A 72,089-nucleotide genomic window follows, 5' to 3' on the forward strand; every position below is an offset into this window, starting at 1 on the left:
TCCGCCCCAGTTTGGTAGATGATCTTTCGGTTATTTGCAAATAATAGGCCTTGTTGAATATTCTTCGAAATTTTGAGAATCCTTCTCAAAATTCTACCCTAGTTTCTTAACCAATTTCTGACTTTTTGGCATGCGACGACGTCGGCTGGACTTGCTCCGAAATTTTGAGGGTCTTCCTCAAAATTCTGCCCCAGTTTCTGATCTTGGGAAAAATGGAAATTTTATTATGATATGACCGAACCCACAGGGCTGCCTACATATCCCCTCTTAAACGGGAATCAGGTTAAGCGTAGTTCAATGCGATTGGATGAAGAAAATAGTGTAAGCATAGTATCTCTTGACTGCGTCTGAATTGATTGGTTTTGGCCAAATTTCTCTGTCCATCTCTGCAAGTATGAGTGCTCCTCCTGTCAGCACCCTGTGAACCATATAAGGACCTTGTCATTTGGGAGAGAATTTTCCTTTGGCTTCATCTTGGTGTGGGAAAATCTTCTTCAGCACTAGCTGTCCTGGTGCAAATTGCCTTGGTTTGACCCTTTTGTTGAAAGCCTAGACATTCTATTTTGGTAAATCTGATTGTGATATACTGCATTCATCCTTTTTCCATCTATGAGGGCCAATTGTTCATAGTGGCTCCTTATCCATTCTGTGTCTCTGAGTTCCGCTTCCTGTATGATTCTTAAAGAAGGAATCTCTACCTCGGTTGGAATGACAGCTTCGATACCGTAGACCAACATGTAGGGAGTTGCTCCGGTTGATGTGCAAACTATAGTGCGGTATCCTAATAAAGCAAAAGGTAGCTTCTCGTGCCATTGTTTGTGATTTTCTACCATCTTCCTTAGTATCTTCTTGATATTTTTGTTGGCGGCTTCTACGGCTCCATTCATCTGAGGTCTGTAGGTTGTGGAATTATTGTGCTTGATTTTGAAAGTTTCACACATGGCTTTCATCAGATCACTATTGAGATTGGCGGCATTGTTGGTAACAATGGACTCGGGAAATCCGAATCGGCAAACAATACGATCTTTAACAAAATCTGCGATGACTTTCTTGGTTACAGCTTTGTAAGATGCAACCTCTACCCATTTTGTGAAGTAATCAATGGCTACCAAAATAAACCTGTGCCCATTTGATGCAGTGGGCTCGATCGGGCCAGTGAAATCCATTTCCCAGGCAGCATATGGCCAAGGTAAGCTTGTTGCATTGAGCTCATTTGGCAGCACTTTTATCATACCAGCATGTACTTGGCATTGGAAGCATTTGCGGACATACTGGATGCAGTCCGTCTCCATGGTCATCCAAAAATAACAGGCCCTAAGTATCTTCTTAGTCAAGACAAAACCATTCATGTTCGGGCCATATGTCCCAGCATGTACGTCCTCAAGCAGTTTAGAAGCTTCTTTTGCGTCGACACATCTTAGCAGTCCCAAATCAGGAGTTCTCCTGTACAAATTTCCTCCACTGTGGAAGAAGTGATTGGAAAATCTCCGGAGCGTGCATTTCTTAGTGTGGTTTGCATGCTCCGGATATTCTCCTTTCATCAAGTACTCCTTGATGTCGTGGAACTAAGGTTTCCCATCTGTTTCCTCTTCAACATGGGCACAATATACTGGCTGATTATGAATGCTCACTGGAATAAGATCAACATAATTCTTATATAGATGTTGTATCATGGATGATAAAGTGGTCAATGCATCGGCAAACTCATTCTGAATTCTGGGCACATGTCGGAACTCTATCTTCGTGAACCTCTTTCTCAATTCCTGCAAATGGTGCAGATATGGCAATATCTTGGAATTCTTGGTAGCCCACTCTCTTTATACCTGGTGCACCAACAAATCTGAATCACCGATTACCATCAGCTCTTGAATATTCATGTCGATTGCCATGTTGAGTCCTAGTATGCAAGCTTCATATTCGGCCATGTTGTTGGTGCAGGGAAATCTGAGTTTAGCAGATACCGGATAATGTTGACCCATTTCTGACACCAAAACCGCTCCAATGCCCACTCCTTTGAAATTCACAGCTCCGTCAAAGAACATCCTACAACCGTCGTACACTTCGGTAATGTCCTCTCCTACGAATGATACTTCTTCATCAGGAAAATACGTTTTCAAGGGTTCGTATTCTCCTCCCACCGGATTTTCAGCAAGATGATCTGTCAATGCTTGCCCTTTGACTGCTTTTTAAGTTACATAGACGATATCGAACTCACTCAATAGTATCTGCCATTTGGCTAACTTTCCAGTCGGCATGGGTTTCTGGAATATGTACTTTAGAGGGTCCATCCTGGATATGAGGTATGTGGTGTAGGCAAAAAGTAATGCCTCAATTTCTGAGTTGTCCAAGTCAAAGCACAGCAAGTGCATTCCAGTAGAGAGTATCGTGCTTCGTAAGGTGTGAACGTCTTACTCAGGTAGTATATGGCATGCTCATTTCTTCCTGTCTCGTCATGTTGTCCCAAAATGCATCCGAAGGCTCCATCCAACACAGATAAATAGAGTAGCAAAGGCCGCCTCGGCTTTGGCGAGACCAAAATCGGTGGGGTAGATAAGTACTCTTTGATTTTGTCGAAGGCCCTCTGACAATCCTGTGTCCATCTTGTTTCGGCATCTTTCCTCAACATCTTGAAGATGGGTTCACATATGACTGTGGACTTTGCTATGAATCGACTGATATAGTTGAGACGTCCTAGGAAGCTCATCACATCCTTTTTGCTCTTAGGTGGTGGTAACTCCTGAATAGCCTTGACTTTAGACGGATCCAGCTCGATCCCTCAACGGTTGACGATGAATCCCAATAACCTTCCTGCGGGAACCCCGAATGCACGCTTTGTGGGGTTTAGTTTCAAGTTTTACCTCCTTAGCCTGTCAAAGAACTTTCTCAAGTCTGCTATGTGATCTGCGGCCCTCTTGGATTTGATAATGACGTCATCCACATACAACTCTATTTCCTTGTGTATCATATCATGGAATATGGTTGTTATGGCTCTCATGTAAGTAGCCCCAGCATTCTTCAGACCGAATGGCATCATCTTGTAACAGTACAGCCCCTAAAGTGTGATAAAAGCTGTTTTCTCTATGTCTTCTTCATCCATCCAGATCTGGTGATAAACTGTGAAGCAATCCACAAAGGATTGGAGTTCATACTTGGCGCAGTTGTCGATCAAAATGTGTATGTTTGGCAGTGGAAAGTTGTCCTTAGGACTTGCTCTGTTTAAATCCCGATAGTCAACAAATACCCTGACTTTCCCATCCTTCTTTGGAACTGGCACAATGTTAGCTAACCAGGTTGGGTACTCAACCACCCTGAGAACTTTGGCTTTGATCTGCTTGGTAACTTCCTCCTTGATTTTCAGGCTCATGTCTGGTTTGAATTTTCTGAGTTTTTCCTTCACTGGCGGACACATGGGATTAGTAGGCAACTTGTGAGACACTATGGATGTGCTCAGACCGATCATGTCATCATATGACCATGCAAATATATCCTCATATTCCTTTAAGAAATGGATGTACTCTTCTTTCTCTGTTGGTGACAAATGAATGCTGATGCAAGTCTCCTTGACAGTCTCGGTGTCCTCCAAGTTTACTTATTCTCAAAGTTTTCAACTTCCCTGACAACTTCCTCGGGTATCTCATCTTCTTCATCTGAATCACTATTCTCATGTTGCGTTGCCTCGTTACATGTCATAGTCATCGGTTTATCAGGAAAAGTAATAATAACACTCTAAAAAGAAAAAGTGTAGAAAATAGTAATGAATAATAAAGAGCAAATGCATTTGATTAAAATTAAACAACATCCAGACAATGGTGGCTCGATGAATCGAGCACTTATTTTTTGAAACAAGCAAGTCTTTAAATCAAAATTACTGAAAATCTTAAATGCCTATAATGGCTATAGAAATTAAATCTGTCAAGCTACCCAGGGACTCGGCGGGCCCGGGATGGTCTGGCGGTCCAGTTCCTGAGAACAGCTACCTTCTCCATGGTTTGAATGGTGAGGCCTTCTTCCTCCTCATCCCCAATTATTGCACTGCATTCCATGTCCTTATCCTCCAAGAATAAGTTCTTTATACCGGCTAATGCCTCTTCTTATGTAGTTCCCCATATTGTGTCGGCTTGGTAAAAGGTCTGATCTAGATGTGGCACCGGTTGCTCGAGAGGGTAATAAGGTCTGCGCCATGGGGGCGACCAATCATTATACTCTTGCCATGTGTACTGATATCCGAGCCAAAGGTAGTACCATGTCCCTTCAACCGTATCGGTCTAGCGATACCCTGAAGATTCTTTCCAAGCCCTTTGTCGGGTTCATACCCAAACCATGCCAGTATGATCTCTATTTTACCGCTCTACCATTTATCTTTCTCGACGGCATTGACACGTTCAATGTGATGATAGGTTTCCCCTCCTAGCATTCTTCTATGTCCAATGACCGGGATGGTTTGACTGGTGTAAATGGGGTTACTCCCATCTTCGTGAATGATCACCTCCTGACGGTTCCATTCAAATTTCACGACTTGATGTAGTGTGGATTCCACAGCCCCAGCGGTATGGATCCATGGTCAGCCCAACAGAAGATTGTATGAGGTCAGTATGTTGAGCACCTGAAACTCGACGTCGAACCAAGTTGGCCCCATCTGTAGACAAAGGTTAATTTCCCCGATTGTGGCCCTTTGAGATCAATCAAAAGCTTTCATGTTCATGCTTCTTGCCTGTATTTCATGAAAACCTTTGTTCAACCTTTTCAGAGTATCCAATGTACCCATCAACCAAGACCCTGGCAATGAACTTGTCTTCAAATTGCACTGTGATATGCAATGCTCTATTGTGATTCAAACCCTCAGGCGGTAGCTCATCTTCGTGGAAGATGATCTTATGACTTTCCAGTACCTGCCCTACCATATTGGCCATCTCTCCACCGGTGATGTTGTTGGGTACATAAGCTTCACTCAACATTTTCATTAAAGCATTCTTAAGTGCCTCTGAATTTTGCAGCAGTGATAGGATGGATATCTGAGCCGGGGTTTTGTTCAAATGGTCAATGACGGAATACTCTTTTGCTTGTATGTTCCCCCAAAGGTCATCTGGCCTTGTTTCGATGACAGACTGCTTGGTAGTGGAATCCTTACTTGGTCTTTCCAAGTGTTCAGGTGTATAGACTCTTCCGGTCTTGGTTATTCCCTGTGCAGCATCAGATTCTTCTACATTTGCCTTCCGTTTACACTGAGCTTCGGCAACATAATCCCAAGGTATTGCTTTTGAGTGGAAAGGAGGTGTGGTTGATACTGTCATTGTAAAAGGTGTGACCACTTCTACTTCAAATGGAGCAGGGGTGTCCGTTGGCGGAGCCACCTCTACCTCAAATTGAACTGATGCAGCTACCTCAACCTCGATTAGGGACTGAATCTGTACTACAATAGGAGTAAGTGTGACCGAGGGTTTAAAGTCATCGCGCTCTCGAATAAGCCCAATCGACCCCTCAGGGTCCTATTCTTCATTCATCTCTATCATATGTACCCCACCACCTCTATGATCGAGGAGAGGGTTGTTGCGGACATTGGGTGCAACTTCCTTTGCCTGTATGATCTTGTTGTCAATTAGCGTCTGGATCTTATCTTTCAATGTTCGGCACTCATCAGTGGTGTTCCCTTTCATACCGGAGTGGTATACATATGTTTTGTTTGGATTGACCCAATGGGATGGATTTTCTAATGCCGCAGCAGGAATAAGGGTGACATAACCAGCGGCTTTTAACCTTTCATACAGCTGGTCAATGGGTTCAATAATAGTGGTGTACTGTCTGGGTGGCTTACAGTCAAAGTTTTGTCGTGGTCTTGGAAAATTTTGGTGAGTTGGAGGCGACTGGAAATGAAATGGTTGGGAATTATAGGTGTGATGGACAGTGGCTAGTTGAGAATATCTGGGAGATGAAGGTTAATATGTAGGTGGTGATGCTTGGTATGTGGGCGGAGGTGTTTGATATGTGGGTGGAGGTGTTTGATATGTGGGTGGAGGTGTCTGATGTGTGGGTAGAGGTGTTTGATATATAAGTGGAGATTTCGGGCCTTGGGCTACCATAACTGTCCCAACGTCTCTCTTTTTTGATATGCCTCCTGATTGTAACGCCTTATTTATGGCATGTAATGCCTCAAAATTTGTTACCATCCCGCTTTTGATGCCTTCCTCAATTTTTTCTCCAAGCTTGATGATATCAGAGAACTTATGGTTTTCAATGACAATCAACCTTTCATAATACTGCGGATCTTGTTCTCTGACGAAGAACTTATTCATTTGTTCCTCGTCCAAAGATGGCCTGACCTTGGCCACTTCCGACCTCCAACGAGTAGCATACTCGCAGAAGGTTTCAGTGGGTTTCTTCTTAAGATTCTGGATGTAGAAAATATCTGGTGTATTCTCTATATTGAACCTGAACCGATCCATGAAATCTGATGACATACCCACCCAATTTGACCATTTCTTGGGATCCTAGCTGATGTACCAGGACAAGCATCTCCAATAAGACTCCTCATAAAGAGCTTCATTAAAATCTTTTTCTTTCCCGACCTCGACAAGCTTGTCAAAATAGGTCCTCAGATGAACCCTGGGATCACCTATACCGTCAAACATTTTAAACTTGGGAGGTTTGTATCACTCTAGCAGTTTTACATCTGGCTGTATGCATAAATCTTCATAGTTAGACCTTCTATTCTCTTGCCGCCCTTGACACCCTGAACCTAACTTGTCAACTTCTTGAGTTCTTCAGCCATATTCTTATTGAGTAGGTCCTTATCGGAGGATTCTGGTGTATAGGAGATTGGTTGGGTAGAGTGAGGTACGGTTTCCATGTATATGGGGTTGTTTTGGTAAGTGCCAGGTGCCTGGGTGTAGTGGTGGTCATTGGTTGAGTTTTGATGGTCAGGAATGGGTTGTGGTGTGTTATGGGGAGTGTGATAAGTGGCGGTTGGTGGATACTGAATTGGTTAATGGTGGTGTTGTGGCGGAGTTGGTATAGGTAGGGGATTGAGATTTTGGGGTGGGGTAGCATATTCATACGGTGCAGGAGGGTTTTGTGGGTGTTGGTTTGGTGTGTTTTGGGGAGGTGTTGGGTTCTTTATGTTGATGTCAGGGACATTCAGGGTGAGTGACAAGTTTGCCAAGTTGCGGACCTGCTCAAGCTCTCCTTGTAGCTCCAATATCTTTTGTTCCAATCTTAAGACTAGATCATTTGGTGTTGGAATACTCCGACCATCTGAGGTTTCTGCGTTCGGTATTCTCCTCTCGAATACCACTTAAGTCGTCCATTTTTGTTTTTCCTTTGCTCTTTGTATTGCATGGAGGAGGAGGTGGTGGAGGGCCTCTAGATCTGGTGTGGTATGTTGATGATGCCAGTATGAGCGGACTAACCTTAGGGAATGGGAATAAAGAATAAAATAAAAATAAAAGGTAAACAAGTCAGTAAGGATCCTGAAATGTTTGCAACATTTAAACACATATTGCGGGAATGTAAATTCGTGTCCTAATTTGGGGACCTCGTTGTGCCCGAGGTAGGCCTAGCGACAAATAAATTTGGAGAAATTTAGTGCCAATAATTGCCTCATTTCATTAATGTAAAAGTAAACAAACCAAAACGAAACTAAATAAGATAATGTCACTAATGACATTTGGCCTTGTTACATTTGAAAGGAAAGCAGGTAAATCTAATCTACCTAGTCCTAGAAAGACCCTCTCTGGACTGGATGCTCTTATCAATCAATTCTCCTATCTCGCGCAGGTTCAGCAATAGGAATGCCCTTGCCAGATGCCCTCCTTCATTTCCTTCAACATTCTGGCAGTCAGTGACCCTCTTCCTCATCTTTCCCTCTAATTCCATCAAGCTGTACTCCAGATATTCCAGCCTTTCACCGGATTTAACAGCTCTTTCCTTCCATTCGTTAATCATCTCCATGTCAGCCTTATGTTGCGCCATATGCTCAGCTTCAGATTCTTGAACTCTTTTTCGCAGCTTGTTGTACTTTAACTCTGGCTCAGCAACCTCGTCTATGACCCGATTTCCTGGCCCCGCCCTTGGCTTAGAGACCCTGGCTATGTTTTCCTCTAACCATGAGGGGTAAAGGTATGAGTGGCTGATATGGTATCAGTCTGTCTTAATAGTATCCTTCTCCATGATAATCTTTAAGGTCCACATGTATTGCGCTTCATTCTTATACGGGATGGCGTCCCCTTGGAAATCGGCCCTGAAGTGACACATCTTTGCGACCCGTGGTATGATTTGTCTCCTGCCTGCTTGCCTCATAACCCTGCTTGTCTCTTGGTATGAGAAACTGATCCCATGATCCTCCAAAATCAATGACATAAGCGCGTAATATGTCCTCCAATATCTGAATAGTGCGCTCTGACTGCCCCGTTTGAGGGTGAAAAGTTATGCTCAACTCAACCTGAGTGCCCAACTCTCGCTACACGCCCCTCCAAAACTGTGAAGTAAATTGAGTACCCCTATCTGAAATGATGGAAACTGGAACCTCATGCAGGCGAACAACCTCTCAGATATAAATCTCTACTAATCACTATGAGGGATAGGTAATACACATAGGAATGAAGTGCGTAGACTTGGTCAGCCGATCCACAATCACCCAAATAGCATCGAACTTCTTCAAAGTCCGTGGTAGTCCAACTATAAAATCCATGGTGATCCGCTCCCACTTCCACTCTGGAATATCTATCTGCTGAAGCAAGCCACCCGGTCTCTGATGTTCATATTTCACCTGCTGACAATTGAGACACCGAGCTACAAAGCCCACAATATCCTTCTTCATTCTCCTCCACCAATAACACTGTCTCAAATCCCGATACATCTTCGCGGCACCCGGATGAATAGATTACCGCGAGCTATGAGCCTACTCTTGAATCAACTCTCGAAGCCCATCTACATTGGATACACATATCTGGCCCTGCATCCTCAATACCCCATCATCACCAATAGTTACATCTCTAGCATCGTCGTGCTGAACGCTGTCCTTAAGGACAAGCAAATAAGGATCATCATAGTGGCGCTATCTGATGCGATCAAACAAGGAAGATCGAGAAATCACACAAGATAAGACCGACTAGGTTCCGAAATATCCAACCTCACAAACCGATTGGCCAAGGCCTGAACATCAACTGTAAGAGGTCTCTCTACTTACCTTGAAAATTATAATTACAATTAGATTTGATTTTGTGGTTCTAAAAATAAGTGATCTATTTTTATACTAGTTGTTAGGCAATGGATGCTAATTAAAAGACTTGGAAACGAGATAATAGCTTGAAAACAATGTGATAATCTAACCGAATGGCTAATAATTGGGGCCATGAGGTCGAGTCAAATTCTCTGTCGAGGATAGTCGATGGAGGATTAACTATTATGATAAATTCAATGGCGACTCTTTATGGCCAATAGTAAGCAATAAATGAAGAACAACAAATAGAACACAATAAATAGAACGCAATAAATGTAGGTAGTGGTGTCAAGAGAATTTGTTAGGAAGTAGAGAGAATGTTCTTGTATATTCAATATTGAGTATCAGATCCTTTACAAAATGACAAGGGTCCCCTATATATATGAGGAGGAATCCCAACATAGTACAAATGCATTTATTACAAATTTACGTGGTTAGTAAAGCTATTTAATGCCACGGTACGAGCTTGGACTAGCCAAAAAGACTAGGTCAGCTTTAGTCGCATGCCTTGGGAGCCCCCCACTTTTTCACCATAACTATCGATCTAAACTACCTCGAGGCTGGATGTCGATAACCCCTCGGGTGTTAATCTCGACCATAATCTCGAGCCTATGGAAACGTGCTTATGAAGCATCGTAATGACCGAAAATTAGACCCTTCGATTTTACCGCATACAGATAGTCCCCTCATAGAGTGAAGTGATAAGAAACGACTTTGATATCCATCTCCTCGAACTTCACGCAAGGATGTCATAGTCATGACGTAAGCCTTCGTGATACCTCATTTTCTGCAAAACAAAGAGAGTTAGGCCTTTTTCCCTTCCAGGTTCGTCTATTTATATAGTAATGATTAGCATATTCCCACTTATTTCTCCAGATTAATGCACATAATCGTCTATTCAAACGCACTGCTGATTGACTAGTTTTATTGCAAATACACCTTTCCGCATTTAAAGGGTGATAATATAGAAAGAGCGCAGACACTCATCAAGTGTTGTTATGGTATTAATTACGCACGAGTAAAGTATGATGTTGAGCATGATTTATGCAACAATAAATAGCATGTTGTCAAGTATTTGTACGTAAGAAATGATAAATACGGTATTTACATAATTGAAAGACGGTTACAGAAAGGAAAACAAAGAGATAAGTCAGTTTCAAGAACAAAAGAATCATAAATGCTTGAAAATAGATAGTTAAATTCAAATAAAGGGAAAGGGTACGTGGGATAGAGCATGCTTGGACTAATTCACAAAAGATAAGTTCGTTATGGTAAGAGCCAAAAAATATCCAAAGCAGAGTCTCCATGCTGTCGCACCCTCTTTTTTTCCCTCCGCGGAGAGAGGTCCGGGTTTCGACATTTATGGGGGTAATAACTCATTTCCTTTTGGAAATTTAAGTGTTTGAAGAGTCGCCACCTAACAGATTATGGTGCGTTAGGTCTCTTTGAGCAATTAACTCATGGACTAGTTTGCATTACCAGATGTTTAGGGTAAGGGCTTGAAATAACCTTGAGGGGAAGGTGTTAGGCACCCTCGCGGTCCACAACGGTGGGTCCCGTCCGAACTTAAGCTATGTGAATTAGTCATTTTAACAAATAAACAGTTTTAACACGTACTTGCAAGTAAAGGCATTCTAAGCACATATATGATTCAAGTAATGGAATAAAAGAAAAGGTTTGAACAAGTTGCACCTATATAAACAAAAGTAAATTTATTTAAATAACGTGAATTGGGAAAGAGGGGTCCTAGGTTGGTTATCCTACAGGATCCCCCACATAATGCACGGTAATCACTCCTCAATAAGGGGCTACACGTGACATTAGCGCGTAGTCATCGTATCCTTACTATCCAATTCCATCCCCTTAGTCATAGCCCAAAGCGTTCTAGTTACCTTGAAAAATGTCATACGCGTGCACTACTCGTTCCTTCTTTGTGGACCTGGAGGTATTTAAGACCTCTACCTTAGGTATTTCTAGAACTTCCTAAGGTTTCAAAGGATAAAAGTCTAGGCGTCAATCAAAAACAATTAGGACTTTAACAAGTAATGCAGGAAAAGTAGTTAAGAGGCCCAGATTTACCTCCACAGCTAATGCACATAAACAGCACATCTCAAACATAAACAAGAGGTAATTTATTAGATAGAATCCTAAGAGGGATATCTAAGTGAGCTTCAATACACAGAAAATATGCAACTTTGTTGTATAAACTCAACAGCAGGGCCCTAATCAGTTGGCGTATTGATTTTAAACCTGTGAATCTCTAAGCAGTAAACACAAGCAAAAACATTTTTCCCGTTTTATAAAGATTCATCACCTAAGGCTTGCCTAGGCGTAGGATCATGCATAATAGTTACCAGAATCATTAACAGTTCAGAAGTCGTTTTCCATAAGAGCATGTTGTTCTAGTTGATACGAATCTGAGAATGCAGAGATTATTACCAGTTTTATTCAGAAAACATCACAATGTGAGATTATTTTTCATTACCTTTTAATGAATCAGTAATTAACTAGGCATCTTAAACAAAATGCAAACAGGATCCTAGAACATGGTATCTAATATGCACATGCAAATGGCAGGATTGTTAAAAACAAAATCCCTAAGGCATGATTTCTAAATGCACACAAGAGTTGTAGAATTATTGAAATATGACTTCTGAATGCACAAGAGTAACAGATTTTATGCTAATGTTGTTATTGTCCTAGGAGCAAGATTTCTAAGTGATAGACATAAAACATGGATTAGTGACGGATGAGATGCTAAAACAGTAGACATGAAATCCTAGGAACATGATATCTAGTGCATATTTGGAATGGTTTAGATGAGTGTATTGATCCTAAAAACATGGATTCTAATGCAGATATAAATAATGTAAAGCCTATGACATGCTTTCTACCCCAATGATATTAATAGGATTATATAGCTACCCCTCCCCTTTCACTAGTCATCCCCAATATTTGTTTACAAATAATTATTACAGACCAGTTGAATAAATTACATAAATAAATAAAGAGAAAGAAGAAGTTAACTATAGGGAGCCTGAAGCAGGCCCAAGTGTATCCTGAAGATACCAAATTTTCCATAGCCTCAAATGCCAAGTTTATAGCCAGTCTCATGTCCGGGTGTGTCAGAGTTCCCTAAGGACCTCAAGGATCCCAGGCAGTGCTCATACCCAAATTTCATAACCAGAATTGAGTAAGTGCAGTGTGGAAGGGCCAGCCTCAGTGCATCAGAGTTCAAAGGGATCTCACAGGGATCCCAAGGCAGTCACACACTGGAGGGGCAGAACCTAGGGACTTAAGAGTGGAGTGAGAGTGCTTGACATAGTTTTGAAAAGCTTTGATAGGAAACACAGTAGTGAAAAGGACTCAATTGAAGTAGTTTTATAAAATAGGAGAGTTGTTTAGCAGTAAAATAGTTTTGACAAGAATTGTGTAATCAAACAAACAACAGATCAATCACAGAGCAAACAGAGTCCTAACCACGTGATTCATACAAGGGATGGGGACACATAATGAACATATAATAAATATAAGTCTTTTGTAATTAAGGAATAGCTAACAGTGCAAGAAGTAAGGCATGGATTTCAGATGTGCCAATTAGAACATAGTTATAGAATCAAAAGTGCTTAGGGGGGTTATGGAATTGGGAGATGACATAGTATAGGATTTCATAGCAACAGTGAGGACATAGAAGTACTAAACATGATTGGGCATAACATCAGAATAACTTAGGGTAACAAAACAGTTTTGCAAAATAGGTGCAAACAAGAAACCAACTAACACATAAGCATTCAAACATATACCAATAAAGTAAAGCCAGTACATACTACAAGGAATAGACAAGCTCATATCATGCTGATCACATATTTGAATTAGGATATAGCACTAACAGTGATTCAAATAGGCTAGTTACATATTGAAAGGTAAGATAATTGACAGGAATAGACTGGTAACTAGTAAACTAAAATAGCAAGAAAACATATAGTGTTTAGGACTTGAATTGAAATCAGAACATACCAGTTAAGGAGAATAGACACAAAGTGAAGAGCAATTGGGTGCACTAATTAGCTTTGGCTTGCAGCTGGCTAATTCAGTAATAGTAGCAAGTAACAAGAAAGAGAGCAGAAAAAGTTTTAAGTGAGTGAGGGAGTTGTGAACTAATGTTCGTCTAATGAGAGTAGAAGAAAGCATATATATAGTAGTTTGAAAGCTAAGTAAATAAGGTAAGAATCAAATTGTTCAGTAATTGGAGAACTCGGATCAATTAAAGTAAAATCGGTCCAAGTCTTCTCTTAATTAAGGGAGTCATTTCAAACGGTAAAGAACATGTACCAAATAAGGAAATAGTTCAAAAGACCTAAGTACAGAATAAGCAATTAGGGGTAGATACATAGAATTCTAATAAAGGAAATAATAGTGAAAATCGAGCAATAATGCAGTTAATCACATAACAAGGTAAGAAAATATTTTAAATGTTGTGAAAACATGAAAAGTAGCCGAAAATCAGTAAAGAGTATCATCCCAGGAAATCAGGGATTTAAAAAATCGGAAAATAGTACTAATACTAAGGGAAACATTATAAACTTCCATGAATAACAAGTACTGAGTATAGCCAAAAAGAGACAAATCAGAAACCCTAGTACGACATTATTGGGGTAGAAATCACTAATCGAAACATATTCATGGGCTTCGAACACACACATAGCAGAATCGACAAGCAAGAATGAACTCAGGATTATAACATAGTGTTAAAACTGGGGTTTTAACATAACAAATTAGGATTAAAAATCAATTTTAACAAAAAGTCGTTCAAATGTATGAGAATCAGAGAACAACATTAAAAAGACCAGAAATATGTTTTGAAAAAAAAGTTCCAGAAACCCTAATGGGAAAATAAAGCGACGCTTTGAGAAATCGAAAGGTTTTTCATAAAACAAATGAAAATAGCTCAGAAAAACCTCAAATCTGTTACAGATCTAAGAGGTACAGGAGAAGAGATTAGGGTTTTCTATAAAATAACCCAAAAATAGAGAGACCAGCTTAGAATCCATAGGTTTAGCCGAGAAATACGAAGATTTTACTCAATCGGGCCATGGTGGCCTGAGAACGGCGAGAACATGCCATGGGTGGTGAGTGAACAGCCACTAGTCCCTTGAGGACCTCAAGACAACAAGAATCCGGTCATGGGGGAGCCATTAGGGCTAGGGGTGGTGGTGAGCCACCATTATTATCGGCGAGCAAGCAGCCGGCGAAGGGGAGCTAGGGTTTAGGCAGAGGGAATTTGAGAGAGAAGGAGAGGGGTGACGGTGGGTGAGTGAAGAGTGAATGAGGGGTTTGGGTGTATAGGTTTAGGTTAAATTAGGAAAGAACCGTTGATCAAAATTGATCAACGGCCAGGATTTTAATCAGCATTGGGTCGGGTAGTATTAGGAATTGGGCTTGGGGTATGGACTAGTTTAATTAAGGGTTTGAGCTGGTTTAATTAAGGCTAAAATTGGAATAGAAATGGGTTATTTGTTAAATACCCTAATTAAATTAGTCAAAAATAGTTTATAACATAATTATTAATTATTTTTTTTGATTTGCACCAGGTGTCCGAGTCACTTCAAGCCCCGACTATTCCCGGGGGTGCACAGGCCCTCGGCAAGGAGTTTCCCGCAAGTGCACCACGGTTAATTCAGGTTTTACCCAGTCCGATGACCCTCAGAAATTGTTTGCACCCAGTGGGTTTCGAACTTGAGACCTTGAAAGGGAGCAAACCCTAAGGCTCAAGTCAATTGCCATCAGGCCAACCCCTGAGGGTTAACATAATTATTAATTATAAAAAGTGATTCTATTGCATGAGAATAATTTAGAAATGATTATTTGGTATTTAAAAATATATATGACTAATTTCTAGTAAAAATAGTGCAAAATTATACGTATGGGCTATAATTGCAAAGTTATTGCAATTATAGCCAAAAGGTGCCAATTTGGCTATTTATGAAATAATTTGGTCTTAATAGGACCATAAACAATAAATTAAATCAAGAAATGCCTTTGAAATCATTTGTGATGTATTTTGTAATCATTTATTGGAAATAAAATACTGGACAAACTAAAAAATGTGAAAAAATTATGGAAAAAATACCAATTGGTATTAACGCATGATTTTGAAGGGTTATATGCAACTAAAATTATTTTGGAAAAAAATGGGTATCAATAGATATATATGTGTTAATAGAATTGAACGTGAATAACATCATTTATATGATCAATCCAATAAATATAAAGTAATTAAACTAATGTGAAATTATTACTTGTCAATTCATTTTTCAGCGTTCTTCAAAATGCCTTAAAGATATGTTTTGATCCAGGAAGTCCATGAATATTATAAGTATGACATTAGTGCATAGCTAGTTTGATGACTTTGAGGTCCTCTAAGAGTTGAGCACGGAAGAAAATAGTTATTTTATCACTGCAATGTACTTAAACTATTTAAGATGCCCAAGCGCACAAGTAATTTGCAAACAGTGAGCATATGATATGTACTGCCATAAATAAAATGAATATAATGATACATACCTTAATAAAATATGACTCAACTTAGCGGGGGGGGGTTGTCACGACCCGGATTTCTCACCCTCGGGAGTCGTGATAGGGCCTACTCGTAGAAGCTAGGCAATCCATGAACTTAGAAATCATTAACTCCTTTATTTTAAAACTTCTTACCAATTATATTAACAAGGGAATAAACAGTTAAATAACGACAGAATATGATATTTAGCGGAAATCTTAAATAAATAGAAAACGAAAATGTCTCAAAGACCATCATGTGCCTCTAACCAAAACCTGGTGTCACAACATCCACGGACTACTAAGAGTACTAAATACAACCATTTGAAAGAAATATAATACTGTTTGTCTCGAATACATGAGATAACAGAATATAAAAATAGATAGAGGAGACGTCGGGCCTGCAGACGCCTGCAAGGATACCTCGGTGTCTCGGTGGACTAAAGGTTGGCTCCCGAGCTACTACTACTGACCAAAGGCTACTCCGGTATCTTCATAGAGTGCAGAGTGTAGTATCAGCACAACTGACTCCATGTGCTGGTAAGTGCCTGGCCTAACCCCGGCGAGGTAATGACGAGGCTAAGACCAGACTCCAGATAAACCTGTGCAGTTATATAATATATGGCAGAAAATAAACAGGAATAAGCAGTTTAAAATGGGAGGGGGGTACATGCTTCAGGGAAACATATCAAGGCCAATAGAAACTTAATAAAATATGAAAGGACAACTCAATATCTACAACAATACAATAACAATACTATTGCGGTGCGCAACCCGATCCCTTATCATTTAACATTGTTGCGGTGTGCAACCCGATCCACATATATAACTGTTGCGGCGTGCAACCCGATCCAATATAATATCTATTGTGGCGTGCAACCCGATCCAATATAATATCTGTTGTGGCGTGCAACCCGATCCAATATAATATCTGTTGCGGCGTGCAACTCGATCCAATATAATATTTGTTGCGGCGTGCAACCCAATCCATATATATATAAAAATGTTGCGGCGTGCAACCCGTTCCAAATATATACAGTCAACAATAATCATACTTGACTGTCCCGGCAAGGGATCCGCAATAAACTACACCATCCCGGCAAGGGAACTCAACAGTACATGAATATACGTCCCGGCAAAGGATAAATAGCTTTAACCAAACTTGTTCTAACATCTAACTATCTCAATTATAACCCAACTCGTTTCAACACCTAGCTCAAAGAATCATCAACCTAGGCGTCGGTAATATAAATTAAGAACACAATGTAAGGGAACCTCAACTCAACAATGGCCCGGAAAGGGGGCAACATAATGATCTCTTCTCTTTTTCACTTTTACTTCACAACTCGAGCCAATTCTCTAAGGTTTTGATTATCACTTATACTTTCACAATTCATTATACAACTGGAGCCAACGCTCCTCAATGTTCATAGGTCACAATTCTTTCCACAACTTTACACAATAAATAGAAATCTTCACCAAGGCATAGACAATACAACGAGATCATGAAAATCACAAGATAAGACTCACGGTCACGTTTGACACCAACGTATAGATACTCGTCACCATGCCTATACGTCGTACTCAACAAGAAGCAAATAGCAAATAGGACACAACTCCTAATTCCTAAAGCTAAGGTTAGACCAAACACTTACCTCGATGCCTCGAACACAACTCAAGCTTTAATTATAGCTTTACCCGTCGATTTCTCCGCCAATTCACTCGTATCTAGCCACAAGTTACCTTATTACATCAATAAACGCTAAATGAATCAATTTGAATGCATGAAAAATGAGTTTTCCAAAGTTTTACCCAAAAAGTCAAAATCGCCCCCAAGCCCACGTGGTCAAAACTCGAGGTTCGAACAAAAACCCGATTACCCATTCCCTCACGAGCTGAAATATGTAATTTGTTTTAAAATCGGACCTCAAATTGAGGTCCAAATCCCCAATTTTTGAAAAATCTAGAATCTACCCAAAACACCCAATTTTCCCCATGAAAATCTTTGATTTTAAGTTGAAATCATGTTAAAAGATGTTAATGATTGAAGAAAACTAGTTAAAAACGACTTACAATTGATTTGGAGAAGAAAGGTTGTTTGAAAAATCGCCTCTTATGTTTATGGGGTTTTGAAAAATGAAAATAATTGGAAATCCCGTCTATTTGTACCCCTCTCAGACCCCCTGTGTGGACCACACAAAACGGACTACGGCCGCATAGGCCTTCCTGAGGTACTGCGGTCCAGTGCCCTGTGCGGACCGCACGAAATGGACCGCTGCCGCACAAGTCTCCACCGCGGACCGCAAGAAAATCGAGCGCGGCCGCAAAGGCTTGGCCTTGCTCACCGCGGACCGCACAAATCCCACCGCGGTCGCGGAGTCTTCACCGCAGCCATGAAGCTTCCACCACGGACCGCGAGACCTGGCTTCAGAGACCTGCAACTTCTATGAATCTGCAACTTTTTCCTAAGTGTAAAAACATCCTGAAACTCACCCGAGCCCTTGGGGCTCCAAACCAAATGTCATACTAACTCAAAAACATCATATGGACTTACTCGTGTAATCAAATCATCAAAATAACCTCATGAACATCAAATTAAATCTCGAGATCAATGAAATTTTCTCAAAACTTCTTTAAACATAAATTTGGCAATTCAAGTCCGAATCACGTCACATGACATCTGTTTTTCATCAAATTCCACATAAATGTCTTAAATCATATATAAGACCTGTACCGGGCGCTGGAACCAAAATACGGGCCAGATACCCTCATGTTCTAATCAAATTTCATTTAAAATTTCTTTAAACAATTTGAGAAAACAATTTTCTTTGAAAATTCATTTCTCAGGCTCGAGACCTTGGAATTCGATTCCGGGCATACGCCCAAGCCTCATATTTTCCTACAGACCCTCCGGGACCGTCAAATTACGGGTCCGGGTCTGTTTACCCAAAACATTAACCGAAGTCAAATTAGCTCATTCTATAATCAAAACTTATCGTTTTCACAAATTATTATATTTAAGCTTTCCAGCTATGCGCCCGGACTGTGCACACAAATCGAGGTGACTCTAAATGAGGTTTTCAAGGCCTCGGAACACGGAGTTTCATTTTAAAACAAGTGATGACCTAAAGTTCATCACATTCTCCACCTCTAAAATAATTGTTCGTTCTCGAACGGACAGAAGAAGGAAGTACCTGAGTCGGGGAAAAGATGGGGATAACGGTTCCGCATATCGGACTCGGACTCCCAGGTTGATGCCTCAGGAGGCTGACCTCTCCACTGAACACGAACAGAAGAAAAACTCTTCGATCTCAACTGACGACCCTGCCGATCTAGAATAGCTACCGGCTCCTCCTCATAAGACAAGTCCTTGTCCAACTGGACAGTGCTGAAATCTAACACGTGGGATGGATCGTTGCGATATTTCCAGAGCATGGACACATGAAACACTAGATGCACGGCTGATAAGCTCGGCGGCAATGCAAGTCTATAAGCCACCTCTCCCACTCAATCAAGAATCTCAAATGGACCAATGAACCTAGGGCTAAGCTTGCCCTTCTTCTCAAATACCATCACGTCCGTCTGAGGATGAAATATTGTACTCAGCTCAACCTGGGTGCCCAACTCTTGCTGAACTGCTCTCTGTTGATACCCAATTTTTCCCTATGTATTTTTATATACGAAATACTTTCAGAATAGCATATATATATATATGCATATATAAGCATGCCCAAGTGTTTTGGTATTTTTCTATTTTTTTTAAAGATTTTAAAATCAATTTATTGTCCACTTTAGCAGTACAAAAACCAATAATTATTCCCAAGATTATCATTTTGGTGAATAACTTATCTTATTCTCATATTTATACCAAAATATAGTTAAGGTGATTTTTGTATATTTTTACAAATTTTATTTGGTATTTTTAAAGCTAAATTGCACATAATTGCAATTCTAGCCTACTTTAAGATTAATATCATTTTACAATTGTAAAATTATTTCCAGAATTTTTAGATTAATATTTATATATTATTAATTGGCTCAGTACTTTTAGTTTGCTTTTAAAATTATTTTTTACTATTTTTATAAAATAAAAGGAAAAACTAGCTATTTAACATCTAGCCTCATTCCATTTCAAATACAGCCTTTCAATTTTAACCATTATTTGACCCAATCTTAACCCATTTGGACCGGCCCAATTTTTAATTTGACTAAACCCACAACCCGATCCAAATTACCCTTACCCGATTCCACCTACCCTCCTAAATCTGGGTCGTTGATCACACAAGATCAACGACCATAACTTACCCTTCTATAATTAAACCAAACGACCTACCCTAATCTCCCTTATTCTCCCTTGACCCGCCGCCTTTGAATCCCAAACGCTCTTAAATCCTCTCATCAGTTCTTCGAAACCCTAGCCTCCTCCTACCTTATTTCACCATGTTTTCACCGGAATCCATGGCTTCTCAATCCATGGACGGTCTGTACTCACCCATATCCACCATTATACCTTGGGTGTTCGAGGTTCTGAAGGCTGACTTCGATGGTTCTTCCAGAGCTTCTCAGATCTTCATTTCTATAGCTTCTCCGACCATGCTCCGGCACATTCAGGCCTCAGGAGCCTGATTCCTCACCTCTTCGACTCAGGATCTGATTTTTCTTCCAAGCCTTTCTCATTTCTAGGGTTTCTCCGAAACCCTAAGTTGTTCGAGGCTTTTCTCTATTTATATTCATAGATCTATGGTATGTTCGTGTTCAACTAGGCTTCTAAAGTGTCTACCCCAAATTTTCTTTTCAAAAATCATTTCTGAAAAAGTTTTCAAAAAGATCTTTCTGATTCTTTCTTTATGTGTGCTTGTATGTGCTATGCTCGTATGGCTTCTTTTACTACGCGTGTATGGTTCTCCTACTCTTCTTTTTCTACTATACTTGTTACTCTTGTTAATCCTTGTTATGTTTCCCTTACTCTTCTACTATATGTGCTTACTGTTGAGTTTTTTGATTTTTGTTTGCTCTATTAGACTCTGTTTGCGTTCTTGCTGAACATGTTTCCTCTGTTTTAATTTAAGTTTGTATCAGCTCTTCTTTTCTGAACTTGTTTATGTTCCGAGTTTCTCAAATATGTTCTCTATGACCTCAATTAGCTTTCTTTCTTTGTATCATGTCTGTTTGTTTCTCATAAGTCTTTGAAAGAGGCTTCTGAGCCCGTTTCAATTACTTGCTTTCTCATCTCTATGAAACCCTAGGATTTGGGGGTTTCTTGGCAATTTTAAATTTGTACGAGTTAGGGTTCCGCTTTGGGACCCTGAACTCTCAGACTCATTGCGAGTCTGCAAACTAGACCTGTACCCTTTCTTGCTCATGATTCTGAACCTCTCTTTGAGTAAACTCTCTTCTATATAACTTCTTGATTCACATATTTGTGTGCTTTATATATGGGAACTCTTCTTTCAAAAGTCTTTACCGACTAATTGATTGATTTCGAATTCCTTTTAATGAGTCCTGACTAATTGTTATTGATCTCTCTAATTGAACCTTCTTTACCTTTCCTGACTTGGTTCATTCGAGATTAAACCTATAACTTTGATTTCCCTGGCTGTTTGATTGATTCCCTTTCCTTATTTTTCCCAAGCCGTGTACCACTGAGCTTTTCCTTAAATAAACTTCTATGTATTTACCCCTTTTGTGCTACTTTGAAAAGGTTTTAATCAAAATTTCTTTCCTTAAATGTCTTCTACTCGTTTGAAATCAAATCCCTTAACTTAAGGGAAATTCTATGTGATTGATTGCAAGTTATTTTCTTACCTTTCTTACTTGCTTCTCTGCACTATAAAAGGGACTACCCTCCCGCACTTTTAACAGACTTCCAATTCAATACTTTTACACCACTACTTCGAGTTGAATACCCCGAGCCTTTAGTTCAATACTTTCGACTTCCTTACATACTTACAACACTGCTTTGAGTTCAGTACTCTTAAAACATTCTACTCTTTCTGAGATTTTTTGGAATTATTTGCTTGCAACTTGGCTTTCTCAAGACTGTTTTTACTTGTTTGTTTTCCCTGAAACTGGTATGTTCTAATTTAACTTTTCTGCCTCACTCCCCTATGTGTTTATTTACAGTTTCTGCAAGCTTGTTTACTTTGTTGTTCATGTTCAGTGATTAATGTTAACTATGTAAATTGTTTTTTTTCCTTTGCATCTGCTGTTTGTTCTGAATTCCCTATACCCCCACTCCCTTCTATGTGTTTGAGTTAAGTTTCATGGCCAGACAACATCCAAGTTGCTGCTTAGGTCTGAACTTGATCCTCAATGGATCCTAACTCCCAACTTTGGCTAACAGGCTGGTCAGGGGTGTGCCAGCACTCCTAATTGTTGGGCATGACCACCAGCCTGTCATGGCCTTCCCCTAAATCCCCTCTATGCACTTGCACTTACTCTTAGATTCTAAGTTATGTCCCCCTCTTATGAGCCATGCTTTGGGACCCTGAGTTCCCTCGGAACTTGGACATTTGAGGGCTGACTCTTCCACACTACACTATAATCTGATTTTGCAATGTGTTTGGGGTGTAAGCACTGCTCTGAGTACCTTTGAGACTCTTGGGAACTTTGACACATCCCAAATAAGATAAAGGCTTTTCGGAAAACGGATCCTGGAAGTTGGTTTATCTCATATTGCTAGACCTTGAGTCTAAATAAGGCTGTTTGGTTGCAGCTGGAAGTTCTGATGTATTTCTTTTTGATTCATTCTGGTCTGTAATATTTTATAATAACTTATGGGGTTCTAAGTAAGAAGGAGAGGGTCATTTATGTATGCAAAGGGTAGACAACATGCTCATAGGTGTTACTATTTACAAGTTCTGCACTTATGCATTTCATAAAGAAATCCTGCCTATAGTTTCTGCACTTTTGCATTAGAAATCCTTCCTATAAGTTTCGACACTTCTGCATATCATATAGAAATCCCGCCTATAAGTTTCTGCACTTCTGCATATCATATAGAAATCCTGCCTATAAGTTTCTACACTTCTACATATCATATAGAAATCATGTCTGTAGGTTTTTTCTGCACTTCTGCATATAGAAATCATGATTATAGGTTTTCTGCACTTCCGCATATACCTCCATCATTAGGCAAACAATTATAGGTTAAAAATAACAAAATACATCCTAGATACCATGTCTATAGGACTCCTGCATTTTCATAATTGTTTTAGACCAACGACGCTTGGAAAGAATGCCTATATGAGTAATTAACCGAATCTGAATCGTTTACAAGTCTAAAATCAGTAGTAATGTCGTTTAATATCTGCAGATCTTTTTTTTTATATATATATATATATATAACCAGTAAGCCTTCTTTAAAATCAGAGTAAGCATCGTTAGATATCATGCCTATTGGTTTCACCTAGGCAAGCCATTAGGTAATTAATTAACTGCATCAGTCTTTGATAATTACAACCAATGGAGGCCTAATTCGGACTTCTCATCTGAGAAATATGTGATAAATCAGCCTTCCCTAACGCTTCAAATTTAATTCAGACCATAACCAGTATTTGTAAGTCATGCTAAATAATTTGTTTCTTTAAATGAGGAGGCCCGTTTGAGCCCTTTAAACTGTTATGTGTTCTCCCATACCTGCCTTATATGTTTTGATTGTCGCCCTAGAATTTTATCCTTCTCTGAAAAGCCAAATCTCCCTTCCCTTTAGGACTAGTAATCCCAAATGCCTCCGGGACTGATAGGATTGGGGCGGGTACTAGCATGCAATAAGTAATGATACTACTCCGCGCTTAATACCTTAACGGGGTGGGAAAGGGTAGATATGGACATGATGACCGGTGCGCTAATACCACGTGTAACCCCTCTTCTGAGGAGTGATTACCGGGTATTGCATTGATGTGATCCATATTATTTGTAAACCTAGGACCCCCTTTTCTTTATTTGTTTATTTTATTCTCAAACTATTTCTTTAAAATTTCTGCTTTCTTTACTTTCGTCAAACTCTCGACTTTCTTGCAATATTATGTGAAAACCCCCTTCTACTTGAGACTTCTATTTGCTTACTTGTTATTCAAAGTCACAATTGTAACATGGTCGGGAACCACACTAGTTGATCTTGGGGGGTGCCTAACACCTTCCCCTCGAGATAATTTCTAGCCCTTACCCGAACTCTGGTTTTCCAACTCGAACTCTTCTTTAGTGTCCTAATGCACTTTAATCATTAGGTGGCGACTCTTCAACCCAAAAAAAAAACCCAATTCCCAAGAGAGGACGAGTTGTCCTCCCAAATGTCATGAACCCGATTTCGCTTTTTAGAAAAAGGGGGCGCGACACTCTCCAAAAACGCGAGGTAAACTGCGTACCTCAGTCCGAAATGATAGATACAGGCACACCATGAAGACGAACAATCTCCCGGATGTAGATCTCAGCTAACCTCTCGGATGAATAGTAGACTGCCACAAGAATGAAATGCGCTGACTTGGTCAGCCTATCAACAATGACCCATACTGTGTCGAACTTCCTCTGAGTCTGCGGGAGTCCAACAACGAAATCCATAGTGATCCGCTCCCACTTCCACTTGGGAAGCTCAATCCTCTGAAATAAACCACCAGGTCTCTGATGCTCGTACCTAACCTGCTGACAATTCAAACACCGAGCTACATATGCAACGATATCCTTCTTCATTCTCCGCCACCAATAATGCTACCGCAAATCCTGATACATCTTCGCGGCGCCCAAATGAATAGAGTACCAGGAGCTATGGGCCTGCTCTAAAATCAACTCCCGAAACCCATCCACATTTGGCACACACACTCGACCCTGAAATCTCAAAACTCCATCATCATCTAGGGTAACCTGCTTGGCATCTCCGCGTTGCACCGTGTCTCTAAGGACCCACAAATGGGGATCATCATACTGCCGATCACGGATACGCTCTAATAAAGTAGAACGAGCGATCGTGCAAGCTAATACCCGACTAGGCTTAGAATATCCAACCTCATGAACCAATTGGCCAAGGCCTGAACATCCAAAGCAAGTGGCCTCTCATTGATCGAAATATAAGCAAGACTACCCATACTGGCTGACTTCCTACTCAAGGCATCGGCCACCACATTGGCCCTTCCCGGGTGATATAAGATAGTGATATCATAATCCTTCAACAACTCCAACCACCTCCTCTGCCTCAAATTCAACTCCTTTTGCTTGAACAAATACTAAAGACTCTTGTGATCCATGAACACCTCACATGCCACGCTGTATAGATAATGCCTCCAAATCTTCACTGAGTGAACTATGACTGCCAACTCTAAATCATGAATTGGATAGTTCTTCTCATGAATCTTCAACTGCCGCAAAGCATAGGCAATGACCTTGCCATCCTGCATCAACACTGTACCAAACCCAATATGAGAAGCATCACAATAAACTGTATAAAGCCCCGAACCTATGGGCAAAACCAACACCGGTGTCGTAGTCAGAGCTATCTTGAGCTTCTGAAAGCTCGCCTCACACTTGTCTAACCATCTGAATTGGGCACCCTTCTGGGTCAACTTGGTCATCGGGGCTGCGATAGATGAAAACCCCTCCACAAACCGGCGATAGTAGCCTGCCAATCCCATGAAACTCCGAATCTCTGTAGCTGATGCTGGTCTAGGCCAGTTCTTGACTGTCTCAATTTTTTTCAGATCAACTTGAATACCCTCTGCGGACACAACATGACCCAGGAATGCAACTGAACTCAACCAGAACTCACACTTCGAGAATTTAGCATATAACTGACTATCCCTCAAGGTCTGAAGAACCACTCTAAGATGCTGCTCGGGCTCCTTCCGGCTGCGGGAATATATCAAAATTTTATCAATAAAGACTAGCACGAACAAATCCAAATAAGGCCTCAACACTCGGTTCATCAAATCCATAAAAGTTGTAGGGGCATTTGTCAACCCAAATGACATAACCAAGAACTCATAATGCCCGTACCGAGTGCGAAAAGCTGTCTTAGGGACATCTGATGCCCTAATCCTCAACTGATGGTAGTCAGATCTTAAGTCAATCTTCGAAAATACCCTAGCACCCTGGAGCTGATCAAACAAATCATCAATCCTCGGCAATGGATACTTATTCTTGATTGTAACCTTGTTCAACTGCTGGTAATCAATACACATTCTCATCGATCCGTCCTTCTTCTTAACAAACAACACCGACGTACCCCAAGGTGAAACACTCGGCCTAATGAAACCCTTCTCAAGCAAGTATTGCAACTGCTCCTTCAACTATTTTAACTCAGGCGGGGCCATACGATACGGTGGGATAGAAATGGGCTGAGTTCCCGGAGCCAAATCAATGCAAAAGTCAATATCCCTGTCGGGTGGCATACCCAGCAGGTCTAAAGGGAATACCTCAGAAAACTCACGAACAACAGGCACGGAATCAAAAGAGGGAACCTCCGCACTAAAATCACGAACATATGCCAAATAGGCCAAGCACCCCTTCTCTACCATGCGCCGAGCCTTCACATAAGAGATAACACTACGGGTAGAATGACTAGGAGTCCCTCTCCACTCTAAACGAGGCATACCTGGTAAAGCTAAGGTCACAGTCTTGGCATGACAGTCCAAGATAGCGTGGTAAGGTGATGACCAGTCCATCCCCAATATAACATCGAAATCGACCATGTCTAAAAGCAACAAATCTACACGAGTCTCAAGACCCCCAATCACCACAATACAAGAATGATGGACTCGATCAACTACAATAGAGTCACCCACCAGTGTAGACACATAAACGGGAACACTCAATGAATCGCTAGGCATAACCAGATACGGTGCAAAATAAGATGACACATACGAGTATGTGGACCCTGGATCAAATAACACTGAAGCATCTCTATCACAAAACCAGAATAGTACCTGTGATAACCGCATCTGAAACCTCAGCCTCGGGCCTGGCTGGAAGAGCATAACATCGGGGCTGGGCCCCACCACCCTGGGCTCTATCTTTGGGACGGCCTGTAGCTGGCTGGCCTCCACCTCTAGCGGCCTGAGCTCCACCTCTAAATCCTCTACCTTCACCTCTAGCACCTCTACCCCGACCCCTAGCTGGCTAGGCGGTCTGTGGAACACCTGGTGCATGGACCATAGCACGGGAACCCTGTTGCTATGATGGAGTACCCACCAACCTCGGAGAAGTCCTCCTGATATGACCATACTCACCACACTCAAAACATCCACCTGAGTGTTGTGGCTGAGGAAACTGAGACTGACCCTGGCGACCCGAATGACCACCCCGAAAACTCTGGAGCGGCGGTGCACTGATAGGAGCTAGTGGTGCACTGTAGGACTGCTGATCGAAATACCGCATCTGCGGACCACGGCTACCTGAAGCACCGTGAGAGACCTGAAGAGCTGACTGAAAGGGCCTAGGAGGATGGCCTCTACCATATGAATCTCTGCCTCCAGACGAGGCACCACTGAATCTACCTGAATGACGGGGCCTTTTATCCGACCCATGACCACCTCCCTGCGATAGGACCATCTCCACTCTACGGGCCACATTGGCCGCCTTCTAAAAAGTGATCTCACTCCCAGCCTCCCTAGCCATCTAAAGGCGAATCGGCATAAGACCATCAATAAACCTCCTCACCCTGTCTCTCTCAGTAGGAAGTATGACAAGAGCATAGCGAGCTAAGTCGATGAACCTGGTTTCATACTAGGTAACCGTCATGGAACCCTGCTGGAGGCGCTCGAACTGCCTCCGATAAGCCTCTCGCTGAGTAATGGGGAGAAACTTCTCCAAAAATAGCTGTGTGAACTGCTCCCAAGTCAAGGCTAGTGATCCGGCTGGTCTAGCTAAGCAATAATACTTCCACCAAGTCTTGGCGGATCTAGACAAGCGAAATATAGCAAAATCAACCCTATTGGTCTCAACAATACCCATGTTCCTGAGAACCTCGTGGCAACTATCTAGATAATCCTGGGGATCCTCAGCAGATGCACCGCTGCAAGTGGAAGTGAAGAGCTTGGTGAACCTATCCAGCCTCCACAAAGCATCGACAGACATAGCCGCTCCATCACCGGTCTGAGCTACCACACCCGGCTGAACTACTCCAACTAGCTGAACCGCTAGAGTCTGAATCTGAGGAGCTACCTACTCCGGAGTGCGAGTAGCAGGAGTCTGGGCTCCTCCTCCAGCCTGAGAGATGGCTGGTGCTACAGGAAGCAAGCCCGATCGGGTGACAATCTCCATGAGTCCCACTAATCGGACAAGATCATCCTGAAGGACTAGGGTAGCAATAAACCCCTATGGGACCTGAGCTGGGCCCACCGGAGCTGCTGGGGCTGGAACCTCATCATCAAAGTCAACTTGAGGCTCCGCTACTGGGGCTGCTGCTCGGGGCTGAGCTCTACCCCTACCTCGGCCTCTAGCACGGCCTCGGCCTCGCCTTCTGCCCCTCGTGGGAGCTACTGCTGGGGGCTCGGGCTGTTGAGCGGTAGATAAGGAAGCGCGTGTTCTCGCCATCTGTGAAGGAACATAGTAGAAGTTCAATTAGCATTGAGAAAACAAACCGCACGACGAGAAAGAACAAATGTGAAGTTTTCCTAATTCCGTAGCCTCTAGGGGATAAATATAGACGTCTCCGCACCGATCCCTCAAACTCTACTGAGCTTGTCCATGAATTGTGAGACCAATGTAACCTAGAGCTCTGATACCAACTTGTCACGACCCGGATTTTCCACCCTCGGGAGTCGTGATGTTGTCTACTCATAGAAGTTAGGCAAGCCATGAACTTACAAATCATTAACTCCTTTATTTTAAAACTTCTTACCAATTATATTAACAAGGGAATAAACAGTTAAATAACATCGGAATATGAAATTTAGCGAAAATCTTAAATAAATAGAAAATGAAAATGTCTCAAAGACCATCACGTGCCTCTAACCAGAACCTGGTGTCACAACATCCACGGACTACTAAGAGTACTAAATACAACTGTTTGACAGAAATATAACATTGTTTGTCACGAATACATGAGATGACAGAATATAAAATAAGATAAAGGAGACGTCGGGCCTGCGGACGCTTGCAAGGCTACCTTGGTGTCTCGGTGGACTGAAGGCTGGCTCCCGAGCTACTACTGCTGACCAAAGGCTATTCCGGTATCTGCACAGAGTGCAGAGTGTAGTATCAGCACAACCGACCCCATATGCTGGTAAGTGCCTAGCCTAACCCCGACGAGGTAGTAACGAGGCTAGGACCAGACTCTAGATAAACTTGTGCAGTTATATAATATATGGCAGAAAATAAACAGGAATAAGCAGTTTAAAATGGGAGGGGGGTACATGCTTCAGGGAAACATATCAAGGCCAACAGAAACTTAATAAAATATGAAAGGACAACTCAATATCTACAACAGTGCAATAATAATACTATTGTGCAACCCAATCCCTTACCATTTAACATTGTTGTGACGTGCAACCCGATCCACATATATAACTGTTGCGGCGTGCAACCCGATCCAATATAATATCTGTTGCGGCGTGTAACCTGATCCATATATATATATATATATAAATGTTGTGGTACGCAACCCGTTCCAAATATATACAATCAACAATAATCATACTTGACTGTCCCGGCAAGGGATCTGCAATAAACTACACCATCCCGGCAAGGGAACTCAACAGTACATGAATATACGTCCCGGCAGGGGAGAAACAACTTTAACCAAACTTGTTCCAACATCTAACTATCTCAACTATAACCCAACTATTTTCAACACCTAGCTCAAAGAATCATCAACCTAAGCGTCGGTAATATAAATTAAGAACACAATGCAAGGGAACCTCAACTCAATAATGGCCCGGCAAGGGGGCAACATAATGATCTCTTCTCTTTCTCACTTTTACTTCACAACTCGAGCCAATGCTCTAAGGTTTCTATTATCACTTATAGTTTCACAATTCGTTATACAACTGGAGCCAACGCTCCTCAATGTTCATAGGTCACAATTCTTTCCACAACTTTACACAATAAATAGAAATCTTCACCAAGGCGTGAACAATACAACGAGATCATGAAAATCACAAGATAAGACTCACGGTCATGTTTGACACCAACGTATAGATACTCGTTACTATACGTCGTACTCGACAAGAAGCAAATAGCAAATAGGACACAACTCCTAATCTCTCAAGATAAGGTTAGACCAAACACTTACCTCGATGCCTCGAACACAACTCAAGCTTCAATTATAGCTTTACCCTCGATTCCTCCGCCAATTCGCTCGTATCTAGCCTCAAGTTACTCAATTACATCAATAAATGCTAAATGAATCAATTTGAATGCATAAAAAATGAGTTTTTCAAAGTTTTACCCAAAAAGTCAAAATTGCCCCCGGGCCCACGTGGTCAAAACCCGAGGTTCGAACCAAAACCCGATTACCCATTCCCCCACGAGCTCAAATATGTAATTTGTTTTGAAATCGGACCTCAAATCGAGGTCCAAATCCCCAATTTTTGAAAAACCTAGGTTCTACCCAAAACACCCAATTTTCCCCATGAAAATATTTGATTTTAAGTTGAAATCATGTTAAAAGATGTTAATGATTGAAGAAAACTAGTTAAAAACGACTTATAATTGATTTGTAGAAGAAAGGTTTTTTGAAAAATCGCCTCTTATGTTTTTAGGGTTTTGAAAAATGCAAATAACTGGAAATCCCATCTATTTATACCCCTCTCAGACCCCCTATGCGGACCGCACAAAATGGGCTGCGGCCGCACAGGCCTTCCTGAGGTACTGCAGTCCAGTGCCCTGTGCGGACCACACGAAATGGACCGCGGCCGCACAGGTCTCCACCGCAGACTGCAAGAAATCGAGTGCGACCGCGAAGGCTTGGCCTTGCTCACCGCGGACCACACAAATCCCACCCCCGGTTGCGGAGTCCCCACCGCGGCCGCGAAGCTTCCACCGCAGACTGCGAGACCTGGCTTCAGAGACCTGCAACTTCTATGAATCTGCAACTTTTTCCTAAGTGTAAAAACATCCTGAAACTCACCCCGAGCCCTCGGGGCTCCAAACCAAATGTCATACTAACTCAAAAATATCATATGGACTTACTCGTGTAATCAAATCATCAAAATAACCTCATGAACATCAAATTAAATCGCGAGATAAATGAAATTTTCTCAAAACTTCTTTAAACATAAATTTTGCAATTCAAGTCCGAATCACGTCACATGACATCTGTTTTTCATCAAATTCCACATAAATGTCTTAAATCATATATAAGACCTGTACCGGACACCGGAACCAAAATACGGGCCTGATACCCTCATGTTCTAATCAAATTTTATTTCAAATTTCCTTAAACAATTTCAGAAAATAATTTTCTTTGAAAATTCATTTCTCGGGCTCGGGACCTCGGAATTCGATTTCGGGCATATGCCAAGTCCCATATTTTCCTACGGACCCTCCGGGACCGTCAAATTACGGGTCCGAGTCCGTTTACCCAAAACGTTGACCGAAGTCAAATTAGCTCATTCTATAATCAAAACTTATCGTTTTCACAAATTATCATATTTAAGCTTTCCGGCTACGCGCCCGGACTGCGCACACAAATGGAGGTGAATCTAAATGAGGTTTTCAAGGCCTCGAAATACGGGGTTTCGTTTTAAACAAGTGATGATCAGTTATAAAATAAAAGCAATTAAGTAAAACATAAGTAATAAGAGATAGAACGAAGGAAGAACTCTTTTCTTCTTTCACTTTGGTGTGTCTTTATCCATTAGATAAAAGGCTATTTATAAGCCTAAAAATTAAAACTTTCTATTCACAAATAGTAAGAGTATTAGAAATACTCAACATCAAACAGCGAGAGAAATGAATGTCCACAGCAAGGGCATCCATTCCTTAAACTATTCATAACAAAAGGCATATACTATGGACCGGAAGTAGTACGCAAAAAGGCTATAATATACAAACAAAACATATAAAATGACAAACGTAATATGAAGCTATTTAAGTTCACCAATCACCAAACACTTGCTATTCGGCAAAAACTTACTTGCACCCCACGTTTATAGCATCAAATTAATAAAATCATGAGTTAATTTATTACTTTTATGGCTAATTAATGCATATTATTACTTTATTAAATAATTTAATCATAGTAAATTTACTTGATGTGATATAAATATATTTACCCTAGCTATACCCTTAAGAAATATATGACAAATTATAGAAGGTGCTTACGAGCTACGTAAGAATTACTACAATTTGGACAATAACTAAGACCCAAAAGTTAAATCACAAGAAGAGTGAATATTCACATCCACCGTGTGAGACAACTCAACAGACTCTAAGAATAAACTTCCCTTCAAATTAATCGTCTTGTGCAAATCGGTTTGGAATCGTGACGAAAGAATCCATCGTTTTTGTTGAACAAAGGTACCTGAAGAAGGAGAAGATCCATAGCCGGGTTGTTTTTTTCTGAAAAGACAAAAAACTCCTCTAGTTAAAGTGCTGCTAGCGTCTTTGTTATGGAAAACAAAAGCTAGGGATATAGAATGCCTTTTTAGGTGTTTCTGAGGTCATAAATCTAAAATTCCTTTCAATTGATTAGAGGATTGGGTTTCATGTTCTTATGCCTTGTACTGTTCAATAGTTGCTGACTCATTCAATTCCAGAGAAGATATAAAAAATGGTACATTCTCTGGCTTTCACATCTCCAGCAACCCTTATCCGAAATGGCATTATTAATCCAAAAATCGGGGCTTTAACTAGGGCAAATGAGGCATCTATTTCAAGACCATTATTCAGAATTCAGGCTGTGCAAGATAATGGCGGAGGGCCTCGGCGGCTAGTTGATATAATCCGTGTCGTGCCTGAGATTTCAAGAAATTATTTTAAAAGCCCATCAAGGAGGGCACTATTTGGAGGTATATCATTGCTGGGTGGATTTTATGTGGCTCAGACAATTTCCCTATCTTTTGGTGCTTTAGGAGTCAATGATGTCATTGCTGCTGTAGTGTGCGTCTTAATTACCGAGTATGTGACGCGCTTCTATTACAGTCGGCCTAAAGTGACTTTTCCTATTGCTCTTTTGAACAACTTCAAGATGGGTTTTACTTATGGTCTGTTCATTGATGCTTTCAAACTTGCCAGCTGAACTAATTGCCTCAGTTTTGTAGCAGTAAGTAAATTTTTACCGTGTAGTTTCCTCCTATTAAATTTTTACCCTGTAGTTTCCTCCTATTGTTGTATATCTCTTATAAAAGATCAACTCTCTTACTGATGGAAGTTAAAGCATTATGTAATGTCGCCATTTTAAAGCGATGCCTGATTAGCAGATCCAAGATTTAAACTTAAACTTTATGGGCTTGCAATGTCAGCAAACCCACCGACTGTTTGAGTTACAGGGTCTAGTAGATTTCATAATACATATACAGGGTCTGGCCAAAGCAGTTTTGCCAAACCCGCAACTTCTATAGTGCATCCATCCCAGCCCTAATGGCTAATTGTGCTCCAATTACTGCAAAATAGTTCTACAACAACATCCTTTTCTTTTTGCTAATCAGCATCTGTTAAGAAAAAGATTTTAGGAAAAAAGTAACAGAGCCGGGTCTTGTGGAATCTACTGGTCAGTAGATAGGGTCCGACAAGATTTTGCTGAACTTGTGGTCTTTCTCAGAGTGTACTGCATTGTTTGAGAAGCTGGAAGAACCTGCTTTCGATGTCCATTTGTTGTGTTAGTCTCACCCTCTGGAATTTCGTTTCCTACGGAATAAAAACAGGTCCGAAACCTCAAGGCTTGACAATTTGGAAAAGAGGGCCATAGAACCTTTATTTCTTAGAGTCAAAACTTGAATCCTGTTCAAGAAACCAACCACAATGGTAGTTACCCATTGAAGCTGTTATAATCTAGTTTGCCGCTGCCTCGTCGTCATAAATTAACCAACTCTTTTGGCAAATCCTCCATAAGTGTTATTAAAAGCGAGCGCTTCTCGCTTAAAGCGCAGAAGCGAGGCGAGGGGTCTAGGCTTTTCTGCCCTGAAGCGCAGCCTGTAAATAAGCGCACGCTTCAAGTAAAAAAGCGAGAAGCCAGGCGATGGAAAAAAAGCGAGAAAAGCTCGCTTAAGCGAGATCCAGCGGCTGCCTAGGGTTTTAAAAAAAAAAAAATGCAAATACACTTACGACATTTCTTCCAAACACATCTGCTTCTCTGCTGCGACGACTCTCTTCTTCTCTCAACTGCTGCATGCCTTGAGTTCTTGTCTTCTCTCAGGTAAGTTTCTCTTCTTCTCCTTCTTCTCTTTCTTCTCTTCCCTTCCTCTTCTGATTTTCTCTGCTACTGTTCGACTCCTCTCAGCTTTTCTCTTCTTCCTTTCTATTTTTTTCAGTTCTTTCTTTTCTATCCTGCCTTTTTTTTAGGGTTCTGCTGTCTTTTTTTAGAAAAAAATTTGCTGTTCACTGTTCGACTCCTCTCCTCTTTTTTCTTCTTCTATTTCTCTTCTTCTTTTCTAATTTTTTCAGTTCTCTGTTCTGCCCTGTTTTCTATTAAAAGCGAGTGCTCTGTTTTTTTTTTTTTAATTTCTGCTGTTCACTATGCTTCTGCTCTGTTTTTTCTGCTGTTCACTGTTCTGCCCTGTTTTAACAATTCTGCTCTTTTTTTTTTTGGCTGTTGAAGAATAGTATGTTGCTCCTTTTGTGATTTGATTTTGCATTTGCTTAATATGTTATGACTTTTGAGGATTATTGACTATCTATTATTTACTTCTTAATTTAAGAATTGAAACATTTGCTTAATATGTTATTTTTATTGAGTTCTTGGTCATTTATCTTTGCCCATTTAATATTTTTTTTTATTTATGTATTAAATTGCGCTTCACATGAAAAAAGTGCGCGCTTCGTTTCATGCTTCTCGCTTCGGTGAAGCGAGGCCTCCTCGCTTTTTTCCGCTTCTCGCTCTCCAAAACACTGCCCTCATGCAAAAAGTTGCCACTCGTATCATGAGAAACAAGAAAAGAGAGATTTCCTAATTCTTAAGAAATTGTACCTCTAAGACCCATCACCCATGTTCGAAACATCTATTTCACTCGCTCTCTTGTGGCAAGCACTGCAGTGATTCCAAACCAGTGGAAAACTGGAATAGAAGTAGACCAATTGTTTGCCAAGACACCTTGAGGGTCTGAAGTGATTTGAGCCTTCAGGGTAAGAGGGGCGAATTGATCAGTGGTGATAGTGGTTGCTGCCATGGCTAAGCGAACCAGTTGGCCAAAGACCAACGGTTCAAGAAAAAAGAGGTGCATGGTTCTCAGTGAGCATATCCTGGTTTTTGAGTTATGGGATTAATGAAGATACCAATAACATACTGAACCACAAAGAGAGTGAAGCTTTTGTATGTGCAAAGTGTGATTATAGGAACTGTCATGCTGTCTTTGTCAGTTAGAAAACAAATTTGTGCTGCAAGTGACAAACTATTGAAAATTGAAATAAACTTACTTTCTATCTGTTAAGACTTAAGAGTCAATATTGGAGGATAAACAAACAAAGGTATGAAACCTAAGCCAAAGTAATGTAGAAATGAATCCAAAGTTGTTTCTAAATTCTTATCCTTGTTATTGACTGCTACTTGGTCCAGTCAATGTTGGAATTTTACTGGAAATTGCTTTCTTATTGGAGTCACTGGATTTTAGTTGCCAAGTGATTGGGCGGGTGATCTAAGTACTTGTGAAAGGAGTTTTCAGTCTTTTAGTTTTTTCCACCAATTTCAATTATTTGGATTTTAAGTCTCAATATCAATTGTGACTTGTGAGCGAGTGAAAAATCTGGACCGTATTTGTGCTTTCAATCTGCAGTCAAGCTGTTAAGTGTAACAACTCCATTCAACTTGGTAACGAAAAGAGCCTATTGCTTGTAGTTCAACATTTTAAACTGCTCCTCATCGACTCTTGAAGCTGATTCTACATAATAATGATCATCAATATTATACAAGGCATTCTTCCATGCCAACTTCAGTACACACTTATATTTTAAAGGACACACACACACACCCCTTAAACACGCACAAGAGAAAAGCACAATAAACAAGAAAAGTCCAAATCTCGAACCAAATGTTGGTTGTCATCTCAATTGGTGTCAGTGTCACCCAGTAGGAAAAGGCGGCACTACCTTGTCAAAATGTTAAAGGAGATCAAACTTGAGTTGGCTCATTCATTATGGATACGAAAAAAATATACTAATTCTAACTGAGACTTGAGTTATTTTCATAATTTTCCTTTGATAAATGAAACTCTTAATTTCTTGAACTTTAAATTTCTTTCTTAGTTTCATTGGACCTTTATTTTCCTTTTGTTTTGCCTTCTTAAATTAAGACATCTTATTTCTACATTTACAAATGGCATAGACAAGAAAATAATCATTTTATCCAGATGACATGAGAATATTGATGAAAAAGCTGGATACTTATCATCACATAAACCTTGCTACATCATTTGCGAAGAAATTCCAGCTTGATCTTCTTGATATTTGCCAGGATATCTTTCATGTTCAACCTCTCGTTAGGAGATTCAGTTGTGCAATTCAAAGCCAACTCCAAAATAGAGGACACACAATGCAACTTTTTCTTGAAATCAATGTCTTCTGGATCCAATAAGGTGGCATCAATAATATCCTCTGGTGTTGCAGGTATTGAATTACAGACCCAACTCCTCATGCTCAAATTTTCTTGAAACATTTCATCATATGGCTTTTTTCTTGTGAATGTTTCCATGAGCATTATGCCATAGCTATACACATCACATTTTCTAGAAACTAATCCTATTGATCCGTACTCTGATCCAATGTTACTACAGTGAATTAGTTTCTTAACAAACTAAATAAATAACGAAAGTAATATCTTTGTATTTGGAAGATATTAAAAAAAAGCTAAATCTATCTTGAGTAGATAATTTTTTTTAAAAAAAACTGAAGGTAGAATGGGAATGAACCAAGAGTAAGACAATCAAATGAAACGAAAAACTTCAAGTTTTTTTTAATTGTCGTAGATGCATGAATATAGAGTTTGACATTGTCATATTTCCACGCTCTCAATACCCCTTGTTTCATGCAAAATCTGTGATATGTTACATTAAAACTAGCAAATAAGATATTTGTGTTTGGCAAGCCAAAAAAACTGTTTAAAAGTCTTGTACTTTAGCCAAAAAAAAGCCAAAAGCGATAAGTTGGGCATATGTTAATTAGTACTATGTTATTTCAATAAATAAATTATATTCGTTTGAGATAATTTTATCTATTCAATTTATAACTTAAACATGAATTGAAGGATATAATAATTTGTATTGGCAATGAAAAGTCTTGCAATAATCTATTGTTTGATATTAACATCTTTAATGGCATTTTGGTCATTTTAGTAGAAAAAAAAATGTTGATAAGCACTTTTTTAACAAACACATAATTGTTTATTTCATTCTCAACACTTCTATCTAACCGCATAATTTCTTGTTCATAAAATCAGTTTCAACACTTAAAAAATATTTTCTGCACTTGGTGCTTAAAAGCTACATTCCTATTTTAGCTAAGCCAAATGGGCTCTATATTTCGATGTTTTCAATACCATTTTTTTCATGAATCTGTGATATTTTACATAAAACTAGAAAACAAAAGATTGCGTACTATTTGATACATTAGCACTTTATATTCGATAATAAAAGACCAAAAAAGAAAGTTACCTGGTGCAATATAGCCCATCGTTGCAAGTGTGTTAGTATGAGCAATAGATTCCCCTTCTCCTAATAACTTGGTCAGGCCAAAGTCACTCACATGTCCAACCAGCCTTTCGTCTAGCAAGACGTTACTAGGCTTCAAGTTGCCATGTACAACGACTGTTGCATAACCATGATGGTGATATTCCAAAGCTGATGCAACATCGATCATTATGTCTAATCTTTGGATCATATTCAAGTAGTAATCATCAGAATGTAACCATTGCTCTAGACTTCCATTGGCATGTACTCTAGAAGTAATGCTTTAAAATCTATGTTAGTACAATTGCTGATAACTTTGGTAAGATTTTTATGGCGAAGGTTGCGTAAAACTTCACATTCTATATCAAAACTCTTGAATGCACCTTCAATCTGTAAATTAAACACTTTGATTGCCAAAACCATCCCATTTGCAAAGATGCCCTTGTAAACATAACCGAAACCTCCATGGCCTAGCAAGTTGCATTGGTCGAACCCCTGAGTTGCCCTTTCGATTTCAATGTATGAAATCCTGGCTAGTATCATTGTTGCAGGTAAGGATTCGGGTGGAGTTGGAACCTTTCTTTTTCCGCATCTCTTTAACATGAACACAACGATTGAGCCAAGTCCCATCAATGAAACTGCCAATGTGACAAGTACAATCAAAAGCACTTCGCTTCTCCTTGACTGATGAAAAGTCCTAGTCTTACAAGGTTGAAAAAGGAAACCACCACATAACCCTTCATTTCCCATAAAAGATTGAGAGGTGAAGTTGAGAAAAGGTCCTTTACTTGGGATTTCACCTTCTAATCTATTGAATGATACATTGAAATCCGTCAGACACCGAAGTGCCTCTAATGATTTTGGAATCATACCTGAAAGAATGTTATTGGATAGATCCGCTGATTCCAAACTTATCATTTTTCCGAGTGACTCAGGAATAGATCTTTGCAACTCATTGAAAGCCAAAGAAAGATTAATTAGTTTCTGCAAGTCTCCGACCGTGGTTGGAATACTTCCTAAAAGGTGATTCCTCGACAAATCTACTACTGTTATGGCATCCAAATTTCCGAAATCTGGAGGTAAAGAACCAACCAAAGAATTATTGGACAAGTCAAGCCGTACAAGATCTTTGAGGCTCCATAGACTCATGGGTATGTTAGTGAGCCTATTTGAATTTAGGTAAATATTTCTCAAAGAGGTAGTATCGCCAATGCAATATGGTATTGGACCCGATATTTGATTATAAGACAAATCAACCAAGCCCAACTCCGGCAATTTGCAATGACAGTCTGGTAAGGGTCCACTTAACCTGTTCTGGTAAAGATAGAACCCTTGAAGATTATGTAAATCACATACTGATCTTGGCACTGATCCAGTCAAGTCATTGCGGGATATGGAAAAAGTGTTTAAGTTACTTAAATTCCCAATTCCTAATGGTATCTGTCCCCTAATTTCAGTTTCACCTAAACCAAATAGTTCAAGAGAAGTGGAGAGACTGCCAATGGAATCTGGAAGAACACCATTAAGAGGATTATCCGATATCGCTAACACTTTCAAAGATCCGCAGTTCGCCAAAGAAGTTAATATACTTAGGTGCGGAGATAATAAGTTGTTTTCGAACAACGTCAAACGTTCAAGCTGTCTCAAATCCCCCAAAGAGTTAGGAATCGGGCCACTGAATTTGTTGTTGTTCAGATATAATTCCTTTAGATTTGAAGAATTGGAGATTGAGTTGGGTATAACTCCATCTATGTTGTTCACACCAAGATTCAGATAATGTAGATTTGTTTGCCAGTAGCTTGAAGCAGATGGAAGACTGCCCGAAATGTTATCAAATCCAAGTGACATTCTAGCGTAGAGATATTGAAGAGCTCTTCCGGTATGGAACAACTTAGTTTATTAACTCCAAGATCAAGTACCTCCAATTTGTGAAGGTTCCCACTCTCTCTGGGTAGGGAACCACTTAGTTTATTATGTTGAAGAATAAGTCCCTCCAATTTGTGAAGGCTCCCAATCTCTCTGGGTATTACTCCACCGATGTTATTTCCAAAAGATTCAAAAACTGTAGATTTGTTGGCCAGTAACCGAAAGCTAATGGAAGACTACCCGAAAGATTATTCGTAGAAAGTGACACCCTTCTTAGCGTAGAGATATTGAAGAGCTCTTCCGGTATGGAACCACTTAATTCATTAAATTGCAAATAAAGTTTCTCCAACTTGTGTAGTTTCCCAATCTCTTTGGGTATAACACCTGCAAAATTAATGTTATTTTTAATTTTGTTTCCACTAAACCATTCAGAAAGAGTATATCTGGATGGCCAAACAACAACACATTGCTCGAAACTTACCTGTTAAATTGTTGGTCTTGAAATTAAGTATCCATAGCGATGTCATGTTCCGTATGCTGCGCGGTATTGAACCCACGATGCCGTTGTTCTCCAATTGCAATTGCTGCAAATTTCGTAAATTACCAATCTTTGCTGGAATTATGCCTGAAACTATTTTTACACAAAGCAACCAACTTGAAGTATTTAGCTTCTTGTCTGCGTATGTTGATGCTCAAATGTTAGTTCTCAGATGAAAACTTTGAAACATGCCCATACTAGAAGGCTTTTGAATATGGATAAGCTTTACTTTGCCTTGCTACCTTAGATTTTACCTATTTACACTTTTTGTCGAGTGTAGTTTTCTTTTTCACAATTTCTTGTAAATCAAGGACTCTTCTCTCATATACATGTAATAGGGTTGGGATCAGCTCCCGTACAAATTGCTCCAGCAATTGTTAATGGAGTGTTTGATTAGTGCCACGTGTCATTAACCATTTAAATTGCATAAATTGCTTCCAGCTAATTTATAATGGAATACCAAATATATCTCAACTCCATAAGCTGCCTCAATTTTTCTTTTTCATTAACTTTTGGATGAACGTCATCTACTCATCTTCAATACCCATTTTGAAAAACGAGAGCTTCAGTTTTCCAGAATAAAGTTGATCACCATTTTACTCAAATGTAGCCTCACTTTGTGCCAAAACATCCCCATATTACCCTCTTCATATCTCAAGTTTTGGGATTTGAGATTTGTAGGCAAAATTTATGGCCAAACATGTGTTTGCCAAATAAAACCCAAATTTATTTTGGCAAAATCTATGGTCAAACGGGTCCTTTGTTGTTGTATTGAAAAAGGTGTTCCCATAGTGGTTATTTTGAAAATAATTCTATTTTTCCCTGAAGTTATTTTTAAAGGATGAAGGTTCATCCAACCAAACATCATGTACGTCCAATCGCCTACCTAGGATTGTTAATAGAGCAGGGCTGGGGCTATTATTATGAGGGCAGAGCAACACGACTTCTTGAATTAAAATGCAATGTTACTCCTATGTATTAACGTCACAATTTTCTATAAATAATGTATTTATGAATGCTAAAAAAGCATGCTAAATGCAAATTGAGAAAAGTACTACTCCTATCAAGTATGTACCTTGCAAGTGGTTTCCCCCAAGGTTTAAGAACTGAAGCCCCTCCAAGTTTACAATTTCTGGTGGAATTATCCCATTGAAGTTATTGTATGATAATGACAACTCATACAGTTGTGTGCAGTTAGACAAACTAGCTGGAATGTGACCACTCAACTGGTTGGAAATTATTGTAATGCTCTTGATTTTTATATCTGCAGGAAGACTCCCTGATAATTGATTATATGTGAGAGCTAAAGTCTCCAACGAGGAGATGTTGAAGATGGAGAATGAGATAGAGCCAGTAAGGTTGTTTCTGACTAAAACCAGCTCCTTTAAACTCAGAAGATTGCCAATATCTTTGGGAAAACTGCCTTGAAGATGATTATTACTAACACTGAGAGTTTCTAACTTGGACAGGTTAGAAATAGAAGCAGGAGGCATAGCAGTGAAACCGTTGTTATCAAGAATTAAGATTTGAAGCTCAGAAAAGAAATGTAAATTATTGTATCTCGGATCAATCGACGTAAACGAGACAAATCTTGAGGGATGTCTCCAAGAAAATTATTTTTGCTCGCATCGAGAGAAACGAGAATCGAGAGGTTTCCCAACTGTGGCGGAATGGTTCCAACAATGTCCATGTTTGATATATCTATGATGGCGAGAGCCGCAAGTGACTCCAATCCAGTCACAAACTGAAGATTGAGAAGACCAATTTTGAGTTAAGGGATGAGAAGAGTTTAGAGTAACTCTGGCTTTTAAGGCAAGAAGAGCTGATTGATCTGTGCTTATGTTTGTGGCTATGCATGCAACTAACAAGTAGAGTAATTGCAAGATAACAGAAAGAATAAAAGAGTTGGCTTTTTTCATGGATACAACTGATATTTGTAGTATATAATTAAAATTGCATATAAAATAAGGAATGAACGAAGTGGTCAGCTATAAATAGAGATAATCTTGAAGCTCAATCCCTTCATGTTATCCAATAGCATACTCGTCTTGGTCCACAAAATATCACTTTGTTTATTAAATTTATTAACACATAGTGACTTAAAAAATCAAGATGAAGAATATTAATAATCAAGTTTGATCAAGAAGAGCAAGCTGATCGGTGGGTTACTATGTAAGATATTGCAGCAACAAATTTTTACAGGTGCACACTTTGGTGAATGGTGATAATTTACCTTTTGAAGCAAGTGGAGATAAAGTTTCCATTTTTCTTCAATATTAGTTAAAAAGTGCACGGTATATTAGTGAATATAAAAATAATTTTTTAATAACATAAGTTTAGATAGAAGAGATAAATTTTTCTTTGCTCGGTGCCAAGACTTCATTCCCCTACTAACACATTGTACAAAAAAGAAATAGAATTATAAAATAAGTTGATACCATAGAAATTGATTTAAAGGAAAAGAAAAATGTTTTTTTTTGGATTGAGTGTCACCCCTTTCAAGAAGGAAGATACGTGTTCAATTCAATTTTAATATTGGCTAGTCTTAGTGTACGCGCTTTACGTGTTCTATATCAAATGAATAAATAATTTTCACGAGTCACATTAATATTATTAAATAATATATTTAAGTTATAAAATAAATTAAATATATAAATTTCTGAAAATGATGAATGTTGATCCATTTAGTTAATTCTACAAAGGAAAAAATCCTGCTCCACATATTAATATTGAGTCTTTTGGTCGTTGAGAGACTTGAAAATGAAAGGCTGACCATATAGCTCCTAGAATAAAATGGCAATAAGTCTAAAAATGACAAATGTTCTATTAATATTTTACAACAAATAAATTAAAAATAAGAAAATATAGGGAGTTGTTATTTATTGAAATAAATGTAAAAATAAAGAAAATAATTAATGTCAACTCATAAGTACATTTATTTTTTACTATTTCATTCTTATTGCTTCAAGTTTGTATTTTAATTACCAATTTAACTTTAATTAATCTATATTATAGAAAGATTTTGCTCTATTTTCAGTAATTAAAAATTAGTACAAGATTCAAAAATTAAAATATTTGAGAAGTATCTTATTATGTTATTATAAATCAGTACAAGATTTAGAAATTAAAATATTTCAAAAGTATTTGCTATTTTATCTGTAGTAGAGTTGATTTAACTACCCGACCATTAAAAATATAAGTAATTATATTTATATATTATAAAAATTGGTAATCTAACTATTATACAATAGAAGTACCTCAAAGGTATTTGATCACACCTCGAAATTTTACCTTTACTTTTTTGTAAAATTTGTAGTCTTAAATATACCATAATATTTTTGAGGCTATAAAATAAATTAATTATTTTTGAAGAGTAAAATGAAATATTTAAGGTTACATTAATTTTTAAATATGAAGGTATCAATCCGTTTGCAACAGACTAAAAAAGTCTCATAAAAATAAACTGCATTTATCATGAAAAAATAACGAAGAGTTTCAATTGGCTTTTATGGGTCCTTCACGAGACTTCATGTTTTTGCTTAGTTAAGCTATTTATAAATGTGAAAGGACGGAGATGGAAAGTTGAACAAATAACAGATTTACGGCAGTTCCCTTGTAACTCTTTATCAATAATGTTCTTATGTTAGTTGAAGAGTTTCTGAAAAATGATCTCAATAATTTTTTTTTTCTCCGGAATAAAACAAAAATGCATTGAATTAGCATTAAATTAATTTGAACGCAAAAGAAGCTCTTTTATTCCCCTCCAAAGTTCACTTCGACTAGAAATTACGCCATTATTGGTGGAGAAGGACGAAGAATGATATAATTGTATATGTAGCTCGGTGTCTAAATTGTCAGTAAGTTAATTACGAGCATCAGAGACCCGATGATTTGCTTCAGAATTTAGAGACTTCTGAGTGAAAGTTAGAGCATATCAATATGGATTTTGTTGCTGGGCTCCCACGGACTCAGAGGAAGTTCAATGCGGTATGGGTCATTGTGGGCAGGCTGACCAAGTCAGCGCATTTTATTCTTGTGGCAGTTACATATTCTTTAGAGCGGTTCGTTGAGATTTACATCCGTGAGATCGTCTGCCTTCACGGTGTGCCCGTGTCTATCATTTCTGATCGAGCTGCGCAGTTCACCTCGTACTTCTGGAGGGCAGTACAACATGAGTTGGGCACGCAGGTGGAGTTGGGCACATCATTTCATCCCAGACGGACAGTCCGAGCGCACTATTCAGATATTGGAGGACATGCTTTCGTGCTTGTGTTATGGATTTCGGGGGTTCTTGGGATCAATTCTTACCACTTGCAGAGTTTGCCTACAACAACAGCTACCAGTCGAGCATCCAAATAGCTCCCTATGAGGTATTATATGGGAGGCAGTGTCGTTCGCCAGTTGGATGGTTCAAGCCGGGGGAGGTTCGATTGTTTGGTACAGATTTGGTACAGGATGTCTTGGACAAGGTCAAGATCATTCAGGTTCGACTACGCATAGCTCGGTCTAGGCAGAAGAGTTATGCCGACCGTAGAGTTCGTGATGTTGCATTCATGGTCGGAGAGAAGGTATTGCTCCGGGTTTCACCCATGAAGGATGTGATGATGTTTGGGAAGAAGGGCAAGTTGAGCCCTAGGTATATCGGACCCTTCAAGATTCTTCAGAAAGTGGGTGAGGTGGCCTACAAGCTTGCATTGCCACCTAGCTTATCAGTAGTCCATCCTGTGTTCCATATGTCCATGCTCCGGAAGTATCACGGTGATCTGTCCCATATGTTAGATTTCAGCTCAGTCCAATTGGACAGGGATTGACTTATGAAGAGGAGCCGGTGGCTATTCTAGCTCGGCAGGTTCGATAGTTGAGGTCAAAGAGTTATCCTTCAGTTCGAGTGCAGTGTAGAGGTCAGCCACCTAGGAGTCCGAGTCAGACATGCGAAGTAGATATTCACACCTTTTCACCAGTCTAGGTACTTTTCTATGTCCGTTCGAGGATGAACGATTATTTTAGAGGTGGAGAATGTGATGACCTAATAGGTCATCTAGAGTTTTAACCTTTAATTCTGTGTTTTGAAACCTAAAATAGCTCCTTTTAATCTTTCTCGTTTTGCGTGCACAATCCGTGTCTTTTCCAGAAGGCTCTTATGTGAAAGATTGATTAAAATGTGAATTCGTGCCTTAAAAATTCATTTGAGTTGACTTTGTCAATGTTTTGAGCAAACGATCCGGATCTATATTTTGACGGTCCCGATGGGTCTGTATCGTGATTTGGGATTTAGGCGTATGCCCGGAATCAAATTCGAAAATCCCTAGCTCGAGTTATAGCATTTTGTCGAAAATTTGAAGTTTAAAGGTTTAAAAACTTTATAAATTTGACCGGTGTTTACTTTTTTGATACTGGATCCGGATTTTAGTTCTGGAACTTGGTATAGGTCCATTACTATATTTATGACTTGTTTGAAAATTTTGGTGCAAAAAGAAAGTGATTTGATATGATTCTGACGTCCGGTTGTTAAAATGAAAGTTCTTAAGTTTTATTGAAAATTTCATTCGTTTTGGTGTCCGATTCGTATAATATTTTTGGACTTGTGTGCATGTTTGGTTTGGAGCCCCGAAGGATCAGGTGAGTTTTGGATAGCCTACAGACCCTTTGAACTTAGAAAAATCTAATTTTTGAGCTTCAGCTGTCATTTGGTGTGTTGTGCTTCGCGATCGTGAAGGGGAATCTGGGATTGGGGAGGATTTTGTTCTAGGCGAACGCAAGACCTTGGTCGCAAACGCGGAGCATTGGGGGGGGGGGTCTGCTCTTCGCGATCGCGTAGTATTAGATAGGCTGGGATGGGGGTTAAGGTTACTCTACCCAAATGCGAGCCTAGGCTCGCGAACACAGAGGTGAGGCGGGTTGAACCTTCGCGAACGTGTAGAGATACTCGCGATCGCGTAAGCCATCAGAGCAATGCCCTTCGCGAACCTCACGAACACGATGAACATTTGACGCCTAGTGATTTAAAAGTTTCAAAACGGTATTTCTCCCATTTTTTCATAAACCTTCCATTAGAGCTCGACCTTGAGGCGATTTTTAAGGGGAAACTCATCACCAATTCATAGGTTTGTACACTTTAACTCATTTCTTCCATTTTTAACATCACTCATTAATTTCTAGCTATAATCTTTATTCTTCCATCGTAGAAAACTAGGGATTTAGGAAGAATTGGGGTTTTTGTTCTTTCGTGCCATTATTGTTGTTCCATGGTGAGATTGAGAGTAAAAGCATGATGGGTGATGTCGTGCAGTCTTTATTCATTATGTTATCCGTTTCCATTGGTTGGTGATTTACTTGACGGTTTTATGTTGTTATTTCTGTTATAGCTATCGTATCATGTTCCCTTCGCTTGCCCCCCTCCCAATAGTACATGTTTAATCTTTATTGGTATTATGTTGTACGTATATTTTCGTTTGCACATGTTTAATTACGTGAGTGTCCTGTCATAGCCTCGTCACTACCTCGTCGAGGTTAGGCTCGACAATTACGGAGTACATTGGGTCGGTTGTACTCATACTACATTCTGCACTTCTTGTGCAGATTTTGGTACTGATCCCAACTGTACGTAAGGTGCATCAGCTCGGATTGACATATTTGGAGACTCGAGGTAAATCTGCTGGCGTCTGCATACCTTGAAGTCCCCTTCCTCTTTCCTTATTTACTGTTCATTTCATTTGAGACAATTATACTTACTTCAGACTTTATTTGTAGCACTTCTAGAAATTCGTGCACTTGTGACTCCAGATCCGGATTGTACTTAGATATTTTTGAGTATTATGCCACTTTGCACTTCGTTTTAGTTTCATTTCAGTTCAATTGGTTTAATTATTTGAGTTGTTTAAAAACTGGCTTAAGAATTTCCCTAACGTTGGCTTGCCAAGTAAATGAAATGTTAGGCGCCATCATGATCCCGAAGGTGAGAATTCTGGATCGTGACATATTTATGTCTAAGCAAACTATTGATCGATGAAAAAAATTAATGGCCAATGGACCAATCTCACATAGAATACTCATAGCATTTATAGGTTAAATACTGATTTGAATAACGAACAAAGCAAACTACTTTCTCTTTCTTTAATTATTTCTTTATTTTTTTTATATCATAATTGTTCACCTAAAATTTAGCAAGATAATACAATTTTTTGAGATAAAAAGACGCATGGTATAAAATTTATATATAAGGTTAAACATGTAATAATTTGGTGTTATTTAATTATACTTTAATTTAAATTCATATTAGATAAAATTTTAATAATTTTAAAGTCCTAAATATAATAACCTCTTACTTAATTCAAATAAGTAAAGGTATAATAAGTAATAAATCTTATTTAATTTCAAACTATTAGCTTGAAGAATAATCAAATGACTATATCTTCTAGTGTGAACTCTATTTTAAAAGGGTAAAAATAGTAATCGATATTTGGCTAAAGGCCTTCGTGCTTTTAATATATAGATAATTTCCTACATAGTTCAAATGAAAAAAAATCTAATAAATAAATTTTTATTAATTTAAAAGTTCTTAATATTAATAAAGTAAGTAATGACCCCAATTATTCTTATATTTTACTTAGGAAAATAAGTAATGACCCAAGTTATTCCTCATAAATTGTATTTCTTAATTTTAGTTTAATATAAAAGTAACAAAATAATTGAAAATGCTATTATAAATAGAACTCTAGACGTTTAGTTGGTGCTAAACGTTGCAATTATTGTCAATAATAATATCGTTATTTCAAGTTAAAATTGATATTTTGTACCTAAATTTAAAAAGTGTTTAATTTTGAGGAGTTTCTACATTAAGAAGGAAAGATTTAATAACTACAATTTTAGTTAATTTCAAACTCCTAAATATTAGAAAAAAATAATTAAATTACTAATTTATCTAGTGTAAAATTTATTTTTTAAGAAGTAAAAAAAATAAATCATATTTTGCTAAGAGGATTCGTAATTTTAATATAGTATAGATTGTACATAAGGTCTGCTATCAATTGAAGGAGACCGTTTTTCTATCTAATAAAATATTACGGTTAGGGCTATAGATATATCAGTTAAGTAGATGTAGGAACCCATAACTGAAGAGTTGCCTCTCTTCTGAATAGTTGTCTTTAAAGAGCAGCCTGTTTGGATGATTGTTACCTATTGTTTTGTATTGTATTATATTATCACTTTGTTTACCGTAAAAATGGTAATAACAATTAAATTTGATTTTGTGGTTCTGAAAATACGTGATCTATTTTTATGCTAGTTGTTAGGGCGGTAGATGCTAAGTGAGGTACTTGGAATCAAGATAAGAGCTTAAAACAAGATGTTAACCAAACCGAATGGTTGTCGATCGGGCCTCGAGCTTGTCTACTCGGGGGCCTCGGGGTCGAGTCTGATGCTCGGCTGGGAGCTATTGAGGGTAATCGATGGATGACTAACAGTTATAATAAAATTAATGATGGCTCTTTATGGCCAATAATAAGCAATAAATGAAGAACAATGGATAAAACACAATAAATATGAGCAATAAATGAAGTAATGAAATCAAGAGAATATATTAAAGAGCAGAGAGAATGTTCTTGTGTATTTAGTATTGAGCAACATGTGGTTACAAAATGACAAGAATCTCCTTCATATAGGTGGGGGAATCCCAATATAGTACAAATACATTTATTACAAGATATGGAGCTAGTACAGCTAGTCAATGTCAAGATACGGGTCAGAGCTTAGCTTTTTAGACTTTGTCAGCTCTAGTTATGCGCCTTGGGAACTCCCCACTTTCTCTCTGCAACCGTTGATCTGTACTGCTCCGAGGTCGAGCGTCGATGGCCCTCGAGGGATAAAACTTGACCGTGGTCTCGAGCCTTCGCGACGTGCGTTTGAGGCGTCGTAACGACAGAAGATTGAACCCTCTGATCTCACCATATACAGATAGTCCCTGCGTTTCTTAGAGTAGAACGATATGAAACGACGTTGATGCCCATCTCTTCGAGCTTGCCGCTATGATGTCATACTTGTGATGCGAGCCTTCGCGATAACTGAGGCGTCCCGTTGACTTGTCTTTTTAGTGCCATTTAATGTACTGCTTGTAATGACCCAACATGTCGTTTTGAGCTTTTGCACTTTGTTCGCCAGTTCTCGGGCATGACTTGCCCCGTGTGATAGATTATGACTTATGTAAATCGTTGGTTTTGGTTTTCAGGGTAATCAGAATGAATTTGGAAGAACAGTTCTCAGTTTAAAGCTTGAAATTTGAAAAGCTTGACCAAGATTGACTTGTTGGTATATGATCTCGGATCGTAATTTTTATGATTTGGTTATCTCCGTTAGGTGATTTGGGACTTAGGAGCGTGATCGAAATGCATTTTGGAAGTCCGTGGAAGGTTTAGGCTTGAATTGGCGAAATTGAGATTTTGGCGTTTTCCGGTTGATAGGTGAGATTTTGATATAGGGGTCGGAATGGAATTCTGAAAGTTGCAGTAGCTCCGTTGTATCATTTATGGCGTGTGTGCAAAATTTCAGGTCATTCGGACGTGGTTTGGTTGGGTTTTTGATCAAAAGCATAATTTAGAAGTTCTTGAAATTCTTAAGCTTGAATCCGATGTGATTTTGTTGTTTTGATGTTGTTTTGAGCGTTCCGAAGGTTGGAACAAGTTTGAATGAGGTTATGGGATATGTTGGCATGTTTGGTTGAGGTCCCGAGGGCCTCGAGTGAGTTTCGGATGGTTAAACGGATCAATTTTGGACTTTGGACTTGGCAGTTTTTGTTGGTTTTGTGTTGCATACAATTTGTTCTTCGCGTTCACGGTCAGGGACCCGCGTTCGCGAAGGGTGTTTTTCTGAGGCGATGATTTTGCCTTCGCATTCATGTTTCGTGTGTCGCGTTCGCGATGTTGGGATGTTTGATTCTCCGTGCTCGCGTGGCCTGTGTCTCGTTCGCATAGAGTAAGTGGGAGCAGATGGGGTCCCAGCCTTTTTGTGCTATGCGTCCGTGTAAGGAGGTCGCGTTTGCGATGGTTTGGAAAACGGACGTTTCGCGTTCGCGAGCTGGATGTCGCGTTCGCGTAAGGGGAAATTTTGGTCAACGGATTTTTGTGCTTCGCGAATGCGAGGCTTTGACCGCGTTCTCGAAGAAGGTTTTTGATGCCTGGACAGAATGTTTAAATAGCTATTGCCCGCGATTTTGGGGCTATCTTTCACCATATTTAGGCGATTTTGGAGCTTTTTGAGAGGATTTGAAGAGGGATTCAAGATATAACACCCAGAGGTAAGATTTGTGAACTCAATACTCGATCCTATGTTGATTCTTACTTGTTTAATCATGAAATATGTGGAAATTAAAGCCTAAAATTGAAAAATTAGGACTTGACTTTGGAGAGTGTAAATTGGAAATTTGAAGGGGCAATTGAGGTCCGATTTTGATGTTCTTGGTATGTATAGACTTGTGAGAGGTCGAGGATTATATTGATGTAACTTTTATTGGATTCCGAGACGTGGGCCCAGGGGCTGGGTTTGAGCAATTTCGGGATTTTTGGTGTAAATTGGATATTTCGAGTGGGCTTTGTTCCCTTAGCATATTTTAATGATTGTGGCTAGATTTGGAGAATCTGGAGGTCGATTCGTGGGTATCGCGGGCTAGATTTTGGACCGGATCGAGGTGAGTAATGATTGTAAATGATGTTCTGAGGGTATGAAACCCCGAATTACACATCCTTGTGCTATATTGAGGTGAAGCACGCGCTAGATGACGAGCGTGGGGTCATGCACTGTTGGGGATTGTGACTTAGTCCATCCCGAATGACTGTTCTACTGTGTATTTGATTGAAAACTATTTGCTATCATCATGTTTTGGGCTGAATGCTATATTTGGGCCTCGTGCCAACTATTTGAACCCTTCGGGGGATTTTATTAATATTTCCTTCTGTTTTGACTTTAAACTTGTACTCAGTCATGCTATATTATACTGTTTTCAAAACTCAGCCATGTTTACTCTACTTTAACACTTGAAATGATATTTCAAATAATATTTTGGGCTGAGCATCCTGTTTTACCGTTGCCCGAGTGGCTTATGTGATTTTTGACTGTGTAAGGCCGAGGGCCTGTGTTGTGAGGATACTTTTGGGTCGGGCTGCATGCCGGAGCGGTGATACACTGATTTTGATTATGAGGCCGAGGGTCTGAGATATGTACGCCACGAGGTGGCTTGTTGATATGAGGCCGAGAGCCTAGAGATGATGCCACGAGATGGCTTGATATTGCGCTTGGGCCGTAAGGGGCCCCTCCAGGAGTCTGCACATCCCCAGTGAGCGCGGGTACCCATTGTGATGTGAGATTGAGCCCGATGGGCTGGTATTGTTTTGAGATTGAGCCTAAGGGGCTGGTATTTTTCTGAGATTGAGCCCGAGGGGCTGATATTGTTCTGAGATGTTGCCCAAGGGGCGGATTTGTTGATACGGTGCTCGAGGGGCGAACCATTATGTGTTTATCTTTCTTAATGCCGGTCATTTACCTGTTTAATTGAGTATTTGTGCCCGTGAGGTGGATTTTCTGTGCTTATCTATTCTAATTGCTTAGCTGGTAAAAGGTCATTTTTAAAGAAGTTTAAACTGAGCTAAGGTGCTTTAAGAGATTTCACAGCCTCTTTGCTTTCTTACTGGTTTTGTACTACTTAATACAACATGTTGATGTATTTTTCGTGATTTTCTATCACTCAGTCTTTATTTATGATTATTAGTCACTGAGTCGGAGTACTCACTTTAATCCCTTCACCTTGTGTGCATATTCAGATATTTCTGAACCCGGTAGCGGGTATTGGTTGATCGGAGGTAGAGTCATCGGAGTTTAGCAAGGAAGTTGTCGGCGTTTGCAGCACTGCTTTTCTCCCTCTTTATTTCATTAGACTGTATTTAGTACATTTCAGACTTTTCCGTTGTATTTAGATCCTAGTAGATGCTCGTGACTTGTGATACCCCGATATCGGACTGTATTCATTTCCGCACTTGTTTAATTTTGCTAAATCTGTACTTGTTGGGGATTTATCCTTATAAATGACTTAAATTGACTTATTAAACTGTTAAAACTAAATTTGGGAATTGTGTCGGCTGGCCTTGTCTTCGCGAAAGGCGCCATCACGACCGAGTCCAGTTTGGGGTCGTGACAAGTTAGTATTAGAGCCTAGGTTACATAGGTCTTACGAGTCATGAGCAGGTTTAGTAGAGTCTCGCGGATCGGTACAGAGACGTCTGTATTTATCCTCGAGAGGCTACAGAACCTTTAGGAAAAACTTCACATTCTTGAATTCTTATCATGCGTCCTTGATTCAGCTTGAAAAGTAACTCTTTGAATTCCTTCCACACATTCGTATGCGTGCATGAGCGCCCAGTATCAGATATGCATCGATGGCTTGTGATTCCCCGATCAAGGGGCGAGATGTGATCACTGTGTGTTGATGTTGGGCCAGTCTGGAAGACTTGAGGCCAGATTTTTTTGCCTATAGCTCGAGCCCTGAGCTGTTGATTTCGTGAGCGCGTGCTTCTGGATCTATATGTTCAGTTGTGTCCTTATTAAGGGGAGTAATGACTGGATAGCTACGTGATGAGTATGTTATGACTGCGAGGTGTATTCATATGATTTGGAAACGACGAGAAGGGTCTACTGAAGGATAGAAGAACTATTAGGTACTTGATTTTCATCTTGATTTGAGGTATAGCCCTGAGTTATGGGTGTGTGAAGAATCTTTTCATGTTTCCTAGCTGGGAGTGAAGTAAATTTCATGTTGCGGTATGAGTTCAGACTCAGGAATATCAAGCGACTGCGTAATGTTTATGATGGTGGAAGGTATACAAAAATTTTAGTTTGAGGAAAAGCAGGTGGGGTTATCTCCTGCGGATTGTTCTGAAGTTTGCGTAATCCCTTGTGTCATTTATTGGAAGATCTCTGTTACCAGGGAAATATATGTTTTACAATTTGAATTTGGGTTGCTCAAGAGAGTAGGCTTGACTACTACGAGAGTCAATGCAAAATTTGTAGAATATATAAAGTACCAGATGGTCTGTGTTCCACGAGCTTATGAAGGATTGAGTTTAATCTCACTATGGTATTATGGCAGTAATAAAGTATATACGTTATGAGTTATTGTGTATGTTTTGGTCTATGGCTTCGATCCAAGCGGGGGAGTCTGCTATTGATTAGTTGATTGTACGGTTATGTGCTATGTTGGTTCCAGTTTGAGGTTCAAGTGAATCAGTTATGGTTTGCGGAGATTGAGACCGAGGATGGCTCGAGTAAAGGAAATTTTTTGACTAAGGTAAGGTTATATCATGCTTCATATATGTATGAGAATCACGGAATGTCTTGAGTTCTTGTTGGGAATAGATGCTCGGTGCATAGAGCAGGAAGTTGCGTGGTTGTTCTAGGATAAGGTTACACTCTGCGGTGTCAGAGTGCTAATGAGGCACAGGTTGTTCGATTCATTTGATCAGGCTAAATGTAGTTTGAGTAGGGTGGATGGCTCTAGAGAATGGTTCTACCGCGTTCAAGGTTTTGCATGTAATAATTGGAGATTTCAAGTGTATAATTTAGCTAGAACTGAGGTTTACATTGGAGGGTGCCGAGACTGTGTCATTTCTATATCAATTATGGGATTCTATATATCAGTATTAGGAAGGTAATGGTTCCAGATTCGTAGGAAGTCACTTCGGGGTAGGTATTTTGAACGTGGTGCTTTTGGAACATTTAAGAGAGTACTCAGTGGCTTATGAGCCTTAGATGGTGTAGTGTTATGCTTGGGTCTCGTGTGGTGAGTCTGGGTTGAGGAATTGTGGTGTTATAGCAAGAAGGAGTATCTAGTTGAAGGTAAATTAGAAGGAAACCTGGATAGATGGGATAGCTTGGTAGTAGACCGGATCAGTATGGTAAGGATATGAGTAGTTCCTTAGGTGTGAATGGAGTAATGAGTTCTGCAGGTGTTTCGCGGCAATTCTCTTGGGTTTTTAGTGGCGTGCGTAGCTTGGTTGGGTTAGAAGGATTCAGTCCTGACGGTTTAGTTTTGTGCGAATGGAATTTGGAAAGTTCTTGATGATTTCTACCATGGTTAGAGGTGTATATTTTCCACGGGCATGAAGAGCATAGGATGTATAGTGATTTTTTCCCAGTTGAGATCCAATAGAAAAGTTCTTGGCTAGTTGAGTACGTAGTTGTGTGTGGCTCGAAATGGATATGAAGTTTTTATGTTTACCTTAGGACGGTATGGTATATGCGGTATGTTGTATAAGGCTTAGATTTGCATGTGTAAGGTCACAGATCCGTTCTGAAAGGAAGGTCACAATTCTTAGGCAGCACGGGTAGTTTTAGATAATTAGAGAAATGAGCTTCAGATAATTAGAGAATTGAGCTTCAGATAATTAGAGAAATGAGCTACAAATGATTTGGAAAATGATCTTCAGATGATTAAGGAAATGGTAATGCTAATTGGGGTGATTTGACGAGGGTATATGTTTCAGAAAAAGGCAACGTAATTAAGTTGATGGTACTTCGGGAGTATTGCGGCACTTTCTTGTTAGATCGACTGCTGATATTCGAGTTTGCTTAGCGGCACGGAAGAATTTTAGAGTATCTCTCGTGGAATGACTGGGTATTAAGAGGTGTGATATGTATTCGGACAGTGGAATTGGGATCAGGTATGGTGATTCGTGGGCTATATGGAGTTGGAGACTAGGAGTTCTCGTGTTCAGGCTATGTTGTGGTTGTGGGTCGCGTGTATCGGCACTGTTTAGTGACTATCGGGGTTTGGAGACCCGAGTGGATCTTTTGTCGCTTGGTATGTTAGATTTTGGATGCGACATTGGGTATAGACTGATTGTCTCCGTGTCGTGTTATTATGGACTATTGCACTAAGGCGGCGATGTTGGCTATGTCGGGAATGTCACGGACTGAGTGGCAAGGTTCAACAGATTATGTTCTAGTGGAGTAGTTTATATTTCGAAGATCCAGCGGATGGCTGGGAAGGATCATCTTTCTTATTTAGGTTTTGTGATGGATGTCAGTGTAGAGACTCCTACCAGTTATTCAGTTCTGGTGGTGAGGGACTTTTCGGAGGTGTTTCTTGTGGTCGGGCATGTCGCCGGGCAAAGTTGTTGATTTCGGTATTGATTTGGTGCTGGGCACTGTATCGTATGGCACCAGCAGAGTGAGAGGAGTTGAAGGAGTAGCTTTTGGAACTCCTTGATAAATGGGTTCATTGGTAGACTATGGATGTGTGTTATGCATCGAGACGACTTTGTTGACTTCGAGTCACTATTGGTGAGGGATGTGTTGATTCGGTTGTTATTGAGCTATTAGTGTTCTGAGGTGATCTATGGATTACTTTTTTGTGTTGTGAGACGTTATGATTTGTTGGTTATAGGCACAAATAGTGTGGTTCCATTGGGATTTCATAGTGGAAGTCGAGCGAGAAGAGTACTAGGTATTGCTCGGTGGATAGCGTATCGGTTATGTCCTTTCGGATTTGTGTTGTGTTATGTATTTGCTTCACCGTGGGTATGATGATTTGCTTTGGTTCTAGACATCAATTGTGCGTGGTTGTCAATTTCGAGTAGAGTGACTTGAGGTGTTTCATGTGGACCAGAGTCTGGATAGAGTCGCGCATTGCAGCGAAGTTATGTGGAGGTATGACTTTGCAGGTTAGATTCGTGTGTTCTGTTTCTATGATGTGAGACGGGTTCTCAGCCTTGTGTTGTGGTGGTACTGGTGAGCTTGCGGTACAACTCTTTCATTTGAGTCATTTTCATGATTTGAGTATGTTCGAATTGTTGCTTATTGGTGCACGGATTTCACAAGTTGAGGCTTTAGCCTGTATTGATGTGTCATGTCGCCAAAGTAGTGTGTTGGATTAGATTAGATCGTTGGGATCATTAATGAATACGAACGGATTCGATTTCAGCATGTTGGAAGGATAAAATCGAGGTTCGGCTCAGAAATTTGCCATGATCTTTGCCAAAAAGAGAAGTGGCTTCATGAATGGTTGTTTGAGAAATGATTATGGCTTACTGCGTGTTTCATTTATCATTGGCAGTATATGAAAGTGTTGGAATGAAACTTTAGTTGATAAGAGGTTTTCTATCGGTATTTGGTTGTTGTGTGCAGCTACTATGATTAGAAGTTATTGCTACAAGTGTTTGAATTATGTGGTGTATCATGTAATTGCACCTGAGGTAGCAGGTACGGGTTACTACCGCTTGTTCGGGCTTATTCAGAGTATAGATGTGAGATTCGGATCTTGTGGATGATTTCAGAAGTGGAAATGTGGTTCTAAGGTTTATGGGCTAGGTAAGATTGTGAAAATTTTAGTTACATTGGGTTATCGGACCTATGTAAGATAGGGTGACATGGGATCACCCCCGGTTATGTGCATGGTAAGGTTACACAGCGATTTGATGGTTTTCAGAACAACTCCGGGCACGTTCGCAGACGAACGTATTTTTAAGTGGGGGAGGATGTAACGACCCGACAGGTCGTTTTGAGCTTTTGCACTTCGCTCGCCAGTTCTCGGGCATGACTTGCCCCGTGTGATGGATTATGACTTATGTAAATCATTGATTTTGGTTTTCAGGGTAATCAGAATGAATTTGGAAGAACAGTTCTCAGTTTGAAGCTTGAAATTTGAAAAGTTTGACCAAGATTTGACTTGTTGGTATATGATCTCGGATCAGATTTTTATGATTTGGTTAGCTCCGTTAGGTGATTTGGGACTTTGGAGCGTGATTGGAATGCATTTTGGAAGTCCGTGGAAGGATTAGGCTTGAATTGGCGAAATTGAGATTTTGGCGTTTTTCGGTTGATAGGTGAGATTTTGATATAGGGGTCGGAATGGAATTCCGAAAGTTGCAGTAGCTCCGTTATGTCATTTGTGGCATGCGTGCAAAATTTCAGCTCATTCAGGTATGGTTTGGTTGGTTTTTTTATCAAAAGCGTAATTTGGAAGTTCTTGAAATTCTTAAGCTTGAATCCGATGTGATTTTGATGTTGTTTTGAGCGTTCTGAAGGTTGAAACAAGTTTGAATGAGGTTATGGGATATGTTGGCATGTTTGGTTGAGGTCTCGAGGGCCTCGAGTGAGTTTCAGATGTTTAAACGAATCAATTTTGGACTTTGGACTTGGCAGTTTTTGTTGGTTTTGTGTTGCAAACAATTTGTTCTTCGCGTTCGCGGTCAGGGACCTACGTTTGCGAAGGGTGTTTTTCTGAGGCGACGATTTTTCCTTCGCGTTTGCGTTTCGTGTGTCATATTCGCGATGTTGGGATGTTTGATTCTCCGCGTTCGTGTGGCCTGTGTCGCATTCGCATAGAGTAAGTGGGAGCAGATGGGGTCCCAACCTTTTTGTGCTACGCGTCCGCGTAAGGAGGTCGCGTTCGCGATGGTTGGGAAAATGGACGTTTCGCATTTGCGAGCTCGATGTCGCGTTCGCATAAGGAGAAATTTTGGTCACCGGATTTTTGTACTTCGTGAATGCGAGGCTTTGACCGCGTTCGCGAAGAAGGTTTTTGATGCCTGGGCAAAATGTTTAAATAGCTATTGTCCGCGATTTTGGGGCTATCTTTCACCATTTTTGGGCGATTTTGGAGCTTTTTGAGAGGATTTGAAGAGGGATTCAAGATATAACACCTGGAATTAAGATTTGTGAACTCAATACTCGTTCCTATGTTGATTCTTACTTGTTTAATCATGAAATATGTGGAAATTAAAGCCTAAAATTGGAAAATTAGGGCTTGATTTTGGAGAATGTAAATTGAGAATTTGAAGGGGCAATTGAGGTCCGATTTTGATTTTCTTGGTATGTATAGACTCATGAGAGGACGAGGATTCTATTGATATAACCTTTATCGGATTCCGAGACGTGGGCCCAGGGGCCGAGTTTGAGCAATTTCGGGATTTTTGATGTAAATTGGATATTTTTGAGTGGGTTTTGTTCCCTTTGCATATTTTAATGATCGCGTACTGATTGTGGCTAGAGTTGGAGCATCCAAAGGTCGATTCGTGTGAGCAAAGGCATCGCGGGCTAGAGTTTGGACCGGATCGAGGTGAGTAATGATTGTAAATGATGTTCTGAGGGTATGAAACCCCGGATTGCAAATCGTTGTGCTATATTGAGGTGACACACACACTAGATGACGAGCGTGGGGCCGTGCACTATTGGGGATTGTGACTTAGTCCATCCCGAATGATTGTTTTACTGCGTATTTGATTGAAAACTATTTGCTATCATCATGTTTTGGGCTAAATGCCAACTATTTGAACCATTCGAGGTTTTTTTTATTGATATTTCCTCACTGTTTTGACTTTAAACTTGTACCCAGTCATGCTATATTCTACTGTTTTCAAAAGTCAGCCATGTTTACTCTGCTTTAACACTTGAAATGATATTTCAAATAATATTTTGGGCAGAGCATCATGTTTTACTATTGCCCGAGTGGCTTATGTGATTTTTGACTGAGTAAGGCCGATGACCTGTGTTGTGAGGATACTTTTGGGTCAGGCTGCATGCCGCAGCGGTGATACATTGATTTTGATTATGAGGTCGAGGGCTTGAGATATTTACGCCATGACGTGGCTTGTTGATATGAGACCGAGAGCCTATAGATGATGCCACAAGATGGCTTGATATTGCGCTTGGGCCGTAAGGGGCCCCTCCAGAAGTCTGCCCACCCCCAGTGAGCGTGGGTACACATTGTTATGTGAGATTGAGCCCGATGGGCTAGTATTGTTCTGAGATGTTGCCCGAGGGGAGGATTTGTTAATACGGTGCCCGAGGGGCGAACCTTTATGTGTTTATCTTTCTTATTTGCCGGTCATTTACCTGTTTAATTGTGTATTTGTGCCCGAGGGGCGGATTTTCTGTGCTTATCTGTTCTAATTGCTTTGCATTCAATTGCTTAGCTGTTAAAAAGTCATTTTTAAAGAAGTTTAAACTGAGCTAAGGTGATTTAAGTGATTTCATAGCTTCTTTGGTTTCTTACTGGTTTTGTACTACTCTATACAACATGTTGATGTATTTTTCATGATTTCCTATCACTCAATCTTTATTTATGATTATTACTCACTGAGTCGGAGTACTCACTTTACTCCCTGCACCTTGTGTGTAGATTCAGATATTTCTGAACTTGGTAGCGGGTATTGGTTGATCGGAGGCAGAGTCATCGGAGTTTATCAAGGTAGCTGCCGACGTTCGCAGCACTACTTTTCTCCCTCTTTATTTCATTGGACTGTATTTAGTACATTTCAGACTCTTCCGTTGTATTTAGACCCTAGTAGATGCTCGTGACTTGTGACACCCCGATGTCGGGTTGTAGTCATTTCCGCACTTGTTTTATTTCGCTAAATCTGTACTTGTTGGGGATTTATCCTTATAAATGACTTAAATTGACTTATTAAACTGTTAAAATTGAATTTGGGAATTGTGTCGGCTGGCCTTGTCTTCACGAGAGGCGCCATCACGACCGAGTCCGGTTTGGGGTCGTGACACTGTCGATTCTCATTCTCCAAAGCAATAATATCACCGCCGATTCAGTTCCCAAAAATGCATTGATTGTGCCTGTCGATACGTCTTTCAAAACATAAATGGCGTCGTCTATTACGCTGCCACCTTTCCTATAAATGGAAGCCTTCTTGAACCAAATCTTAATTCAAAAGTTTTCTAACAGCCTTTCTCCCCTTTCTTCTCTTCACCCTCGTCCATTGTTATTCCCATGCTCGAGGCCTATGGCCTTAAGGCCACATGGAAGCATTCTCATCAGTCATGCCATGGCCTTTTTACAGAGCTCTCCCTTATCGAGCGAGATTTTACTAATTTGTTGTTGTTGTTGTTGACCCTAGGTGATGAGAGAGAAATCTCAAATTATCCTCGCATTAGAGGATATGAGGACTATGGACTTCTACTCATCTCTCCTAACTACCTGGTGCGTTGCCTCACTTCTTTTGCTTTCCATGGAGTGAGGTGGTACTATCTACTAATTATTGCATCCCGCACCGGTGTAACGTCTCAAGAAGTGGCTCATAGTAGTAGTGCTGGTGAGATCCATACTAGCCAGATTTTTCACCCAGCCAGTTCTTCATCCCTCTCTACTCCTTCATCTTTCTCTTCTTCTTCGTCACTTTTCTCTTCTTCATCTTCTCGAGACGAGGCCCCCGAGGAGATGGTGGTCGAAGAGACTGCCGCCGAGGATGCACCCCCGAGATTAGCTTAGACTTTTGGCTTTTATTATATATACTTTTTTGCTTCTTCGTTTTGTGTAAGGACCCCTCGTGGGCTTTTGTAATCATATGTAAGGACCCCTTGTGGGCTTTTGTAATCATGTGTTTATGAATACGAAGATGTTTCTTCAATTTACCTCTCATTTATGCTATATTTCTTTTTGTCTGTGTTTGTGAAGAATATGAATGTGTTACTCCACCGATTGGTGCAAATATCGAGCCCAATTGTGAGTATTTCTTCTGACTTTTGATTGATTAACACGGCTCCTCGCAGAACCCTCTGTCGTTCATTGGACCGAGCCAAGATTGGACTGATACACTCAGGTCGTCGGGATCCTGACTTCGAGTTGAATAAGTGTAGGGCTTCGAACCCCCAGAACGAGACTTAGCCTTTTAGACCCCGCAATAGTCTTCGAAGAGGGATTTGTTCAGATGCCTGAGAATAGAGATAACCTTTGGGCTTTCAAGAGCAGTCCCCGAGTGGGGGTTTGCTCAAGCTCGGGCTACTTGGAGACTTGTTTTGAACTTAGTGTAGACTGCCTTAAGGCGTTGTAGATAGATTCCGGATGAGGGCTTACTCGGGTTTAGATGATACCTCGAGGCCAAGCCCGTATGAGTAGGTCTTTAGAGCTTATCTTCTTTTTGAGAGAAGCCCCTGAGGCCGGTTACTAGCCTAAGTCTCTTAATGATATTTATGGCTCCTTAGAGCATATCTTCTTCTTGGCGAAGGTCCTCGAGATCGGGTACCATCTTCGAGGCCTGTAATGATATTGATGGATCCTTAGAGCCTTTCTTCTTTTTGGTGGAGATCCTCGAGATCGGGTACCATCTCGGGACTTGCAATGGTGCCAATGGCTTCCTGGGGCCTATCTTCTTTTCGATGGAGATCCTCGAGATCGGGTACTATCTCAGGACTTGCAATGATGCCAATGGCTTCCTGGATCCTATCTTCTTTTTATGGAGATCCTCGAGACCGGGTTCCATCTCGGTACTTGCAATGATGCCAATGGCTTCCTAGAGCCTATCTTCTTTTTTATGGAGATCCTCAAGATCGGGTACCAGCTCGGGACTTGGTTGATGCGCGGGTCTCCGACCCTGAACGTTGTATGGCGGCGTTAAGTGTATGACAATGTTATGAAATGACTGAGACGATCTCACTGGCACATCTTCCCAGGGCGATGAAAGCCCTAGCCAGTATTTTTAATCGACCTTTAAGGCAGGCGAGTAGTCGCCGCTCTTTCCATATATAGGGTTGTATTCGCCCTTTTGGAGATTCCGCTATTCCGAGTAGTTATCCTCTTTTGTAGAGTTCTCCTTTTCTGCGTTAGGTCCTTCCTCATTTCAATTTTGACGCCCTTGCTCAATTTACCGCTTCAATTCTCTAGTTTTACCACAGTCATGGCTGCTACACCAGGGTCCGCTCGGCAAGGAGAAGGGAGCTCCGCCTCTGGGCACTTTGTTTCGGGAGGGGATCTCCCGTTAGAAAAGACTCCCAACGTTTGAGGTTATTGGGAATATGCCTCGAAGTTCATTTCTTTAATAGGAGAGGAGCACCTTGAGTTGGTGAGGAAAGACTGGGATGGGGAGAAAAGGTAGCATTGCGAGTACCTTCCCCGGAAGAGGGGTCATGCCGAAGGGTTTTTGAACGTGTACACGTATCCCTTTACGCTGGGCCCCCTTGATGGGGTTGTGCTCGACTTCAGTCGAAAGTACTAGGTTACTTTGGCGCAAATTCACCCATCATTTGGCGGGTAGTGTTGATGATGAGGTTCTTTGGGGAAGGAGTAGGTCTTGAGTTCACTCTTAGTCATCTCATCAGGCAGTATCAGCCCTTTCATCATTAAGGCCTATTGACCCTACAATGCCGTTCCACTATGCCTTTCGTTGTTGACGACGAAGAAGACGGGGATCGGGGATGGATGAGCCGATTCGTCTGGGTACGGACTGTCGATATTATTCCAGTGGAGTTTCTGCCATTTCCTAAGGAATGGAATTTAACACGTAAGTGGTACACTCATGCTTTCGTAGTTTTGTTTATGGCGAAGGCGGGCTCCATAAATGCGCCTTCTTTTCCTTTTCTGTAGTGACTTCGTGGATGCCGGGCGAGGTTCCCGATCTACCAAATTGGGTTCGGAAGTTGGCGACCCACTCGACTTACAATGAGCATAAGTGGCGAGCTTTATCTAAAGATAGGTGGGAAGCAAAACACCACAGTACGTGCTGTGTGATTTATTCCCCTCCCCCTTTCTCTCGGAATGACACTTTTTCTTTCTATGTACTAACTCTGTCATCGTAGGTATTGGGGAGTCCCTTACAGTGAGGTCATGCCCTTTAGGAGAGCGAGAAATACCGGCGGCTTCAGGACTGGGGGATGATAATAATAACAATAAGTAGGAAATGCCTTTGCAGGATAACAGTGATTGTAGCAAGACGAGTTCGGCCCGGAGGCTTAGAGAGTGTGTTTCAGCCGAACCTGCAACACTCGAGGGTTCTCTGCCGCTGGCTTCTTCTCCTGTCGAAGGCACTTCGAGGGATGTTCGACGCCAAGGGGCGCGTGGGGCGGTTCTATCGGGGTAGATGGAGCCAGACCACTAGACATACACTCAACTCTTGAGGAAGCTCAACGGCTTTACTCGGAGGTAGTTTCAGGTTGTTCCTGCTGGTTTTATAGTTTTGTAATTTTCACTTTCTTACCATGTTTCTCTCCCACAGGCTTTTAATAAGCTCAAATCTGGGTTGCTTCGCCGTGAGGCCAAATTGCAAAAAGCCGTTGACAGGGAGAAATCCCTTAGGCTTCGTTGCGATGAAAAAGAGGATGAGTTGGCACACCTGCGGTACAAGGCGAGTCGCAGTTTGAACTACACGAGCTACCTCAAGGAGCAGGTAACTTTTGTTTCAAGGGAGTGTGTGTTTCTTCTTCTATCTTCCGAGGCTAATATTTTTTTACTTCAGTTGCAGAAAAAGACGGAAGACCTGGAGTGCCTTTGGAATGAAGCTGTTTAAACCAAGCGCGAGTACAATGAGTTAAAGGCTTAGACGGACGTTCAGGCTTCAGTGGGGAAGGGTGCTCTGGCTAAAGCCTCTGCCTTTGAGGTTCAACTTCGCTTAGCTCGTGATAATAGCTTGGTTCGAACAGGTATGATTACATAGCTCAAGTATGAGCTTTTGAAGATAAAGGCCGAGGTTGTGGATGCCCAGGCTGAAGCCATAATGAGCCGAACTAAGGCTGACAAGAAAGTGGCGATCTACTTGAAGGATGCTGCCGATGCTCAAGCTGAGTTGAGAAGGACTCTTGACCGCGAGGGAAAGAGCAAGGAATATGGTCGATGTAAATCTTGAAGGGAAACCCTCGAGGATATCCATGCTAGGGGCTTCGGTCTCTCGGAAAAGATAAAGCAGGCGAAGGCAGAAGAATATGATTCTATGCTCCTTCTGTCTGATTCCAAAGATAACAAAAAAGAGGCCGACGGGCCATAGTCCCCGAGGGGGATGTAGATTAGGCCTTCCTTTTCCGTGTATAGTGCTTTCAATGAGCATTTGTAAATGGAACTTGTTTTTTTTTTTTGCATAAATGTACGAAAGGAAGGCTTGCGGTTTTATTCTTCATGCATTCCTCTTTGTTTTGATTTTAGCCAGATGAACTGGTCTTCGAGTTAAAAGGGAATCCTCAAATTCATGTTATGGCACTGTGGCTCATTGGGCTAGCCCGCAGGCTCTTACGCACTTGGTCGGTACTACCTTTTAGTGTAAGCAGGTATTTTGAGCTCTTACGCTTTTGCTCTTAGGCATATTTGGTTAACTATTTTGGGTTCAGTCTCCGAATCGGGTTTCGACTCAAGCTCATTTGACCCTCAAGTTTTTGAATTTAAAGCTGGCCCTTAGGCTCTTACGCGTTGGGTTGGTACGACCTTTTGTATGTGCTGACGACAGTGGCTCTAATGCATTGGGTAGGTACGACCTTTTATATGTGCTGGCGACAGTGGATCTTATGCATTGGGTTGGTACGACCTCTTATAGGCTTTATTTTTCCCTCGTTAAGGACATTTTTGAAATTGTGTTTGCTTGACTCTTCGACTGTTCGATAGGAACCTCGATTATGAGTAGTTATATAGCGATGATCGAGCACCTCGAGAGGTTTGGCTCGGCGGCTGAGTATCTCGAAACCTTATAGTTGGAGCTGACATGGTCGAAGCTCTTTTGCCTGTGTTGAGGGTAGCCTATTTAACCCGTTCTTTTAGAAGTATATTCGAAGTAGTTGAAGGCATATAATTTTATAGCGACGGTCGGGCATCCCCGAGTCGCGTTAGTTTGGCTAGTACAGCCTTGTGACCGTAGTCATTTGTGTTTGGCCGGAGCTTTTCAGTCTCGAGTGAAGTAGTTTCGGCATCTATATTGAGGGTATGCCTTTTTAGGGGTCTTACAAGTTCGATATATAGCCCAAACTTTAAGATCGAGTTTATGCCTTTTAGTAAGGTCTTACAAGTTTTACATGCCTTTGAGGTCTTACAGTTATTGTCACTTGGTACAAGTGTGGTTCATGCCATGCTTGAGGTCTTACAGATATTGTTGTTGCCTTATATAGGTCTTACGAGACCGAGGTTCCCGCATGTGGTCTTATAGCCTCGGGGTTTGATAAGTCGATGGAGATGGAGATTGACGGCAGTCCCTGAGTCATCGAGGATTTCTCAGCTCGGGAACCATTACTTGTAAACTTGGTATTTCCTCATTGAGGGCTTATGATTTCAGAGTTTCCGACCCGGAGGTCATGCGGCCTTGAGTTTTCGACGCCAGTCCCCGAGTGTTCGGGATGTTTTTGGCTCTGGAGCTATTTTATGAGCCGGGGGTCGCATTATTTTGAGTCGTTGACGCCGGTCCCCCAACGGTCGGGATGTTTTTGGCTCTGGAGATATTTTGTAACTCGGGGGTCGCATTGTTTTGAGTCGTTGACGCTAGTCCCTGAGTATTCGAGATGTTTTTGACAAAGGAGCCGTTTTTGCAAAAATACCGAATTCTTTCGAATCGCGAAATGCTTTGATGGAAAGTATTCTTTAATTACTTGGTACAAGCATACATGTTTTCGCTGTCAGGGGCCCGGTTATTCTATACGGACACGGTTCATTCGACCATTTGGCCCGATACATAATTTTCCTATCGGGACCCAATTTAGCGCATCTTGGCTTCTCCGAGTAGGTAACCTTCCGGGGGGATGCCCCCCAATAGTCGAGGTTTATTGAAAAGGAAGCCTTGAATACTTGTTGAATCTTCCTTAGGTAGAACATAGGTGTTGCCTCGTTAAAAACCTTGCTAGTAAACCCTTTCTTGGGATAAAAACCTAGTTGAAGGAAAAGAGTGCAACGTATGCTTTTGGGACCTAAGGTCTTTGAGTTGGAAAGCGCTCCGACTGTTTCGACACATACCTACGTTCAGGTTAGTATAATGTAACCGAAAAAGGGAGATGGCCATACGTTAGTGCTGACGACGCTTCGGACCTCGATGCGATTCAATCGCTTGTTATGAGGACTCGGTACGGTCCTTTGCTTTGTTCAGTTGGGGGTAGCCTATATTGTGGCTTGTTATCGCTATTTTACTGTTTGCTTATCCTTGGGCTTCTTTGAAGGTGGAGGTGTTGGCGTTGGTGTCACATCGTGCACCGCGAACATTTCTATTGCCGCATGTTGTTCCCCGTAGACGTTTTATCCCATCCTTTGTCGGGAATTTCATCATTTGATGGAGGGTGGATGGTACTGCTCTCATGCAGTGTATCACGGCCTTCCGAGCAAAGCGTTGTATCTCATGTCTCCTTCGACGACATGGAATTTGGCATTCTGGATTGTGCCGGCCACGTTGACTGGGAGGGTGATTTCCCCTTTCGTTGTTTCGCTCGCCATGTTGAATCCGTTGAGGACTCGAGAGGCGGGAACGATTTGGTCAAGCAGTCCGAGCTGCTCTACCACCCTCGACTTGATAATGTTGACCGAGCTACCTGAATCCACAAGTACACGTTTAGTTTGAAATGTATTTACAAGGAAAGAGATTACCAGTGCGTCGTTGTGAGGCTGAGACAAGGTCTCGATGTCCTCGTCGCTGAATGTGAGGGCATCCTCGGGTATGTAACCCTGAGTTCGCTTTTCTCTGGTGATGGATATTTTTGTTCTTCTGATCATGGGTTCCTGTGGGGCATCAATGCCTCCCAAGATCATGTGGCTGACATGTTGTGGCTCATCCGTTTCGTTCTTCTTGGTCGCCTCTCTTTCCTGGAACTGATTTTTGGCCCGGTCGTTGAGGAATTCTCGAAGGTAAAGCACATATTGTGAGCCTTGCTCTGATACCAATTGGAAGTACTGAGGGGGGGGGGATTGAATTGTTGCCTTATTAAAATTTAGTCGACTAATATAGCTATTAGTTTACTAATCCACGAGATAGCAGAAATAAAAGCAGTAAAGAGAAATAGAAAGACACACACGATTTATACTGGTTCGGTGCCGTTGTGGTACTTACATCCAGTTCTCTTGAGTCACAAGGGTTCCCTTAAGATCTTTGAATAAATTTACACGATTGATGGTATCTTTGTGTCTACCATCAACTTATAGAATCAGCAATTGAGTTCTAGTCAAGTGACACAACTTTCTTTTGTACTCTAGATCTCTCTATCTTTTGAAACACTGATAACTCAGAATTACAGTATTTGAACTAAGAAGTAGACAGATTTGGAATACTCTTTTTGTAGCTGCGTGATCTTCCTCTTGAGAGAGCTTCCCTTTTATACCAGAGAAAAGAGCCGTTAATTCCTTATTGGAAACGGGAGGCATACGATCTTTGATTAAGGGATTTGACCCAAGAGATGCCTCTTTGAATTTTGCTCTTTGACTGACCCAGATTCGAATGTGACTTTCCATGTCACGACTGATTTCAAGGTTAGATTTAGTGAGCGTATTCTTCGAAACTGGAATGATCAAGATTTGGTAATTTGAGTTTCCTTGAATGAGTCAAATTGCATCTTGATGGCCATTAATGATTGAAACGAATCTTCATTCACTCCTTGGTTCGAGCTGCCTCTTAATGATCATTAATGCAGTAACTAATTCTTCCTTGTTTCTTCATTTTGAATCCAGTAGCACTTTTGATAATTATCTCCATTCTTTCCTTTTTTTTTGTTTACCCTGAAAATATAACAGAATATAATATTGTCATCATTGAAACTTAATCTTAAAACCTATCAATCTCCCCCTTTTTGATGATGACAATCAAGAGGGAGTAAACAAGATTTAAGGATACTTCCTTTTAGGAGTTGCTCCCCCTGAACTGGTGCGTCTTGGGAAGCTGTGCTCATGTCTCCCCCTGAGTGTTTACTCCCAGTTTTTCCCCCTTTGACATCAATCGAAAAAGGAAAAAAATAATAACATACAAAAACACAAAGCATACATAAATATTATAAACATACTAAAGGGGTTAGAGCAGTAGAGCCTTCAACAGGTCATGGAGGGGTATGTTGCGCCTTTGGGCGTTTCTTCTATCTTCAGTTTATGGTTGGTATCTCTCTTTATTCAGCTTCGACTCCTTCGCCAGGAGCCTGCTAGGATATACCGAGCCTAAGGGGGCTCCTAGTTGGTCGTCTTCGACCCTGATCTTTGATTGGTATCGGTTGTGGACGTCCGACCAAGTTACGGCGGGATATTCGACTAAGTTCTACTTCAGCTGCTTCGAAGCCACCGAGCTTCACTCGTTCAGACCTTGAGTAAAGGCCTGCACTACCCAGTCATCGGAGACTAGTGGTAGTTACATTCGTTCCATCTGAAAGCGAGATACGAACTCTCGCATCATCTCATTCTCCCTCTGTTTGATCTTGAAGACGTCGGATTTCCTGGTTGCTACCTTGATGGCACCTGCATGTGCCTTTATGAAAGAATATGCCAGCATGGCAAATGAATCTATTGAGTTCGGGGCCAGGTTGTAATACCACATCATTGCCCTTTTAGAAAGCGTTTCTCCAAACTTCTTCAGCAGGACGGACTCGATCTCGTCGTCCTTTAGGTCATTGCCCTTCACCGTACAAGTGTAAGCAGTAACGTGCTCATTGGGGTCTGAGGTTCCATTGTATTTCGGAAGGTCTGGCATTCTGAACTTCTTTGAATGGGTTTCAGAGCCGCTTCCTCTGGGAACAACCTTTGTACGAACTTCTTGGAATCCACGCCTTTCAGGATCGGGGGTGCGCCCGGAATTTGGTTGACCCTATAATTGTAAGTCTCAACCTTTTTGTCATTGGCTTCTATCTTCTTCTCGCCCGACTCAATCCTCTTTGTGAGCTCCTCGAGCATCTTCACGATAGCGGGGTCGGCTGCCGACCCGTTGTTGCTTGATCTTTCTGGTGCTTGTTCAGTCCGAGGGGCTGTTCTCGGGGCCGCTGTACTTGGAGTTCTTTGGTGACTCTACAACTGAGCGATTGCCAGTAGTTGTGCCTGCAACATCTCAAAAATAACGTGAAGACTAACCTCTTGTTCATCCCGAGCCGGGGTTTTTTGGACTTCTTGTTGGTCTCTTTGGTGCACGCTCCTGTTAGTGTGGGAGCTTATATCGATGTGTTGGGCGTCACGTGAGACCGCGTCCACAGGAATTGGTTCTGGTGCATTCTCAGGGTTTCGTGGTGGTACACCAACACCTGGAACATCCACACCATTCTCTCCATGGTCTTCGAGATTGTTGTTTACCGAGTTAAGACATTTTGACCTAAAATCAAAGATCTTGGGCAAGAAAAAGTGTGAAAGATAACTTGCGTTACGTAGTAAAATCAGCAAAAAAATAGTCACTATTATTTTTAGCCCCACGGTGGGTGCCAAACTGTTTACCGTAAAAATGGTAATAACAATTAAATTTAATTTTGTGGTTCTAAAAATACGTGATCTATTTTTATGCTAGTTGTTAGGGCGATAGGTGCTAAGTGAGGTACTTGGAATCAAGATAAGAGCTTAAACAAGATGTTAACCAAACCAAATGGTTGTCGATCGGGGCCTCGAGCTTGTCTACTCGGGGTCGAGTCTGATGCTCGGTAGGGAGTTGTCGAAGGTAGTCGATGGATGACTAACAATTATAATAAAATTAATGATGGCTCTTTATGGCCAATAATAAGCAATAAATGAAGAACAATGGATAGAACACAATAAATATGAGCAATAAATGAAGTAATGAAATCAAGAGAATATGTTAGAGAGCAGAGAGAATGTTCTTGTGTATTTAGTATGGAGCAACAGGTGGTTACAAAATGACAAGGATCTCCTTTATATAGGAGGGGAAATCCCGATATAGTACAAATATATTTATTACAAGATATGGAGTTGGTACAACTAGTCAATGTCAAGATACGAGTCAGAGCTTAGCTTACTAGACTTTGTCAGCTCAAGTTATGTGCCTTGGGAATTCCTCACTTTCTCTCCGCAACCGTTGATATGTATTGCTCCGAGGTCGAGCGTCGATGGCCCTCGAGGGATTAAACTCGACCGTGGTCTCGAGCCTTCGAGACGTGCGTTCGAGGCGTCGTAACGACGGAAGATTGAACCCTCCGATCTTACCGTATACACACTTTAAATATAATATGTTAGTATTGATTGTTACTTAAATTTTATTGTATCGTATCATTAAATTCGTCGTTACGTAATGACAAAAATATTACTTTATGTAACGACGGATTTGGTTTGCTGGCGTCGTTACCTTGTTTGTTTCTCTCATATTGCCCTTCCTTATTATTAAATAATCATATTTTATCCATTACTCTATTTTTATATAGTAATAATTCTACTATGTATCCTATTTTTCTTAGTAATGTTGCTAGTTTATTCTCCATATTGTTGTGCGTGACATCAAGAATTTATCCAAATATTATATTCATCAAACAATACAAATATAATGCAGTACAATACAATACAATACATTATAAAACGACATGCAACAACCATCCAAACAAGCTTTAAGTCAGAACACACATTCTTTCTCTTCCCCATCTCAGAGAAGAACCCAAAGCCTTTCTAGACTTGAAGATCGGTCAAGTATCAAAACCTGAGAAGATATTCAATCAAGTTTTGTGCTATGGATCAAGATAAGTACCCTTAGCCATTGTTCTTCAGTACCTATTGATTTACATGAGATTCTGAGTAGATTGACTGTTAGAAGTCCAATCGACGAATATAGTTATCCAACAAAAGTTTCCAGTAATAATACCTCTTCATCTGTGCTCTTAGGAGTATTATTTAGAAGGCTCTCCTATTGTTTCCTGTCAAATCATGTGAACATCAGAAGAACATGGTCAATTATAGCTGCAAAACTATGGCCTATATTTTTTTGGTTAGAGGTTTTATTTAAGTTGTGTGTGTGTGGGGGGGGGGGGGTTAATTTGGGTCGGGTAATGGGTATAATTAAGTGTGAATTTTAATTGAACCGGAAAATTTAAAATTGGGGTTAGTCTTTTTAATCTTGAGCTGCCACATGGCCTTCCATCCAAATCAAGAGCAAATTAGTGTCATAGTATAACAATTATTAGGTTTATAATATAGAACAGTGAAAAGGAGGGTAAATTTAAACTATTTTTAATAGTACAAGGGTATATTTGGTCTTTTCCCGTTTAATAAAAAATATTTTTTTTCATCACATAATATTAGAGAAAAAGTTGCATTCAAAGGCATTTATATTATTTAGAGATCCCACCATGTTGTATATCGTGATTGAAAAGTATGACTACAATTAAGGCATCTCAACATAGCAAAAATAAAATATCCTTAACATGTCTGAGCGGATAAACACATAGTCCAAACATGATTTCTATCAGAATAATAGCCCATGTAGTCGCACAAGTAGAGAAAACACGGTAATACAAAGGCATGATAGCAAAACAAGGCACATAATAGCCTAAGGTCTACCCAGATCATAAATAACCATAATGTACGCATATGAACTCGTCACCACTATATGCGCTGCCCCAACACATAACAAGTATCACACTCTACGGGGAAAATACCCTCAAGGTTATATTTGGTCCTTTCCTGTTTAATAACAAATAGGTTTTTTCTTCACATAATATTGGAGAAAAAGTTGTATTCAAAGGCATTTATATTATCTAGAGATCCCACCATGTCGTTGTATATCATCAAGTAACCATGACAAATGCACATAAACTGATAAATTCTTACTACAGATAGCGACTCCAAGAACATATCTTAGACCATAATGAGGCCAGTCATTAAACATTTGAATCCCTAAGTTATCAATGATTTAGATAGAGAACTATCCTAGGAATATTTATGAAACACATACAAGAAAAACCACAATATAGTATGTTGGAATTGCTACATTTAGCTAATGTGCCTGTTAGCTCTATCTTGCCTTTTCTCCTATAGAATTGAAGCCTTCCTTTTCTCCTTTCATTGATAGGGGACTGGCTTGAAGCCTTTAATCGATACAAGGCTCTCAGTATAGTAGGAAACTGAATGAATAAAACATATTCCCATTAGCCTCCTTTATTTTGTTCTCAGGTTGAACAAGAACGGCTGATTTGGAGCATTTCCAACTACTATATCTCCATTGTTCAGACCCCAATGCCTAGTAAAATCGAAACCCATGGCAAATGTGAGCTTTTTTCCCCATAGACCCTCTCCACAGCTACTACCTTCAATTACCCAAACCTCAAGACACTTCGAGCTTGTTTGGAAAGCCACATTGGAAATGGATTTGGGTGTAATTGGGTATAATTACACAGTTTGGCATGTTAGTTTGGCCAAGTAATTACTTGGCCAGCATGGAATTGGGTGTAATTGGAGGGTTGTAATTACACTCTCCAATTCTCAAGGGGAATGTGAGAATTGGTGGTAATTACATTGTGTAATTACAAGGTTGCTTTTTAATTTCTTTCCTTTTTGTTT

The 72,089-nt window shown here is 40.4% G+C and overlaps 1 protein-coding gene, 2 long non-coding RNA genes and 1 pseudogene across 3 annotated transcripts in view; 1 reads left to right on the forward strand and 3 right to left on the reverse strand.

Moving 5' to 3' along the window:
- Positions 1-28,643: 28,643 nt before the first annotated feature.
- On the reverse strand, positions 28,644-34,103 carry LOC142181129 (uncharacterized). The gene is made up of 3 exons (XR_012709454.1): positions 33,965-34,103; positions 29,224-29,317; positions 28,644-28,933 (listed from the first exon to the last, which is right to left on the reverse strand). It is a non-coding gene; the product is annotated as an uncharacterized LOC142181129 (long non-coding RNA).
- Positions 31,398-41,936, forward strand: LOC142181128 (uncharacterized). The gene is made up of 4 exons (XM_075253462.1): positions 31,398-32,963; positions 36,306-36,457; positions 41,190-41,277; positions 41,389-41,936. The coding sequence occupies exon 1, from the start codon at positions 32,472-32,474 to the stop codon at positions 32,937-32,939; it is 468 nt and encodes a 155-aa protein (XP_075109563.1). The 5' UTR covers positions 31,398-32,471; the 3' UTR covers positions 32,940-32,963; positions 36,306-36,457; positions 41,190-41,277; positions 41,389-41,936.
- Positions 36,009-41,838, reverse strand: LOC107763156 (uncharacterized; annotated as a pseudogene).
- Positions 41,937-70,126: 28,190 nt separating the features above from the next.
- Positions 70,127-72,089, reverse strand: part of LOC142181131 (uncharacterized) — a 6,079-nt gene continuing 4,116 nt past the window's right edge. Inside the window, exon 2 of the long non-coding RNA XR_012709455.1 lies at positions 70,127-70,447. This is a non-coding gene — a long non-coding RNA (uncharacterized LOC142181131). The remainder of the gene's footprint in view (positions 70,448-72,089) is intronic.

This window comes from Nicotiana tabacum, chromosome 5, assembly GCF_000715075.1.
Source record: "Nicotiana tabacum cultivar K326 chromosome 5, ASM71507v2, whole genome shotgun sequence".
Lineage (NCBI taxonomy): Eukaryota > Viridiplantae > Streptophyta > Magnoliopsida > Solanales > Solanaceae > Nicotiana > Nicotiana tabacum.

Excerpts from the sequence above, each read along its gene's own strand:
- LOC142181128 (XM_075253462.1), top strand. The coding sequence starts at position 32,472 with ATGGTACATTCTCTGGCTTTCACATCTCCAGCAACCCTTATCCGAAAT.